Source organism: Periplaneta americana, chromosome 9 (genome assembly GCF_040183065.1).
Source record: "Periplaneta americana isolate PAMFEO1 chromosome 9, P.americana_PAMFEO1_priV1, whole genome shotgun sequence".
NCBI lineage: Eukaryota > Metazoa > Arthropoda > Insecta > Blattodea > Blattidae > Periplaneta > Periplaneta americana.
Window position 1 is genome coordinate 120,461,703 of NC_091125.1, and position 72,089 is coordinate 120,533,791.

Sequence of the window (72,089 nt, forward strand, 5' to 3'; positions counted from 1 at the left end):
TATGTTAGGACCATTCATATTCGAATATTGATCATCTTAGGTAATTACACCAGATATGTTATAACCAAAGCTCGGAACTTTGGGACTTGTGTCGTGTGCATGAGTAAGGTTACAGGTACCACGTACACAAAGCTCACGCTGCAGGTGCTCAGGGACAGTCGTGTGTACTAAGAAAGTGGCCACAACTAATGACAGGAAAACGGACGAAGAAACTGTGTCATGTCGAAGCCAGTGACATTCAGAGAATTATAGGTAAACGGTGCGTTTGAGGAAATAGAAAATACGTGTTATTTCGAATGGGTATTATAGAAGTTTGAAAATACATTTGTTTTAAATTTAAGATACAGAATTTCGTGGAGAATTCGGAGGAGATACATTATTTTTTTTTTTTTTTTCGAATGGAGAGTTTATATTTTGTAAGTTGTGCCACACACAAACTAGAGGATGGAAACGGAATTCATTGAAAGGCATTGCAGTCCCTCAAATTGGAGAAAAATCTGTTCATAGCCATGGATCGAGACGTAGAGGGGCTTGCCCTAGTAGTGACACACTAATTGAAAACTATTTTCGAGAGAAATTTAGGATATACTTATCTTTCTCAGATACGAGATCGGCTAGCAACTGCTGAAAATCGAACAGAAAACAGTAACAGTGAAAAAGTTCAGTATTTTAAGTCTAATATCGAAAAATCTTCGAATGTAGATAGTCATATACTATAATAAAATGTACACAGCAGAGCAGTAAATTTGATATATTTTTCGTGTTTATTTTTATTATATATGCTATGAAATTACGTGTAAATTTGATATATTTTTCATGTTTATTTTTATTATATATATGCTATGAAATTACGTCTTTCAACCTACCATAATATTATCAGTATGTTGTCGGAGCCAGAAACCACTTTTGTAGCAGACCTGACTTTACCTCCGAGCTGGAAGCGGGAGTTTGTTGACATTGAAGTCCGGTCGCTTAGCCACGTGCAAAGACACAAATCCCCAAGTTCCGAGCTTTGGTTATAACCTACACAGTGGCTGTTTTTCTGTTATTATTAATATTTTAATATTCTTTAGGTTTATATTATAGAGTTCAAATTTGATCCGAACTTTATTTAGTTGTGAATATAACACACGAAATATTCAAATGCTGATCATTTTCCAAAGTAGTTCCCTAATTTACTATGGAACTTCTTTATTCCTTCTTGAAAGAACATCCTCGGTTGGTTGTACAGCCATTTCAGCACTTCCTTTTATCACCAGGTCATCCCTTGCAAGTGTTTTACCTCCTAAGCTTTTCTTCAGCAGTGCAAATAGGCTAGATAAAAATCAAAGGAGATTAACCTCTACTGCTACTTGTACTACTATACTATTGCTACTACACTGTTATACTGGTGCTGCTGCTACTATTACTGCTATTACTATTCACAGAAAGTGCTACCTGTTTGGGAATGCGAGGTTCTGTACTTTCTGTGATTGATATATGCGACTCTGCGAACAATTTTGGATAAGTAGCATTACATAATGAACTTCCTCCAACATTATCAAGGGAGAGTCTCCCAGAGTGGACCAATTCCAACACTTGAGAACTTTTTTGTGAAAACAAAATCACTAAAAATTTTCTCTTTATTACCAAATCACTCCATTTTTACAAGTATACATTTAAAACAATAACACGTTGTAACTAACAGTTTATACAATACCAAACAAAATATAATGATATGCATTCGGTCCAGTATGCAAGAAAGGCCTTCTACTGTAAATTGAACCACTTTTCTCAGTTATATGCTTCCGTTTATAAATGGATCATACATGAAATTAATTTCACTTTAACGATTATAGAATTACTTTATACTTCAACACTAATGTGCTTTGTATAAAAATCATTTTACGTCCTGGTCATACCTGATCGTACTTTTCACTTGTATGCTTTTACGTCATGTCATACACTGTATCATGTCGCTTTAGACACAGAGCAGGTTCTTGCTGCTCGCTGAATCCTACTCCCCCATACTGATAAGTAGATAAGACTCTCTCTATATCTTCTTGTGCTCATTTGTCATACGCGTCATCTTCAAACCACTCTTTGCTGACAATACTGGTAGTTACTGTGAATATGAATCACTTCTGTATTATTATTTTAATTTATAAATTTCATTATACAAGCAAGGAACAATAATATAAATAAATTTAATATTGGTTCAGTTTAAAGATATTTCCGGTTCAATCTGTAGGATACAGTAAATTTTACTTTCCTAGAGATAAAAAAAGAAAACAAAACAAAAATAGATATCTGTAACTTTGTGAAAAGGTGCGTTGTATTGCATACTTTTGAACAATATTTATAGACTTCTGAACAATAGGGGTTGAAGACTGGATATAAAAATGTCTGAAAGTGTCAAAGACACAAACCGTAGAAAACAGAGCTTTCTTGTGTAATTAACTTAGTCAGGTAATGTCATAAATTATGCAGATCTAGGCCTATGGAAGAAGCTAGCTACTAAATAAAATTACAGTAGGACTTACCATTTTTCTTAGTGAATTGAGCCAGGAACATAGTCTATTTAAAAAAAAAAACTCAAAGAAATTGGCACTCAGAGCCTTTTTTACCTCCAGACTTCAATAATAAAAATCTCTCAATTGCGTTTACTTAAATATCTTACATTTGTAACGACAATAAAATGAGCGAGTTGGCTCATACGGTAGCGTTTGAGACTCATATTCGGGGGGGTTCCGGGTTCAAACCCCGTGAGCGATCAATCTCACTGAGGTTTTTCATCGTTTCCCTCACAAAGCCAAATGCCGGATTGAAAATTTACATGTAATGATTAATCATCGCCTCAGTCACCAATATTATAAAACATTGATCAAAATCTATAGTCAGTTATATGAACACAAGCCAACTACAACGAACAATAGAAACAGGAACTTAACAATAGTAACAACGGCCTGCTGGTATAGCCACAGATTCTAAACATGCGATATGACCACAGATGTTAAAGCGTGGATAAATAGACTAAAAAAAAAAAAAACAATAACATGAGTTGCTTTTGAAAACAAATGAGACGTGTTAGGAGTTTACATGATTGCGAACTGCACAATATTCACAAAACGAACTGCAAAATATTCACAAAACTAGATAACCGGAGCTCGTAGTTCATAAATCGGACACTAGATGACAGGATCAACTAACACTGTAACTACATTAGGTGACTTGAAAATACGATCGGTCCAATTTGCATGCCTTTGCGATTTCCGGTACTTTCTCCTACGTGTAAAATTGTGGTAATTTTTTTACTGTTATTAATGAAAATATTGCATTCACTAGTGATGATACAAACTGTACAATAATGAAAGATTACTGATCTGAATTACCAATGTTTTTGGCATGTATAGCATATACAACTCTCGATGATGAACTGTAAAAATAGCACCTCCATTATTCTTAATCACAAAACTTTCTGTTTCCCCCTGCAGATTATTGAACTACCTTATGAATGTAGATTAGTGTCTGAACAGTACTGGCTCTGACTGCTGTCTGCCGCCATCAAAGGGCATTCAGAATGACGGTCAGGACGTGAATTCGAGTATAAGAAGAGATGCGCTGAAGACGAATGAGTGTTGTATTTCTTCTAAAGATATTATACACCATACTGTGCATATAGTGTAACTCAGCCTCCGCACTGCAGTGATGCTGTGACTCTGTACTGTAATAGTTGTAAGTGCTTTGCTCTCAGCTCGGGAAGATTGGAGGATAAAATTATCGATATTATCAAAATGAAACCAGTCCTCATCACTCACGTGCCCCCTTCTTAACCTCAGCAGAGATTTCGGTTCTCTTCCTTTTTTTCTTTTTTCAAGTAGTCAAATCTTTCTATAACTTAATATTTACCATGGTCTGGAAAAGTTACAACTGATCCGAGACTTAGCGTTGGTATTTAGAAATTAGCGAACCCGGTTTGAGTGTGGCATAGAAGAAGAGGACGAGCAAGGAGAGAAGAGGAGAAAGAGAAGGGAGAGGAAGAAGAAAAGTAGTAGGAAGACTGGGAAGAAAGAAGAAGACAATGAAGAGAAGGGAGACGAGAAGGAGAAGAAAGAAGAGGACGAGGAAGAAGAGAAGAGACAGGTGAAGGAGAAGAAAGACGAGGATGAGGAAGAAGTCAAGGGACAGGAGAAGGAGAACGAAGAAGAGAACGAAGAATAAGAGAAGGGGCAGGACAAGGAGGAGAAAGATGATGACGAGGAAGAAAAGAAGGGTCAGGAGAATTAGAAGAAAGAAGAAGACGAGAAAGAAGTGAAGAGACAGGATAATGAGAAGGAAGAAGAGAAGGGACAGGAGACTGAGAAAAGTAAAGAACGAGGAAGAAGAGAGAAGAGTAGAATTAGGAAAATGAGGAGAAGGAAGAGGACGAGGAAGAAGAGAAGAGATAGAAGACAGAGAAGGGACAGGAGACTGAGAAAAGAAGAGAACGAGGTAGAAGAGAGAACAGTAGGGTCAGGAAAATGAGAAGAAAGAAGACGACGAGGAAGAAGAGAAGGGACAGGAAAATGAGGAGAAAGAAGAGGACGAGGAAGAAGAGAAGGGGCAGGAAAATGAGGAGTAAGAAGAGGACGAGGAAGAAGAGAAGGATCAGGAAAACGAGAAGAAAGAAGAGGACGAGGAAGAAGAGAAGGGACAGAAAAATGAGGAGAAAGAAGAGACAGGAAAATGAGGAGTAAGAAGAGGACGAGGAAGAAGAGAAGGATCAGGAAAACGAGAAGAAAGAAGAGGACTAGGAAGAAGAGAAGGGACAGAAAAATGAGGAGAAAGAAGAGGACGAGGAAGAAGAGAAGGGACAGGAAAATGAGGAGTAAGAATAGGACGAGGAAGAAGAGAAGGATCAGGAAAACGAGAAGAAAGAAGAGGACGAGGAAGAAGAGAAGGGACAGAAAAATGAGGAGAAAGAAGAGACAGGAAAATGAGGAGTAAGAAGAGGACGAGGAAGAAGAGAAGGATCAGGAAAACGAGAAGAAAGAAGAGGACTAGGAAGAAGAGAAGGGACAGAAAAATGAGGAGAAAGAAGAGGACGAGGAAGAAGAGAAGGGACAGGAAAATGAGGAGTAAGAATAGGACGAGGAAGAAGAGAAGGGACAGGAAAATGAGGAGAAAGAATAGGACGAGGAAGAAGAGAAGGGACAGGAAAATGAGGAGAAAGAAGAGGACGAGGAAGAAGAGAAGGAACAGGAAAATGAGGAGAAAGAAGAGGACGAGGAAGAAGAGAAGGGACAGGAAAATGAGGAGAAAGAAGAGGACGAGGAAGAAGAGAAGGGACAGGAAAATGAGGAGAAAGAAGAGGACGAGGAAGAAGAGAAGGGACAGGAAAATGAGGAGAAAGAAGAGGACGAGGAAGAAGAGAAGGGACAGGAAAATGAGAAAGGAGAGGACGAGGAAGAAGAGAATTGACAGGAAAATGAGGAGAAATAATAGGACGAGGAAGAAGAGAAGGGACAGGAAAATGAGGAGTAAGAAGAGGACGAGGAAGAAGAGAAGAGACAGGAAAATGAGGAGAAAGAAGAAGACGAGGAAGAAGAGAAGGGACAGGAAAATGAGGAGAAAGAAGAGGACGAGGAAGAAGAGAAGGGACAGAAAATGAGGAGAAAGAAGAGGAGGAAGAAGAGAAGGGACAGGAAAATGACTAGAAAGAAGAGGACGAGGAAGAAGAGAAGGGACAGAAAATGAGGAGAAAGGAGAGGACGAGGAAGAAGATAGTTGACAGGAAAATGAGGAGAAAGAATAGGACGAGGAAGAAAAGAAGGGACAGGAAAATGAGGAGTAAGAAGAGGACGAGGAAGAAGAGAATTGACAGGAAAATGAGGAGAAAGAAGAGGACGAGGAAGAAGAGAAGGGACAGGAAAATGAGGAGAAAGAAGAGGACGAGGAAGAAGAGAAGGAACAGGAAAATGAGGAGGAAGAAGAAGATGTGGAAGAAGAGAAGGGACAGGAAAATGAGGAGTAAGAAGAGGACGAGGAAGAAGAGAAGGGACAGGAAAATGAGGAGTAAGAAGAGGACGAGGAAGAAGAGAAGGGACAGGAAAATGAGGAGAAAGAAGAGGACGAGGAAGAAGAGAAGGGACAGGAAAATGAGAAAGAAGAGGACGAGGAAGAAGAGAAGGGACAGGAAAATGAGGAGAAAGAAGAAGACGAGGAAGAAGAGAAGGGACAGGAAAATGAGGAGAAAGAAGAGGACGAGGAAGAAGAGAAGGGACATAGTAATGAGAAGAAAGGAAATTGAGGAGGAAAAGAAAAACTTAAGAAAGTAGCAAGAAGAGAGAGAACAAGGAAGGAAAAGGGAAGGAAGCGAGAAGGAAAGGAATATAAGAAAGAAGAATGAAGAAGATTGTGAAGACTGGAAGGGAGAATATGAGAAGTAGAGAATGGGAGTATAAAAAGAGAAAGGATATGAGGAGGAAGAGAGTGACGAAGAAAATGAGTAAAATGAAACGTGGAAGAAGAAAGTAGAGGAGAATAATGGGAAAAGAAGTGTTTAAGAAGGAAGTAAAAAGAAGAAGACTATGTAGGGGAAGGAGAAGATAATTGGAAGAAAGAGCATAAAAAAGAAAGAAGGTTGGGAAGGAGAGAAATGGCAAGGAAAATGAGAAAGAAATCGTGCAGAAAGAAGAAAGAGGAGTGTGAGGAGAATTATAATTCGATGAAGAGTGAAAAGGTGAAGGCAAGACGGAGAGATTGTGAGGACGGAAATGGAGAGAAACCGGGAGGAAAATGGGAGGGGCAGAGAAGGGAGAGGATATGTAAGACAAGGAGAAGGAGACGCTGAAGGTGGATCCAGGATTTTGTGCCATTCGCGGGACTGTAGCTGTCTGGAAGGCGCCATTCATCCGTGTTTGCGATGCGGACCTGCCGTGAATAGTGATTTTCATTGTATGTAAATATTGGTCTATGGGTGCAAATAGGGTCTCATCAAATGCTAATAAGAATGTGCAGGGAATCAAGGCCTGTGCGCGTAGGCGCGGCCCTGGTCAACGGAGCCTGCCTGTAGCTCACAGAGTTGTGTTGTGGGGCAGGGCACTCATGGACACAGACTCCGGTGACTCAGAGCCAACCGCGGAGGAGGCGTTCTGCGGCATGCAGACGGAGTTCCGCGCATTCTTAGCCCTTTTAAGTCACACGAATTAAAGTTAGGCAGCTAGAATCCTATTGTGTAAGCTTGTGGAATTATATAATTGTATGAAGTCACAAACCTTGTACTATAACAATCGGATTGTGAATGAAGCTCCTCGCCTATTCCTCTCCTTACTTGTTCTCCCAACTATGGGATTACTTCCTGTTAGACACTGCTGTCGAGATGTGACAAACAAGATTCTGGATTGCAAAGTATCGATAAGAAATAAACGAACGTCTAATAGTTATATTACGCTACAAATTTGGGAAGTGCTTTTTACAAAATGAAGGAAAAGTTTGAAAAATGAGACACAAACTTGTATTGTACAGTATTATTTGCACGATAGTATATTTTGAAAACAATTTATATTTTTCAAAAATTTTAATATACAGTACATACATTACACTATGAACAGCTGACTGATGTTAGCAGTCTGGCCAACGTACAAACTTCACCATCAACTTCAATGTGAAGGAGTAAAAATGATTCAGGTACTCTTAGCATGCAGGCATTCAGGTACTTGTAATATTTCGTGTTTAGCTGGAATAGTTTCTATTTATTTTTGTTAAGTGGAGATTGAATAGTTTAAATAAAGTTCAGTACATTCAAATGCAGTGATTTCTTTCGTATGATGTAGGAGAAACTCAGCTAATTCCGCAGTATGGGTAAATCCGCAGTAGTGCATATATGATTTTACTGCGGCTTTACAATAGCGCCAACATAAGTTTTGAGAGACTGTCAACAGAAGGCATGTCCTCTGCAGTGCTATAGAAAAAAATCAAGGATATTGGTCGACACCTCTGTTGACAATACAGTGAAACATCGAAAGTTGGCTGTTTTCCGTCTTTTGCTACATAACTGTGAAGAAAGTGAGCATTGTTACATATGAATTGTTTCTTTATGTTACTTTCATAATGTATTTCATAATTATTTACGACTGCGGAATTAGCCAAGTTCTATTGGATTTATACGCACAGTTGCGGATTTACCCGAGTTGTTCTTTTTCAACTGTAATGTATGTACAACTAAAATAATATATTTGCATTTTAATAGGTCTCTTTATCTCATTTGGTATTGAAAGGTTTCGTCCATGTCTACATACCTTGATAATATTTTTCAATAAACATTTTGATAAAAATATGTTAAATTTACCTCTTAATATAGCGGAATTAGTCGAGTCTCCCCATCTCATATATTAATATATTAACACTGCATTTTGCGTATGAATTTTGCCTGCATTGTAGGATTGTATCATACCTAGAAGGCAGTGGTTTTCATTACAACTCTAGAGCAGTTATTTGTAATATTTTAACATACGTTTCTCTTCGAATTATTTAGTCATTAATAATTTTTATTTGCACGCTACGCTCTCAATTCCTTTTAAATTGGCTATTAATTAATGACGATGTATCAAATACGAAGCTAACTAGTGTCAATGGAATTTATGATAGTGACGTAGTACTTGGCGAGTGAATCCGAGGATTTGGGTTTGTCTGTGGAGCCTCTGATATTCGTCCAACAAGGCAATCAGTTCAAGAGAAATTTGAACCCACCACGTTCGAGCTCAGCCTCAGTTCAGTAGGTAAACGCGTTATCGCCTAAGCTACGCCCAGGCTACTACGGTCTTAACTAGTCGATTACTTAATATTATTTTTTTGTTATTCATTCTCCAATTATTTAAGTGTCCACATCGTGTGTACTTACATACTTATTCGTAGACTATTCTGTCTAAAAGAGTTATGTCACATAGACGCTAGATTCATTTTCAAATTTATTATTATTATTATTATTATTATTATTATTATTATTATTATTATTATTATTATTATTATTATTATTATCATTATGTCTGGTCGGTTTATTACGAAAGACGAATGATAGAGGTAGCCCCAAAAATTACAGAAGAATTAGGCTATTAAATACAGGTTGTAAGATATAGGACTATTAAAATCCTTTATAAAAACTTAAGAAAAAAGAACCGAAACTTTCATTTCTGAATCACAAAATGGTTTTAGAAAGGACCTTTCTTGTATAGATGCAACGTTTTTTAATACAAAATAAACGGGAATTTAATCTGAAAACATCCATATTATTTTTAGATTACGATAAAGCATTTGATGTCCTGAAACAAAGAAATATATCAAATAAACTGATAAATGTCATAATATAGGTATATACTATATATATTAGTAATGAAATTAAAATAAAATTTAACTCAAAAATTTCTGAAGCTGGAAAAATCAATAAAGGAGTACGACAAGGATGTAGTCTTTTACCAACACTTTTCAATATTGTACTTAAATCAAATAATACAAAAATGGGAACAAGAAATCCAAGGCATTAAAGTAAGCCGAAAACAAGAATTCAAAACACTCCTATTTGCTGATGACCAAGTGATAGGCCTAATATCGGATAACGAATACAAATTACAAATAGCAGCACCTACTGTAAACTGAATAAAGTCATACAAAATTATGGGATGACAATTTCAACCGAAAAAAACAAAAACGATGACATTTATAGGCCTAGATCCAGTAAGAAGTAAAATAGTTTGCCTATCAATAATAAAATTATTCAGCAAACCAACTCATTTAACAATTTAGGATGTTTACTATCTTTAAGAATGAAAAATATACAGTATTCAAATTAAAGTCTCAAAGTTTCTAAAAATAACAGGACTCATAAATAATATTTTTAAACGTACAAAATTTTCAAGGAGTATTATAATAAAAATGTATGACACTTTGGCACTTTCAATGTTAATGTATGGCAGTGAGACATGGATTCTAAAAACATCTGATAAATCAAGAATTAGAGCGGCTGAAATGAAGTTAATGAGAAAAACAGCGCAATATATTTCGTTAGATGAATAAATTTTTAATTAACTAAAAGGTACATCAGTGCTGGATAAAATAAAAAAAATAACTGATTTGAACACATCCAACGGATACCACGAGATCGTTTCCCAAGAATAATGAAAAATTACCAACCTTGGGGAACAAGACGTCAGGGAGGACCATTGAAACTATTACTAGACAACTGAGACTCACTTTTGGTCCAAATCCATTTGGTCCAAATCCATGAAATGTATTTGATTATTATTATTATTATTATTATTATTATTATTATTATTATTATTATTATTATTATTATTATGTTAGGAGAAAATCCACAAACTATTAGGGAAAACACGGGAATTTTACTTGAAGCAAGTAAAGCGATCGGTTTGGAAGTAAATCCCGAAAAGACAAAGTATATGATTATGTCTCGTGACCAGAATATTGTACGAAATGGAAATATAAAAATTGGAGATTTATCCTTCGAAGAGGTGGAAAAATTTAAATATCTTGGAGCAACCGTAACAAATATAAATGACATTCGGGAGGAAATTAAACGCAGAATAAATATGGGAAATGCGTGTTATTATTCGGTTGTGAAGCTTTTGTCATCTAGTCTGCTGTCAAAAATCTGAAAGTTAGAATTTATAAAACAGTTATATTACCAGTTGTTCTGTATGGTTGTGAAACTTGGACTCTCACTTTGAGAGAGGAACAGATATTAATGGTCTTTGAGAATAAGATTCTTAGGAAAATATTTGGGGCTAAGAGGGATGAAGTTACAGGAGAATGGAGAAAGTTACACAACGTAGAACTGCACGCATTGTATTCTTCACCTGACATAATTAGGAACATTAAATCCAGACGTTGAGATGGGCAGGGCATGCAGCACGTATGGGCGAATCCAGAAATGCATATACTGTAGTGTGTTAGTTGGGAGGCCGGAGGGAAAAAGACCTTTGGGGAGGCCGAAACGTAGATGGGAGGATAATATTAAAATGGATTTGATGGATGTGGGATATAATGGTAGAGACTGAAGTAATCTTGCACAGGATAGGGACCGATGACGGGCTTATGTGAGGGCGGCAATGAACCTCCAGGTTCCTTAAAAGCCATTTGTATGTAAGTAAGTAAGTAAGACATGATAAGTTAGCAGGCTGCAGTGCATATGTTGAAATAGATTTATTTACAAATACGTTTTCTTAAAGAGGAATTGCCAAGTAACACATGCTGCAATGCACAGGTGCGTCCAAGGCTGGCCTGGTGTTAAAGTTGCGACATACAGATCAACAGAAGCGGCGAGAAATAAAAGCAGAGAACTCATAAACTGGCTTGGGAATATAACGACTAAATTCGCTTTCCGGTTGGCAAGAGTCCATGTATTGTGGGTCCCTATCACCACGGCATGGCGCGTCCTCAGGTTGCGGATAGAGGAGACGGCCTCCAGATATGGAGGGTAGCTGCGAATATATTGAATAAGCAGTCGTGGACAGCCGATAAGGGGTGGTCCTCCAGCTTGGGGGTTGGGCGAAGGGCTAACAACCCATCACCGTAAAAAACAGCTTGTTACGTATCCCTATAATAAGCCTCGGAATAGGACTGATTCTCTGGCACGACCACAGCAAAGGAATAAGGTTTTGAGATTTGGCACTTGGAACGTAACTAGTCTTTATAGAACAGGAGGGGTAACATTAGTAGCTAAAGAACTAGCTAGATATAGAATAGACTTCGTGGGAGTACAAGAGGTTAGGTTAGATGGGAATGGCATATCACAAATAGGAGATTACTTGTTGTATTATGGGGAAGGAAACAATAATCACCAATTAGGAACAGGATTCTTTGTTCATAAAAGAATAAAATCAGCAGTAAAAAAGGTCGAATTTATCAGTGACAGGTTATCATATTTAGTACTTAAGGGTAGATGGTGCGACATCATAGTTATAAATGCTCACGCCCCTACAGAAGAGAAAGACGACCATATAAAGAATAGCTTCTATGAGGAATTGGAACATACTTTTGATCATTTCCCTAGATATCACATGAAAATTTTATTGGGGGATTTCAATGCTAAAGTAGGACGGGAGGATATTTTTAGACCAACTATTGGAAAAGAGAGCCTACACGCAATTAGTAGTGACAATGGAGTTAGATTAGTCAACTTTGCCACATCGAAAAATTTAATTGTCAAAAGTACAACATTCCCCCATAAGGATATACATAAATATACTTGGACTTCTCCAGATGGATTGACACACAACCAAATAGATCACATCTTGATAGATAAACGGAGACATACTAGTATAGTAGATATTCGAACTTTCAGGGGTGCAGACTGTAATTCTGACCATTATTTGGTGATTGGAGAATTAAGAGAAAGATTATCAGTAGCCAAGCGAGTAGAGCAACAAGTTAATATTACTAAATTCAATATTTTGAAATTAAAGGACGAGGAAGCTAAGCAAAATTATCAGGTCGAAATTTCGAATAGGTTTGCCACTTTAGAAAGTTCCGACGAAGTTGAGAAAGAATTAGATGTTAATAGCGTGTGGGAAAATATCAGAGATAGTATCAAAATTGCAGCTGAGCAGAGCATAGGTTATTATGAAACTAAGAAAAAGAAACCGTGGTTTGATGAAGATTGTTGCATGGTAGTAGAAAGAAGGAAACAGGCAAAATTGAAATTCTTACAGGATCCAGTCGAGGAGAAGAGAGATAATTATTTCAATGAAAGACGGGAAGCAAGTCGTACACTTAGGAATAAAAAGAGAGGTTACTTGAAGGAAAAACTGAATGAGGTAGAAACAAATAGTAAGAATAAAAACATTCGAGATTTATATAAGGGTATAAAGGAATTTAAGAACGGATATCAGCCAAGGGTAAACGTGATCAAGGATGAGAATGGTGACTTGCTTGCAGACTCTCCATCAATCCTAAACAGATGGAAAAACTATTTTGCGCAACTACTAAATGTACATAGGCCAAATAGAAATGATCGGGACGAAATTGAAATACAAACTGCTGAGCCATTTATACCCGAACCCACGCTTTCAGAAGTCGAAATTGCGATAGAAAATCTGAAAAAGTACAAGTCTCCAGGTATCGATCAAATTCCAGCAGAATTAATACAAGAGGGCGGAAGCGCATTATATAGCGAAATTTATAAACTTGTACTTGCTATTTGGGAAAAGGAAATTGTACCAGAACAATGGAAGGAGTCCATAATTGTACCTATTTTTAAAAAGGGGGACAAAACCAACTGTGGTAACTTTCGAGGAATATCACTTTTGTTGACGTCGTACAAAATTTTGTCCAATATTCTTTTGAGAAGATTAACTCCGTACGTAGATGAAATTATTGGGGATCATCAGTGCGGTTTTCGGCGTAATAGATCGACTATTGATCAGATTTTTTGTATTCGACAGATAATGGAGAAAAAATGGGAGTATAAGGGTACAGTACATCAGTTATTCATAGATTTCAAAAAGGCATATGACTCGGTTAAGAGGGAAGTATTATATGATATTCTTATTGAATTTGGTATTCCCAAGAAACTAGTTCGATTAATTAAAATGTGTCTCAGTGAAACATACAGCAGAGTCCGTATAGGTCAGTTTCTATCTGATGCTTTTCCAATTCACTGCGGGCTAAAGCAGGGAGATGCACTATCACCTTTACTTTTTAACTTCGCTCTAGAATATGCCATTAGGAAAGTTCAGGATAACAGGCAGGGTTTGGAATTGAACGGGTTACATCAGCTTCTTGTCTATGCGGATGACGTGAATATATTAGGAGAAAATACACAAACGATTAGGGAAAACACGGAAATTTTATTTGAAGCAAGTAGAGCGATCGGTTTGGAAGTAAATCCCGAAAAGACAAAGTATATGATTATGTCTCGTGACCAGAATATTGTACGAAATGGATATATAAAAATTGGAGATTTATCCTTCGAAGAGGTGGAAAAATTCAAATATCTTGGAGCAACAGTAACAAATATAAATGACACTCGGGAGGAAATTAAACGCAGAATAAATATGGGAAATGCGTGTTATTATTCGGTTGAGAAGCTCTTATCATCCAGTCTGCTGTCCAAAAATCTGAAAGTTAGAATTTATAAAACAGTTATATTACCGGTTGTTCTGTATGGTTGTGAAACTTGGACTCTCACTCTGAGAGAGGAACATAGGTTCAGGGTGTTTGAGAATAAGGTGCTTAGGAAAATATTTGGGGCTAAGCGGGATGAAGTTACAGGAGAATGGAGAAAGTTACACAACACAGAACTGCACGCATTGTATTCTTCACCTAACATAATTAGGAACATTAAATCCAGACGTTTGAGATGGGCAGGGCATGTAGCACGTATGGGCGAATCCAGAAATGCATATAGAGTGTTAGTTGGGAGACCGGAGGGAAAAAGACCTTTAGGGAGGCCGAGACGTAGATGGGAGGATAATATTAAAATGGATTTGAGGGAGGTGGGGTATGATGATAGAGACTGGATTAATCTTGCTCAGGATAGGGACCGCTGGCGGGCTTATGTGAGAGCGGCAATGAACCTTCGGGTTCCTTAAAAGCCATTTGTAAGTAAGTAAGGTTGGCAAGAGTTTTAAATCACATCGTTTCAAGTTCTCTGGGGCTTTTAATAAAACCCTTTCAAATAAATCAAACATCGTAAGATTGGCCTCCGACCGGATTGCATTGAAAAGTCTCAAGTAGTTTTCTTTCTTTTTTCTCGAAGGGCATTAACCTCGATCCTGTGTGGAACGGCGAAGGTATTGATACAGTGCATTCTATCCGCCGGTTTAATAATAGACGGAAAACTTTGTGGCTCACGTTACAAGTCTTCCCACAGAAATGCGAGTTCGCTTAAGACAAGCTGCTATAGTTTCTTTGTCATCGCATACATACCCCAGACCTGTGCAGGTACTGTGGTGCTGGACTTGGAATGCAGAGGACTGTACGTGCGGTCAGGCAGGAGAGACTGATGTCAAGAACTATGCTTAGTTACCAGTACAGTACGGGACTTTGTATACAATTAAAGCAAAAATTACACTGGAATTAAAATAAATCGAAATCATGCCATAAAAACGATATTATTTGTGAATGATCATGTAGTTAGGCCTATATATCAAAGAACTAGAACATTATTTGCAAATTATCAATAATCCTATACAAACTGAATAAACTAGGCCTATATGAGAAATTATTAATATTTCAACCGAGAAACGAAAAGCAACGGCTTTTATAGCACAAAATCCAATAATAGTATGTAAAATAGCAATAAACGATAACATTACTTACTTACAAATGGCTTTTAAGAAACTCGAAGGTTCATTGCCGCCCTCACATAAGCCTGCCATCGGTCCCTATCCTGTGCAAGATTAATTCAGTCTCTATCATCATATCCCACCTCCCTCAAATCCATTTTAATATTATCCTCTCATCTACATCTCGGCCTCCCCAAAGGTCTTTCTCCATCCAGTCTCCCACTTAACACTCTATATGCATTTCTGGATTCGCCCACACGTGCTACATGCCCTGCCCATCTCAAACGTCTGGATTTAATGTTTCTAATTATGTTAGGTGAAGAATACAATGCGTGCAGTTCTGCGTTGCGTAACTTTCTCCATTCTTTTTAACTTCATCCCTCTTAGCCCCAAATGTTTTCCTAAGAACTTTATTCTCAAACAGCCTTAATCTCTCAAAGTGAGAGTCCAAGTTTCACAACTATACAGAACAACCGGTAATATAACTGTTTTATAAATGAAGAGTCCACTGCAAGAATGATGGATGTCATTTGGAATACATTTTGCAGGAGAAGCAATTGAAAGTTTGAAATGCTTAGCGCTCAAAGCTTAACTGAGATTTTCCGATCATTACTGGACAATGACTATCAGTGTTAATGCCATATAACTCTCTATGTACATTCTATATATCTTAAGCTATGCATTGACAGTCCTGGTTCATTTTCGACAAGAAAGTGACATCCATCATTCTTGCAGTGGATTCTTCAAATCCTAACTTTCAGAATTTTTTGAGAGCAGATTAGATGACAAAAGCTTCTCAACCGAATAGTAACAGGCATTTTCCATATATATTCTGCGTTTAATTTCTTCCCTAGTGTCATTTACATTTGTTACGGTTGCTCCAAGATATTTGAATTTTTCAACCTAATAAACAATAAAATTATTGAAAAAAAATCTGGGTAGGCTGTATCGGGGACAGATGCAAATTTTATGCGTGAATACATCGCAGAGAGAACTGCTGTTAAGGTAAACGTCAGCAGTGACAATCAAACCGGTATGTCTTTGCTGTGTTGGGACTCCTGGGAGTAGCCATCTTGTATGCACTGAGAGTAAACATGTCGGTTGTTATAGTAACCATCGTACTGTACTGTTTACTAGCCGTTCTTATACGTCCGCTCTCATTTGCGTTGCATATGCATCAACATTGTGAATGTTTTCTCTTCACTCAATTTCATTCGCGAATTTTTTCAATTTAACTTGTTGGCTGCTGATTGTTGCTCAGTTGAGATTGTAGCTCAATGGAAAAGAAACTAAAGGTCCTAACAGGTTTTAAGACCTAGTACTGGATAGGATAATGATGATTATGGTGGTAATGATGATTATAGTGGTGATGGCCGCTTCTTCGCGTTCTGTGGAAAAATATTTTTGTTTTACAAAAGAAAGCTACAAGGCTAATGACAGGTGTGTATACATGATCATGTTAAAAATTTTCCAAAATTTAGAAATATTGACCTTACTTTGCGAGTACCAACACATTCTTTCCCTGATTAATTTTTTATATTAAAAACCCAGATACGTTTAGTACTAATCAAAATATTCATAATTTATTTTAATACAAGATACAAATTAAATTTCAATCTACCCTCTGTTTGTCTGAACTATTGTAAAAAAAATATGTTCAATATCCAAGTATTACAGTCTTCAATGCATTGCCTAATTGTCTTAAGGCTCTGAAGGGCAAAGAGGAAAGGTTCACAACAGAATTAAACCAAATTTCTACATGGCCTACTCATAACTTCTACACAACTGATGATTTGTTTAAGCTTGTAAATTGAATTAATCTGCTTGCTAAGTAATGCAAGCCACCGGCGTAGCTCAGTCGGCAGAAGCGTTTGCCTGCTGATTCAGAGCTTTGTTCGAACTTGGGTTTGATTCCTTCTTGGGCTGATTACCTGGTTTGGCTTTCCGAGGTTTTCCTCAACCGTAAGAGAAATGTCAGGGAATTTGTTAGCGAATCCTGGGCCTCATCTCATCTTGCAAAAGGCATATATATTTGTATAACTCTTGATTTCTTCCACATCTTAAATCTTCAATACTAATGTAGGCTAAGTTAATATCTGTGGAGTAGCCTACAATAAATGAAATTAAAAACCCCGGTTACATATTGATATTTCACGTTCTTGACAATATTGATTAATCGGTTAATTCAGCGGTGACCAAAACTCGAACAGCAGTGATTACATGCGACAGACGCCTATGAAGTAAGGATACGGAGGAAAGGTATTTGGCATGAAAACTACGAGTGGTGGTTCCTTTAGTAACATCTTGATCAATCCTGCGGATAAAAATCTCAAGTTTTGCTGCATCAGTAATGTCACTGTTGTCATCAAGACCCAGTGAATAGCATACGATTTTTCTTGCTTCTTTTTTTAACCTTCCTCTTGAGTATAATCAGGAATTTTCTAAATTCTTTTCTCGATAGATGGTTGAGAGATTCCTAGTTTTTCAAAATTAAAAACTTGATATGGAGAAGTTATTTAAGCTATCTTAATCATTGCTCTTTTGAGAAATTCTGTTGTATTAAAAGGCTTTAGAGCACGAGTGATTTCAAACCCCATTAGGCAGCTGACTTCCTTACATTTATTTATGCTCGACCATGCCGAAATGTAGTAATTATACACCTGGTAGCAGAACTTTAATGCATGTTATTAAAGTATACCTACTCATTAAAGGTCAGGTCTTTCAGCCAATGACGACTCAGGTTACAACTGTTCAGCCAATGACAGGTCAGCTTTCTACTGTTATAAAACTGCAAGTATCGATTATTCTCGGATATGCAATCGAAAGAGAATTAGCGAAAAGTCACTTAGGCTGGAAATCCAATACTGTCGCAGAAGGTTATGTTCTGTTACTATAATAATTAGCGTTAATTGTAAATAATATTCAAATAAATTCAATTTGTCATCTCGTTTTCCAATGTCTAATTTTATTTCAATGTTATCTCTGTAGGTTTTTATGGCCTAGAAAGGTCAATGTGGACATCTGTTCCTCGGAAAAAATCAATACTTTCGCGTCTGCGCACATCTCACAACATACGGGACATTGGTCAAGGTCAGATACACAGAAAATTAATAATATCAAGTTAGAAATATGGTCGAGCATAAAAATTCGTATGAAACTCACCTATAATGATAATTAAGAAGCTCGTATGAAAATTATGAAACTCGCTTGCGCTCGTTTCATAAATATCCATACTCGCTTCTTAATTACCTTCATTATAGGCTCGTTGCATAATGTACTATTATGTCATCTTTCTCTTCCTGGCTATGATTTAAGGCATGCCAGTTTAACAGTTCCTTGGCACATAATATTGAATCAGTTTTTCTACAATAGTATTATTATTAAATGAATAACTAATAAATAGTTACCCTCATCTAAAAATTAAGAAGATTAAAATTGAGATAGGCCCCTAAAACCTAATAATTTTATCCTTCTAGGGAGAAGATGTAAAAAATATCAATATTCATGCACATACAGAAGAATTATAGAAACACATACTTCGTAGTCAATAATAATAATAATAATAATAATAATAATAATAATAATAATACATTATTCAGCGTGGCAATTAATGTTTCTATATTATACTCCTAATTGAACCGTTGAGCAAAGTGAACCTATTACATTTTGTCCGACAGAAAAACAAAAAAGCTCTCCTTCTCATTCTCTACGAAACCTCCTCTTACTACTTGTAGAGACAGAGTTTGTAGAGCGACATGATACCGCCACTGCTTGCCTTCAGTACATGAATGAAAGACAGCAATGTACAGGAAACTCCTCGTACCCGTTTGATTGTCTGTGATTACACGATGTAATCACGACACCCGCTTTGGTCACCGCTGGGTTAATGGAACTATGATAGGATTAAGTGCCAACATCTTCGTCACCGCGAGTTCAGTGAATTACGCAATTGCTTGCTCAGTGTTCCTGTCTCCCCTTCCAACTCTTGTAAATAAGGGTTCACCTCACAGCTGCTGCAGATGCAGCACAGAATGTCGCCTTTGTCACACTTTTCGACAGCTGATGCAGAGCTGTGGCGAACAGAAATGAAAATGCACTTGGGCTTGTTTGTGATAACCACTGTTCACTCTTTATACCATATTGTTCACCTTACTCGGCATTGACACTTGTGCCTCTTTCTGTATCCCTCAAAAGACAGTCTGCTTCTTCACTTCATTTCTGTATGTTTCCCAGTTTTTTTTATTACTCTCCATACTTTTCGAATTCAACTTTGTTAGTGTTCTTCAACATCTAGACTTTTCATTTCCATTTTAGGTCTAACTCAACTAAACACGACTAGTTCTAAAGCTTTTCATCACGAACTTGTAGCCACCATAATAGGCTAACGTGGCACAATTTGTCACTGAATTAATGGTCATATGAGGGGAATAAGTTACATCTATGTGAAACGAACACGACTCGTAATTCGAGGTTACTCTTAGGAGGAGTTCGAACCTCCATCGTGCTGATTACATAGTTATTGTTTTTCCGAGATTTTTTCCAAAGTAAAGCAAATGTTGGATTATCCCATGGCGAAAAAACCTCGGTTCGGTTTCATCTCTTCAAATACCATCGCGCTATTAAGGAGAGACTTCACTGAAAATTCATTAAAACATATTAACTTATAGCTGTAACCTGTTGTGTATTTGTAGTTTAATGATTAGAAAATGTTTAATTAGGTCCACTTTGTGACCTGTAGAGTGTAACAGAAGGCCCTATGACCTTAACTCTGCCAGTATAAATAAATAAATAAATAAATAAATAAATAATAATAATAATTATTATTATTATTATTATTATTATTATTATTATTATTATTAGGCTATGTTTCCCATGCATTCATGTAGGCTACAGATCCCCATAAGTGATATTGTCCTGTTGGAGAAATCTGTAGACCTATGTATTTTTTAAATTTTGGAGAGTGGGTTATCCTTAAGATCTTAGGGAATATTTCCTTGGTGTTTCAACCTGTGTTTTTGAAACGACAGAAAGTATGCCATAGACTTCTTTAGGTCTTGAGCGAGATTGCCCTGATGGAGTAATCTATATTTCCGGAACTTTGATAGTAAAATACTGTTTATATATTATGCAGTTGGCCTACTTCGGTGATAATGGAACCTATATATATATATATATATATATATATATATATATATATATATATATATATATATATATTTGCCCTGATTGAGAAATTTGCATTTTCGAAACGTCGGATAAAATGCTATCCTTCTGGCCTTGTGCAATAATATCATAAACACATATATTAAAAGACCTCCACTTCAATGTATACGATAGAGAGATTATTGAAATTGTAAACGAATATTATTGCCACTTGTGGCAAAAATCGGAATTATGTCTCATGTCACAAAGCCTAATCGGCATTACAGGTATCCATTATACCAATAACTTAATCATAATGTGTAGGCTTAATGAATTATTACTATTTAGGTCTATTGTTATTGTCATTATTATTATTATTATTATTATTATTATTATTATTATTATTATTATTAGGCCATTATTTCTTATTACTCCCCAAATGTAGAGTCTGCAATTATTTATCAGTAAAAAAAGAAGGTAAAGGTATCCTCGTAACATGCCATGAAGACACTATGAAATATCTAACTACAATATATATGTCACGTAGCCTATGGTTTCATATGCATATGAATATAGAGTAATAGTTGAACATTCAATTGAAAACTATTGCCAACACATTCCTTCTGCTTAATATTCAAACACAACAGGATCGCCAACATCTAATCACTGCACTGGCCAGCTGAACAGAACAGCTGAATAAATTTATAAATTACCAAGAAAAATGATTTTGTATTTCAGTAATAGTCCCTAATATAATGTTACAAAAGAAGCATATTCTGTAAATAATGAGTATTTGTAATATTAAAATTGTCAGATTGGCAACACTTAGGCCTATAGATCTAATCAGCTATTTTTCCTCATCATTTCCATAGGAACACAGCTAAAATAACACCCCGGCCCCAATTCGAAAAACTGACGACCTTTTATGATGATGTTACCTTGCATCGTAAGAGTTAACCCTCCTCCCCTAATAATTCCCTGATAGTGGAATCGGCATGCATATCCGAAACGTCGGCGATATTAGTCTGAATACACAATTCGAAACTCAAACTTTTTCTGAAGATTTTGTTTCTGTTCTCCTGAGAACGTACAAGTGAAATGGATTCTGTGAAGTATAAGGGGTAAGGGTTGAAGTCCATTTGTGACCGGTTTAGGTTTCGTCGCTATCTTCAGATCTATTTAAAGTACTTCGTGGCAAGAAGTGTATGAAGAAGAAATGTTTTGTTTACAGAGAACAGGTTTAATTTATTTGGTACTTTGGAAGGAGAGGGCATGTCCATCACAGAGAAGGAAGGAGGAAAGTCCACTTTCTTTTTTATACAGGCTTCTAAAAGAAATCAGCATCTTGGAATAACCATGTCTGTTTATGTCCATGGACACGTGTGAGCATTTTGATTACATTGACGAGAATACACACTTTACTAACATAATGTTTCAAATATACTACTACTACTACTATTACGATTACTATTATCACTACTAATATTACTATTATTACTAGTACTGTTAATATTACTACTATTACTAATGCTATTATTATTACTGATATTACTACTATTACTACTAGACCTAATACTACTACTACTACTACTACTACTACTACCACCATTACTACTGCTGTTACTACTATTAATATTACAATACTATTACTAATATTATTTTATTTTATTATTATTATTACATGTATTATTAGTATTAGTGAAATACTACTACTATTACCATTACTACTAGCCTACTAGGTACTAATATATACTACTGTTACTACTATCTACTACTACTATAAGTTACTGCTATTAATATTACTACAATCAATACTACCAATACTATTACAACTCCTAGTACTAGTTAATCCTTTCTACTCTGTAGATGAGTTTCTTAACTATTAGCACTACCACTGTCGCTACTACTACTACTACTACTACTACTACTACTATTCTATGATGTAGGACCTTCGCCTCCCTAGCGCTGCAAGCCCTCTGTTCTTTATTCACCGTTTTCAATCTCCATCTTTTAACACCAAACTCCTTAAATTGGTTTCGACATCATCCAACAATCTTAGTATTGATCTATGCGCTTTCCTTCTTATCCCGAGTTTTCTATTAAAACTTTCCTTAAACATTTACCCATATTACATTCTTTAATTCTTAACAGATGCTCAAGTATTCTATCTCCGCAGCTATTCCCAGATAGACCTACAGTAACTTATATAATTGCATCACTTTTATTTTTTTTTATTTTACAATCTTCATTTTGTTTCTCTGGTGCATAAAGACTCGTCATAATATTCCTTCCCCATATTGTAAGCCTTCCCTTGTCCTTTTCTGTAAGTTGCCACGTTTCTTATGCAAATAATAGGCTACTGTAGCTCTTATCATGGTTGGATATAGCTACGAGTGTTTATATGTTCAAACTTCTTGATGGATTTTAGTGTCTTTCCAAGTGTAGGCCCATTATAACATCTATTCCCTTAGTCATTTAGAATTTAATTTCAATTGCATTACTATCATTTTCAATTAGAATTATTCCTAACATTGAAATAGTCACTTTGTTTGAAATTTTGTTCCATGTCATAATTTGTATTCTGTTCTGTCAAAATTTTTTGATAAGATCATTGTTGCTTTTAGTTTTGTTACCATTTACTACCAGACCTAACTTAGCAGCCTCTTTTGTAAACTCAACAAAGCCTGATCTATTGTAACTACTTCATCTACAGACACTATGTAGGGTAAGGTTGCCATCAATGGACCACATAACTTCTTTATGGAATTTAAGAAAAACTATTGAGTCAAATATTATGATTTTAAATTTCATGAATTCCTGGTATGAAGGACTATCAACTGTATAATAATCAATATCGGAATACAACTTCGAAAAAAACAATGAACGGTTTTAATTTTTCGCCTAGCGGTCCATTCATGGAGACCTAGCTCCACCAATGGACCAGTTGGGTTCTATGAATGGACCATCGGGTTTCATGAAAACATTTCTTCCTAAACACACTCTGACTGATGTATATAACAAAATATTTGACATTTGGTTTATTTTAAATGCTACAGATGGTTAGATAAACAAATACAATCATACTCAATGCAACTGAATTTTAAAAAAGTTCGAAGATGAATAAACCTGCATGTGTTCAGAAATATGGGTTATAAAGTTAATGGTTTCACATCTCACAGTGGTAAACAACATGTTGTCACTGTAACTTTAATCATGTAGCAGGCAGTAAATAAATTCTATTTTTACCTTTATGTCTTGGACAGTTTTTCTAAATGCAATTCAAACAAAAACATTTTTTCACATTCTTTTTCACTCCTGCACAGTTTTCATGTACCCACTGCCTGCATGTCATGCACTGGATCATATCCTTCACTGACCGACTTTGACATATTTCACAATGCCAGTCATTATTGGTACTCCGAAGAACTGTCTTATCTTCACTTGAAGGATATGTTAATTTTTTTCTTTTCAAACCTGTTGATGATTTGCTTAACTGCTGCTTGTACGGAGAACTTGTCAGGACTAGAGCTTTTTGTGTGCCTTTCTTTCCTCATGTGCTTGCAACAGTAGTAGCTGCTTTTGGCAAAGGAGATAATTCAGCGAGAGGAACGACCAAATTATAATTAGGCTTAGGTCTACTTGTCGGACTACAAGAGTAAGTGAAATTGTTGTCCTTCCCTGGACCTTCGTTTACTTTTATCTGCGTTGCTGCTCCTCCAGCTGATTCATTTCCTGTTGCTTCTACTCCTGGCACTTTCTCACACATCGGATTGATTGCTGCTGTATTTGTTGATGCTGTTGCTCCTACAGTCGATGTCTTCTGTGTTGATGTCGTTATTTCTACTGCTGGAATTTTCTCTGTGATTGAACTGGTCGCTACTATGGTTCTTGATACTGTTGTTTTTGTTCCTGTTGATGTATCTTCTGCAGACACTATCTGGGTTGAATGCAAACACTGTTCCCGGTGGTCCTCCATCCATTACTTCATCCTTAGCTCGAGTACGCTTGAATATCAGCATCGGTGGAATATATTGGCCAACAGCACTGGCACAACAGACAGCAGTAGTAGTCATACCTCTCTCTCCGCTTGCAATGGACCCGACTTGTTTTCCTTTCTTGGTTATTACTTTTCTGGTCCTCTTCTGCACCGTGGAAAGACCCGTACCATGTACCATGAGTGATCGAGACGCGAGCTCGGAACCCCAGCGGTAAAAGGTGCGCGTTCTAACCACTCGGCCACTGAGTGGACCACAATAAAATATATTTGTGTTTAATTATTAGTTAATAAGCTATATAAGTGAAGATAAAGCTCAAATATACATGTTGTTCATTTATATTAAGGCGTGCCCATGGATGGACCAGTGGTCCATTCATGGAATCACTTAGTGGTCCAATGGTGGAAACAGTGCACGTTTCTACTCTCCGCTTGTGTATGGCAAAGCTGAAAATTCAACAACGTATCTAAATATATCAATGCAAAGCAGATAAATCACACTTCCCAATGAAGTAAGTTGAGCGCTATAAAAACGTGTATCTTCTTGTCGTATGAACTTTAAAATTGTGCTCGACACAATATCACAATGTTGAAATAACTTTACCAACACAGCACGTGCGTCTGAACTCTTCCAGAACCGTGCTAACATGGCAGCTTCTTTGTACACTAAAGTACTAAATAAACTCACCAGATCGCAGCAATTATCAGAAGGACAAAAGTTACAGAAGTGGTCCAACCGTGGCGCTGGTCCAATGATGGCAACCTTACCCTATTGTGATGGTCTATTGGATTGCGATAATAAACAGTAAACGATATTATTTACAGCATGATAAGGAAAGAAAAAAAGGTATTGTCAATTTCATAGAGCGTATGAAAATATTTTTCATTTCTGTTTTTAAGGAATCTGGTCAAACAGATCTCATATTCATAGACAACTTGTAGGTTGGAGCTGATGTCGTCGGTATCATGTTGATAATAATTACTTATACAACGTAATGCGATTGTTTTTACGTGAATTATGTGAAATTGCGGTCAAAAGACTCGTATTTTTTTCCGCCGGTAAACTAACCTAACTTGGTTGAATTCTGGTTCGAAGTGATTAACTTCTAATAAGAAATGATTCTGTAACTGTTCGGAATTGGATCTATAGTGATAAGACTATTTTTATGGTCCGTAGAATTGGTGTACAACTTGAAAATTGGTCAGGTCACAGTCCTGTCATCTATCCTCAGTATACGGAACCCGAGTCATGCAAGTGAAGTGGGTAGGCATTGGATACACACACACATTTTAAATAATTGTCTCAGTAATAAGCTCTTCAGATTTTTGTCAATCTCCGTGAATAACTATGTATGGTACGAGTATGGGAATAGGCAAAGAGGTGAGGAGGAAACCATATCCAGTAAGATTTTTCCGTTGATTATCTTCCTAATATCAAGGCCATACTATGCTGAAAGGACAGGGAAAAATGTCATATTAATTGAAAAGTCGTATTATAATTGTATAAAAATTCTGTATTTATAATATAATTTCACTGAAATCATACAAAAACATTAAGGCACTGTACAAAAAAATCGCTCGATTTCTTTGAAAAATGTTATTTTAATTCGAGCGTTCAGTAAAGAACTGGGTTCCTTTGACCCTTTGTGACTAGCTTCCAAAATGGCAAACTCGTATGGCCAGTTAGCCAACACCTTTGCATACATAAAAATAAGTATTTTATTGATTTATATAAAAAAGAAAATAATAATTGTACAAGAAAATAACTATATAGGATACAAAAAGTTTTACAGCAAAAAAATAGGTGCAATTTGGCACTTTGGTGCTGATAAACTACAATAATTGACGCTAATAATAATATATAAAATAGATTACATGGTCAAGTTTTATTTGAGAACAAGACGATTTCAAATTATTCACTTTTTTTTTTCCTCTTTCAATTAGCATAGAAACACTCTTCTTACGATTATAAACATTATACAAAAATAAGAATAGTCTTCCATGTATGAAGTAAGTCCTTTCTAAGTTTTATTTTGTACTTTAGCAGTTGGACATAACATACTGAGGAAATATGTCTTTTGTTCAGATCTACTTTCTTGTTGCATAGAATCCCAGTGAAACCTGTATTTTGGCTATTTATAGTTTCCTTTTAAAGCGACCAGCACACTTAAAGGATATAAGTTCTCGACATTATATTGGTAATGACTATATACATAACATTATATTGCTTAAAAAATGCACAACAACCAACCCTGTTATTACAAGTAAAACATACATTGGTACGGTATCTTAGAGAAACCACAGTTCAAGTTTCCCATAATAAATTCAGCAAAAGTCTTAGTCTACATGTCAACGTAGATTAAATTTCTGTCATGGAGACATGTTAATCAATTCGCAAAATTGAATAACACATGGGCTGCTATTGGAATGTCACTGCGGTAATTAATCAAAGCCAAAAGGAAGTAAATCCAAAATCTCCATTTTGAGATATGATGAGATCAATGTTCCATTCTTTCTTAATATTCCCATTTCTAAACAATATAGCAAAGTGATATGAAACGTGGTATTAATTAATTTAAATGAAAACGACTGAGCTTAAATACATGCGCCTTGTTCCCTTTAGCCAGCAATCAAGACAAATTTTCACAAAACTTTGTCATTTACTCCCTTCCAATACAGTATCGAAAAATATAGTCTACGTTTGCAACAATTCAGGAGTAACAACATCAAAACAAGTATAAAATCCTGCATATGAATCAACCTTAACCTAAAAATCCATTATTTGACACTTACTTCCTTTTGCCTTCTGACGCAAGAGATGGTGTCTACAAAATTATACGAGTATAAGCTGACAAAATCGGAAGAATATGACTTTCTATTCACCGGACCCCAAAAGGTAAAACGCTAAAACGTTCTGTCTGGTGAATATCCACATAACTTATTTTGGAATGTAACAAATATATTTTACTTAACTTGTGTAATGCGAAATAATCTCCAAACAACGTAGGCTATTGCGTTTTTTAGACATCCTGTAGTATGATTTGCATTAATGTTGATAGAGCGCGCAAGCACTTTAATTGTGATCATTTTATTTGGATGTTATTTCTAGACATCCTAAATGATTACTAAATTGTTTTATTTTGAAATGCTATTTAGTTTTGTTTCAATTTGTTTGTAGATTTTGTAGTCATTCAATTACATACATTAAGTTTAAAATATACGATATTCTGGTAGAATTTGGCCGGTTACGATAGGTGGGAGACCAAGTTTACAGGTTTCACTGTATGCAACCATCAGTCTTGTCGTGTTTTTATATTAGGCTACAAAGATGAACCCAATCGAAAAGGCACTTGTGGAGAGAAAAAGAGTTTGAGTAGTTCTCCTTATATATACATATGCACAAGACTGTCATCGACTTCTCTGCCAAGCCCACCCATCTACAGTCGTCTTACCAACTATTAATCTTGATTGGGACGAACAATGTTTCATCAACATTAACATCATTCCCCCCATTGTCTAGCCAGTGGCAGGCATGTGGGACACACAACCGGAAAAAACCTTCCACATCATTGCCCGCCCATCTACCCACCCTTCCCCTTGCTATGAGATAATAGATGCTGCCTCAATATAATTAATGCAATTTTTAAACGTCTCAAAACCGGCGATGAAAGATGTAACACTATAATCAAGTACTTCACATGATATTGATAAGTTAATCATTGATGGATATGGTGTGATTTTTAAATTATTATATATGAGGTGATGGTAGCAGTTTGTACAATGAAAGGGGCGTAACCAGCAAATAGAAAACCACGCCAATACCCAGCATTATGACATCAAAGTTTTGCATACAGTAGCGGTTCCCAACCATCACGAAACCTACTGAGTTCAACAATATAGGTACGATGACAACTATTTTGTTTATAACAAATGCTAAAAAAAAAAAGAAGAGAATATTTTAAAGCAAGATCTGTTGAATATATTAAAACAATATAAAGCTTCTGTAATACATATCAATAAATTAAAATTTAAGTTACTGTCAAGAAGAGCCATACAATAATGGCAGATTGAGAATATTTTATTCTCGCGAGCTTCATAAGATTCGCGAGATACAGGTTGGGAAACGCTTATGTGGAAAGAATTAAAAGGACTAGTTCCTCCGTGATAACCACCTGGTCCGCAAACCAGAAGCTCCAACGAATATGAGAAGACAGTGTAGAAGAAGAGGTGGGGTTACTGGTAGATCTTGGCCTCGTCACCGCTACTGCTGTCTCTTTGGAGGCCGAACTGCGGGCCGGCGGGGGTGGTACCAGGGCAGCCGCCGTCCATGTGCTTGGTGAGCAGGGACATTCTCGAGAAAGTCTTGCTACAGGTGCTGCAGGAGTATTTCTTGACGTCGGAATGCGTCTGCAGATGCGCTCTGAGGTTGGAGCGGTCCGCGAACGCCCTGTTGCAGTGAGGACACGTGAAGGGCTTCTCGCCCGTGTGGGTGCGGATGTGTCCCTGCAACAGCCACGGCCGCGAGAAGGCCTTACCGCACAGCTTGCACTTGCAGGGCAGCGTGTGGGTGCGGATGTGCATCTTGAGGGCCCCCAACGATACGTAAACCTTCTCGCAATACTTGCAAGTGAAGGACTTCTTGGCCTGCGCGCCTGCCGTGGCGGCGCAGTGGAACTGCTGGTGTTTGGACAGCCCCGAGTACGTCGAGTACGATTTTGAGCAGTCGGGGCACTGGTACCGGGGGGCACCGGACCCCTCTTTGCGCTTCTTTCCACCTCCCGTACTCCCGGCGCTGCTGCTGCCGCTACTGACGCTTCCAGGCGAGGAGAGGTCTTCGGGAGTGGCTGGCAGCGGCGACAGCGACTGGAAGACCGTGTTGGAGGTGGAGGAGCCGACGGAAGAGGTCGGGGAGAGGCCGCAATGGTCCGCCGACTGATACGGCATGTACAGCTTAGGCAACTCCGCGGTCTGGTGCTGGCGATGGGGTAGCGATGCCACCACGCTGACTGAAGCCCGTAGCGTCGCGCTGCTGAACATGTGGTGGGGCGGAGACCCTGAAGAATCTCTGGGGGCGTAGGGCGACAACTGCTGCTCAACCAAGGGACTGGAACGCGCCGGCGATACGGGGTAGATGGAAGGGGCGTATTGGTGATACATCTCGGCTGGGGGCGGGTAAGGATAATTGAACGTCAGGTAGGGGGTGGGATAGTGCGGAGTCACCCCTCTGTGCCACGATGACGGAGACGTGGCATAGTGGTGGTGCGATTCGGCAGGGGTGTTAAGATTTAAGGGCTCCAAGGGTCCTCCCGACGTCTTGCCAAGGTAGTGAGGATGATGGGGCGAGGTCACTGTTCCATGGTGGCTCATGTGATGTAATGACGTCACTCCTGTTGTTGGTTGAGAGGTGACAGCATCCGGGCGCTCTGACAGGGGTGTTCTCTTTGCCGAGACCAGCGTCACGCCTGGAGGTGGCGTGATGGCTTTGTGAGGGTAGTGGTGTTGGCTGGCTGTTAGGCTCAGGTCTTCTGGCTTGGTGCTCAGGTTCTCAGGCTCAGAGTTGTCGTCTGCTACATCTGCAACAATCGAGAAAAACTCCGTCAGAATTACATCAACACAATAACGCTCTAACAAAAAATTATTTACCATTTTCAGCTGAAGAAATCCACTTAAATCTACCGCTGTAAACACAACGTTAGGAGAAAACGGATTTCAGTTAGCTTATTTGTCGTGAGTCTGACGCGACATTTGAGGGCGTGAGAATATTGCTCTCTTCCTCCAAGGACATGCTGTTAATATTGCCAATCACTTGATTTGCACAGTCGAGGATATCCTTACAGGCCTACCTCACAACATATAGGTAACATGTGTAGGCATGTAAGCCTACTAAGATTTCTTTCGAATAAACCGCCCAATAGTTAAACAGATGTAATAGTAATTAGGAATATCAACTTGTATACACACCAAAGTAAACTGCTGTCCGCAGTCTTAACTTAAAATCATGTCAGACTTTGTAATTTAAAAAATTTCGTTTGGAAATTGAAATCATTGCAGTTGTTTGAATTTCCAGTTCTATAGTCTACCTCTGAAGTAAGTTTGCCTAAGCTTTCATATCATGGACCTATATGCGTTCCGACTTCTTCGCTATAGCGCATGTGGTAGCGTAGAAAATTAAAAATGTAGCTAACGCGGCTTTTGATCTGATAAGTGAAGGTACAGTAGCCTATATCTGCCCTTCAGAAGGACTGGACTACGCCTCTTATCTTGTGGTTGCACTGTGTTGTCTCAAGATGTCACTTTGCACCATGTTGACCACATGCAACAGAGTACCGTCACTTTTGAATATTTCATTTTCATTCAAAATTCTCCGAAAACGGGACGAAAATAATGAAACAAGCTTTCCTAGAAAATGGTGACTATTTGGTGATGATGATGATGATGATGATGATGATAATTATTATGACCATGATGATCATAGCAATAATATGACGACAGTAGGTAGGCCTAATCGCTAATTTGATTTAAGCTTATTTAAATTATAATGAAAAATGACTGTAGCCTACTTTTAGAGCCTATCTCAGGGGATTTCTTACCTGAAGCAACGGTCATCCCTAGTCTCTTATTTTGACTTCTCTTGAGCTACATTGCCCCCACGATGAGACTCCCGTTGACATGAAATCAGTTGGAATTCACTTGAGATAACACAGAACATCACAAAAAAGAACGTATGTGCCCTAGGCGAGACTTGATCCCCCAACCGTGTTAATATTGCGTGACTTGTCATTATATTAACCGCAGCCGTCATCAGTATTGGCTGAATAGTCTACGGTATTTAGTAATTTAGGCCTATAATATTTTTGTAACAAATGTAAGAGGATCACAATGATATAAAAATGTCAATAGGCTATGTGTTACCACAGTCTAGTAGGCCTATATAGTCACGAAGCTTGAGTTGTGAGGGTGCTAGGAACAATAGACTGTGCAGCCTACTATTTCGCATTGTCTGTAATGACGCGATAGTAGCGATCCTAGTGGTTATCAACTATCTATGGATTCATATTTACTACGTATTGAGCTTCGTGACTGTGGTATTACTAATTCTGAGGTTCTCAAAAACCCCGTTTCTCTTTGTAAACATCTCCAGTTTTGCGTACCTTTGATTACAGCCCACAAACAAGTCCAATAAAATTTAACTTAACTCAAAGAAGAGCGTTTCCAGACATTGGAGGACGCCGCTCATTTAACGTGGACTGTAAAATTAGAATTGGTAATTAACCTTCCTTAAGTTTCGTTGTTTTGGTAAGATTACACGTTCCTATCTTGATTCTTATTTAGAGCATGTTCAACTACTTATAACCGAGGTGTAAATCTAGCCTCGAAATTAAAGCAACAATTTATTATCGGTAGGCCGATCTTCGAAGATTTTCAATTTTAACACGAAGTGAAAACAGAAAGTGATCTTTATCTAGCCGTAATCTCTCTTGAGCTGCGAGTCAAATGGAAAGTTTAATTTGGCGTGATGCCCTATTGATTCCAATTACAGTGTGATGTCGAGTTGTGAAGTGACCATCTCTATGACCTCCATGCTTCCAAACAAAAATTCCTTCGCGTAGTGGGTGTAGCCCCATAAAATAAAAGGATGGTGTGAACTTCTGACGTTCTTATTCAATTTTGACTGACAATAGCTTACTTAGTCACCGTATTATATACGAAGCCGTCAATTTCTTTCTTGCTGTATACAACTACACAATATAATTTACGATCTGCAAATCTTTCAAAGTCTCCCTGCCTGAACACAAGCCTGCCAACACCGGGGAGAGAAAACAATCGGAAATAATGGCTAGGTACAGTATAGCTGTTGTTTTATAGGCAGTTTAAACTCTTTTAAAGTAGTGATTTTCAACCCAATTTAATGCGTGTTTTCTTTTTTTCTCTCTCTCAAGGACTTTTTAACATAGACGTGTTCTTCTAACTCATAACTTGTTTAATAATAGGCCTACATTATTGCCAAATTGCACAATGATTGTAGACCAAACGAACAATAACAGCACTACAATAGCAAAGTGGAGTAAAGAGCTCTCATTAAATTTTGTAATAAAGATCCGAACAGATATAAAGGAAAGCTTTATTGACCAACAGATACAATTTTATTGTAAAGATTCTATACACTAGACAAGACGGTAGTAATTTACGGAGCTATATTTGTGACCTTGACATCATTCGACAATACGGTACTTCAAGGACAAGCCGTACATCCAATAAACACTTTTCAAAGCTTTCAGTTTTTGGTACATAAATGTAAGGTTAGACTATAATAGTCCTTTTCGCTGGAGTTGTATGCAACATTTTACATAAAAATGCAATTGATACCTATACAAAATAGACTATACAAATAGCCTATATTATCTTATTGGAATTATAGTTCTTTACTGCTCCAAATCTATGATAACATACAATTCGCTGAATAAATAAATAAATAAATAAATAATTAAAAACCTCGTTATCTTGTCTTTAATTAAGTTAATCGATAATGGCCTATGTTCGATAGTTCGTTACTGTCATGAAACTTAAACTTATGACCTTTTAAAATAAAAATAAGAGGGAGTTTCAATTGTTTATTACCTAACTGTAACCTTCAAACTTAACATCCATGAGTGGCTTACTAAAAATTCGTTACTTTCGATAACATTCAATAGCTTTTTTGCTACATTTAAATACTGGATAGGTCTATCGTCGCATTTATTTGTTTTGTAATAATCTTCAATATTATATCGAATCTGTTATTGTGATATCGAAAAGTTGCATAAATATTGTAATAATTTAATGCATTTCATAGAATTAGTTGTTACTTAACGAAGTATTTTACCGGAAGTTCAATTTCGTCGCAAGATAAACTTTATCAGCCTTTCCATCATCGTTTTGTCGCCAGTAAGCTATCGTTATCAACACCTACTGAAAATGATATTTCATGGAACTATGCTGATGATTTACTGAATCTTTGCCACATTTTGACCATAACCATCACAATAAGCATAGTCTCTGGGAACATCACGAAACGAAAATTGTCTTTTACAGAATTAGCCTAGGCTATTTACCTATTTTTATGATTTGTGGGTGTTCATTTTTTATATCCTAAAGATCTGTAGTAGGCCTCATGATGATTGTAAGAACATTAATAATAGGCTTAGATAATTACCTTTAATAACTATAATAGTGATAATCTCTAAGAACTGCACTCTTTGGACTACTCTGCCCATTTTTGTGTAGATTCTTTAAATCGACACCAAAAATTCAGAGTTATAGAGGTACACCGTAGCTATGAAGTCGGCATGGTGCAAGGAACAATGCTTAATACAACGCAGAACAAGTTCATGACAAGATAAGACCCAATTAAAACGAGATAAATCTCAATCTTCTTACAGGATATCGAAACCAGGCCCGCAGAATTCACAGCTTAATACGATAGACAAACTAAAGTCTTCATACAATGACCGTTAGTAAGCATTATATCAATACATGAATTATTTGACTTGTTTAAATATAGGCTGTTGTTAATATCAAATTTAACTTTTAAGATTTTAAGTAGTTCTCATATTTTACACTCCAATTTTTTTTTAATTACAGAAAAAGCACTATTTTGTTATGAAAATTACTTAACGGTGAAGTGCTTAATAATTGTCCGTACTTTCGTTCTCAGTTATTTCAGGGTTTTTCGTCAGGTAACAATGCTCTCGTGCGCCGTGTACGTAACAGACGTAACATTTCGCATGTGTACCGGTTTCATCGCGTACGCGCCACGTTTAGTGGCTAGCACAGCTCCAGTAACTTTCGCAAAAGCACGAGGTACAACAGCAGGTGAACGAAGCCTCCGCAGTATTTATGCTAAATAAATGTTCATTATTTACTTTAAGACGTATAAACCTCGTCCATCGTGATTTAGAAGTGAAAGTTTGAGAAACCCAAATCCACTACAAGGATTTTTTTTTCCGCAACCAATCGCCATATGTGTTTCATGATACAAGAATGTCCGAATTGAGCACATAGCGGACAAGATGACTGCCTTAACCATTTTTGGATGAATATTTTGAAGCAAACTGTATGTTACTAGTGTATACCTCTTGTATGCATAATGACTAAACCAATTTTATGGTAATTTTTTGTTCTACATGATAATTTAACGTAACAGCTGTTCGATATACAGTCGGTGTATACTGTTTCATGCATTCCATTTTTTTAAAGGCTTGTTATTTGAAACAACTTCATCGTAAAGTTTACATAACTGTTGGCTTACTTGCATTAATGTTGTGTATTCACGGCGATTCGTTTTTAGTAGTAGAAAATTCTTTAATAAAAAATGACATTGCTTATATCGTGGCCTGTTTTTAACAATTCACTGTTTGAATTTCATTGCATTTGCAACGTAAGAGATGCGGTTTCATATAGGCCTACATACATAAGTTATCATTATTTTTGTCGTGATCATTAATATCATCAGTACCATCTTCGCCATTCTCGTTTTCGACATCATTGTCATCTACGTGAGGTTATAAATTAAACAGCCTATTAAATCTCTTTCAAACTGCAACCCCTTGGTTTACTGATACCTTTTAGTTCGTGACTTTATTAGGCCTAGTATTTTAAGTAATTGCTTTTTTATGCCTTCATATCTTATCTTTAAATACTATAATAGTATTTTTTTATTTAATTTCTTTGAGATTGTGGTCATTTTTTAACGTTTCTTAATCACTAACGACATCGTTTAAAGCCGTCCTATCTCATGCAATCAGTGATCTACCAATTGATTAGAATAGGCTATTAATTTTTCACCTTGTAGGCCTACTAATGTGCGAGATTTTATGTTATTTTTATTTTCTTCAGTTATTTCTGGCACTTGTAAGAAAACCCAAAACCGTAAAACCGTAGCTATTACAAATTAATTTTCCTTCATTTCGATGTTAAGTTGTAGATATAGTCCTAGGCCTACTTGTAGTCCATCGTAACGTGTTTGTATTTTCACTAGAAAACAATGTTTCCAATTATCTTAAGTCCATTAGAGCAGCTCTGTAGCTACCAGTAATAGTAAATATCTCAATTCGAAGTATTTGCAAAATGTCAAGCGAAGCACGTTACAAATTTAAATGTCCCAACAATGTAACACTAGTCAACATGTGGCAGAGTCACATCCATTAACACCTGTGGCATTGTTGTCTATATTTAACCAATTAAATTATATAACTTCTTCGTAATATTACAGGACTTAAAGCGGGAATTTACTTATAAATATCAAATCCCGTTACCCGAGGTGTCGGAATCAATATTAAATAGTGCGAAATCAAGATTCTTACCTTTGCCTTCTTCTTCCTGTGGCTCTTTATACAGCGTTACCGGCCTCTTCTTCAGAGGACAGTTGCTGTAATTATTTTTCTTGATAAGAAATGACCTCGGCATTATCACTACAAGAAGAGTCACACTAACACACACACAAAATCACTAAAGAGGGATGAGGAATATCCAGACACCCTCTTCAAGAAAACACAAAACTCCAGAAATAATAACAAAATAGTTCACTATGATCCTTGAATATCGCGAAGTATCATCAGAAAGTTCTGTTCGTCACATCGGAAGTCTTTTAACACTTGAGCGCCCATCCAAAGTCGTAAACCCGGTAGATCGTAGGAGGTAGTGGTGTTAGCGTCCTGCCTCTACCGCTTCCAAGTTCTCTCTGAGAGCAGTAGCCGAAGGAGCTTGGAAGTACTATCCTCATGTTCTCCCCTCTCCGAGGAGGTAGACAGCTGCGGCAATAAGCATCAGGTGGAAAGAGTCAGCACGTGCTCGTCGACCAATCAGAGACGGAGCGTCCAGCCAATCCGACATGGATGGGATCGGTTGGTTGCCCAGTAGGGTGCTGGAACTCTCTCAGGGGAGGGAACGCGGACGCGTATGGGGGAAGTGCAAACAGGTGTGCGACTTCTCGTGAACTATAGGGAACTGGCCTGCTGCGAGCGAGCCGCTTCCTTGTAAAGGGCCTAACTAGCGCGCTCTGGCGGCGGCACCGCCACTTTCTACGAGCGAGAGATATTATTACCACGTGCGATCAATGCTACACTCCATGCTTCCAGTATTATTCTTACTAAAACCTTTACGTTTATTACATAATAATCAACACACACTTCATTTATTACATAGGGATAATGCAGTGGCGTATACAAAAATCTCAGTAAGAGAGCGAGAGTATAGCGACCTTATTTTTAGTTTCCTCTGTATGTGTATATGTATTTTTTTGTAAGTAGCAAAATCTGTTCTGTCTTGCAAAGAATATCGTCGATTTTTTCCCGCAAGCTCATATCAGAGGTTTTTTAAACAAATTTTTATTACTGCACAAATCGGTACCGAAATTACCGGAATAACCTAGGATTTTGATGACCTATAAATCATGAAAAAATGTCCTAAAAACAATGCATTTATGACCTAAAAATCTTTCAAAAATGCAATTAAATTGCCCTAAAAGTTGATCTTACATAATTGGCTTAGTAGAAAAAGAGGTTTTGTACTACTTATTATTTAGACTAGTAATTAAATTAAATTCTAGTACCAACATTTATGTTTATTTAATTTTACATAATTTTTTCTAAGTTGTACACTTTTAATTAATTATTTTACCTGATGTAGTTCCATGTAGTCCACCACAAGGCCACTCTTATCCGGAACTAGCAGGTATAAAGGAGTCGTTGTAGTAGGGGTAGTTAGACTGTTCCATTACGTGGGGTGTACTACGTTAAAATGGCAGTATTTGTGTAGAAAAACGATTAAAATATTATACAAAATAATGGATATTAATGGACAAAATATGTGGATAAAATACCGAAGGATATAAACATTATTTTACATTAATAATGGGGATTTATGGCCAAAATTAAATGAAAATGCCTAAAAAATTACCGCATAAAACAAAAGATCCTCTTATGAGTTGAAAAAGGCAAAAAATGCAAAAAAAAAATGCCCTAACAAATATGTCATAAACATTCAGTTTATCACATAACATATAAATACTAAATCAGCTATGTTTCTGGCTTACTAGAAAAAAGATGCAATTTCATCAAAATCCTAGCCCTAATTATTATTATTATTATTATTATTATTATTATTATTATTATACTTATGGCTTTTAAGGAACGCGGAGGTTCATTTCCGCCCTCACATGAGCACGCCATCGGTCCCTATCCTGAGCAAGATCAATCCAGTCACCACCATCATATCCCACCTCCCTCAAATTCATTTTTATATTATCCTCCTATCTACGTCTCGGCTTCTCCAAAGGTCTTTCTCCCTCCGGCCTCTCAACTAACACACTAGACTAATATGCATTTCTGGATTCGACCATTCTTGCTACATGCCCTCCCCATCTCAAACGACTGGATTTAATATTGCTAATAATGTCCGGTGAAGAATACAATGCGTGCAGTTCTGTGTTCTGTAACTTTCTCCATTCTCCTGTAACTTTATCTCTCTTAGCCCCAAATATTTCCCTAAGAACATTATTTTCGAACACTCTTAACCTCTGTTCCTCTCAAAAGTGAGAGTCTTAAGTTTCACAACCATACAGAATAACCGGTAATATAACTGTTTTATATTATATAAAAATTCTCTCTCAACTGAGGCATATGCCTTTTTGAAATCTATGAATAGATTAACTGTTGAATACTCCCATTTTCTCCAATGTCTGTTGAATACAAAAAATCAGATCAATAGTCTAACTATTACGTCTGAAACCGCACTGATGATCCCCAATATTTTCATCTACTTATGAAGTTAATCTTTTCAAAAGAATATTGGACAGAATTATATACGACATCAAAAAATTTAATATTCCTCGAAAGTTACTACAGATTATTATTATTATTATTATTATTATTATTATTATTATTATTATTATTATTATTATTAACATTAATATTAATATTATTTCAAAATAATATTAGATGGGATTGATTAGATGAAATACTGGACTGTGGAAGTAATGACAGCAAATTGAGATTTGAACCTAATAGGCCTATAGCCTATTAGCCTACAACTTGCGGCTATTTATAAATTGAGTGGCGAGTGAGCACGTTAACAACAATGGTCAGGGTCGCCTTAGTAGCCTATCTATACAGATATAATTCTTAAATTAAATTGTGATTGGTGTAATCAGCCGCAGAAGGATAATGGCACAACAACAAAGAATAAGCAATTCTAAGTTACTATTGCCTCTTATATCATAATTGTTCACGTTACTTCTATTCTCCCATAATTGTTTAACCTATGCTTTTAGTTTGTAACTGTTTCAAATACAGTAAATTCTTGCTAATCCGGCCATTCCTTGTACGGCGGATGCTGGATTAGCGAGAGTGCTTTAAAATGCCATTAAATTAATTTTAATGTCATAAACTGTGCCAGTTATTCCAATTGTATTTTTAAATCGAAACTAGAACCTTCCGTATATGGCCGGTGTGTGAACTTATAGACTACGTAGGATAACTTAAGGCTGGGTAGAGCTGTGAACAGTATTTTCGCGTATAGGCTAACTATGAATGTACATAAGTAGCCTATAGCCTATAAGTTATATACAGGCCTATACACTTTTTTCCCCTCCGTTTTTATCAAACAGACTGATGTGCTCTGCACCATGTGATAGACAAAATATGTTGTTGTGAGCTGGCCACAGAAACAGATAATCTTTCATTGTTTTAACTTTTGTTTACGAGATAGTGTAACATAGGAATGGCAGAAAGATAGAGTATTGAAAAAAAATATTGTTCTAAATTCAGGTAGGCTAACATTTACTCAGAAACTACTTAAAATAAAGGGCTGAAATTTTGTTATGCTAATGTGAACTAAAAATAACAGTTCTTCAAAATGAATAGACTACTATTTTAAAATATTTAATTCAAGTAGGCTATTGAAAATGTGGAGAGATAGGCCTATGTCATATTTTTATATCACAAAATAAAAGTTAGGGGTTTTGTCACATTGTGTTTGTGTAGAGAAAAAGTAGTCTACTATTTTTACTCCACCCATTTTATCAAATAATAGATATGTTTTTGGCATGGGGGGAAAGATTGGAAAGTTTGGGATTAAAACTTTTCGTAATAGGTTTTCCTAACTGTTGACAACAGCATTTTTTTCAATACATCTTTTTTTCTAACATGCCTAGGCCTATATTAAAACAATGAAAAATAATTTCTTTCTGTGGGCAGCTCACAACTCGCCAACAGTTTTTTTATCACACGGTGCAAAGGGCATTAGTCTGTGTTTGATAGAAACAGATAAAAAAATATTTTATATCGTATTCATATTTGTACGCGAAAATACTGTTAACAGCTCTACACTGTACTCTTAAATAAATTAGGCCTATATAGGCTACGTGTAGGCTACACTATAAATAGTAGGCCTACAGTAGGTCTATAACACATGACACCGGTATAGGCTAGGCCTATATTTCCCAGAAAACTATTACAGTAGAAGTGATAGGAAGTAAAATGGAAGGATGCAGGATTAGCGAGAGTCTAGTGTAACTTGGCCTAAACTATGTAAATTTCCATATTAGACTATTGCTTTACGTATTCTGTTGTATTTTTTATTACTGTACTACGCTACCCAGGCCGATTCTTGTGTTTACACACCAATCTCGTATTCTGATGCGAAATGATCCACAGTTTTCATTATTTTTGCCTACACTTTTTCTTTCGATTACTTAACACAAGATACCCGTAGAAGACTTTTTGAAGTTATACAGTACGACAACTCGAGCGGTAGATCATACTGTACCTATAAAGGCTTGTAATGACACACACTAGAAAAAATAACTTGCTAATACAATGTACAGTACGTCATATATTTCTGCAGCGAAAAAATAAAAAGCAAGAGAAAGATAGTCGGATAATCCAATAATCGGTTAATAGGGTAGCGGATAATTGGGGTTCTACTGTACATAACTTAGCCTATAAATCCGCAGCCTACTCCCAGCACAGATGCAGGAGTAAATGCGAATTAGTTGTAATGAAATAATAGAGTAGGTAGGCTATAATAGGCCTATGCAGGTCGCACAATTACGCTTAAAACCGGTTTTCTACGTGACGTGTAAGTTACTGTAAAATATGTTTAAAAGTGTAGGCCTATTAAAAATACTAGGCTCTAGGCCAGGCATGTCAATTGATGCCCACAGGAGCAAGCGCGCGCTTTAGAACCCAGGAGAGCCTGAGTGCTTTACAGCGGAAAGGAAAGAGACAGACGAAAGAGGTGGTATATGCCGCTTGGTCGAACTTATATTCAGCGATGCCCAGCACTGGATTCAATAGATAAAGGGAAGAGAACTTATTAAAACTGTATCCATGTTAATTTTTAGATTTGTCTGAGAAGTTATAAGTGCATTATAAGAATGTAAGTTTTAATTTTAATGCTCATTTTTCACAAGTTTGATTTTTTTATTCTACTAAGATTTATTTCAAATCATCCGTCCTCAAGTGAGGTTGACCACTGGGATCCGGAATTAACAAACATAAAAGATAAAGGGAAATGAAACGAGCAAAATATGATTCGATTTGTACATTAAAAGAAAAATTTACCTGTTAACATATAGATGATAGTGTAGAATTTGAAGAGAGGCTTTCAGAAATTCCATTAGGGTACAATCTTCTAAACCTCATAAAAGGGAATTTGAAAGGATTTAAGAATATCACATGCAAATTTTGGTAAACAACCCCTCACTCCAAATAGTAAGCTTGTAACATCCCAGTTGTAAAGCGAAATGCCATATTTTTCACTGAGGTATGGAAGACAAGGTACATATTTAGCTCGCTTGTCATCATTTATCTGCAGTGCTTGATTCGTGTATCGTTCAAAGCAAATCGTACGGTCTAAGACCATCGCTTTCTAGGTTCTTCTATTAAATGCAATTCTTATATCGACTCTTCTATGAGAATCATCTTCAGACACACAATGAATCTCCTCATGTACATATTTTCTCAACTTTTCGTATAGAAAAGTGAAATTTTCAGGTATAGGCCTATTTATTTAGTAGCCTTACAGAATGTTTTCGTAAATGTAATATACCGTATATACGTAATACTGAAGATAGTATATTGAAATTTTTGAAAATATTCGCATGGAAATTGTTTGTAAGGAAATGAATTAACAAAGCAACTACTGTTACATCATAAGCAAAAGATACGTGCCATGTGTTGTAAAAATGTCAGCTCTATAGCTTCAGCAATTTGAGAAAGTAATTTAATATTCTGATGATAGGAAGTTGCTCACAAATATCACCTTAAAAGCATAATGCGATAAGAGTTTTGTTATGTAATATTAGTTACACTTAAAACAGGTACAGTGCCTAGGTAACTTTTCTTTGTACTGTAATATTGTTTTGATTAGTTTATTGATTACTTTTGTAAGGCCAAAAATACCATCAATATAAATTCCGATTTATCATGTCATACTCAATCTCTTTCTTTGGAATATCACTTTCTTTATGAATATGTTTCATCCACTTAATGCAGTATAATATTATACTACTATGGAATTTAAGTGAATATTCCTTCTTAATTCTCTATTATGTTATTAAGATTTAAAACACAAGTGCAATATTAAGAAATCAGTGTTAGTAGGCTACTTTTGTTTTACAGACAATATAAATAATATTAAATATTAAACAGAAAGAAGCCATATAAAAATAACGACATAAAATTTCACGTTTTGTTTGAAGTTTGTGCACTACTGTTTTCTTAATCCAACAGGTTGCTTATTCATATACACAACCCTTCCTCTTTCCATACTCAACCCTTGCTGCCGGCGCACGACGTCAAGGTCAGAAAAATGCGCTTGCTTTGACATCACTACTCTAGGCTTACACCAAAAAAATACGGTTGTTATGGTGGCTACTACGTACGGCAGAAAACGAAAGGACTTTAAAGAAACTTACATGTTCCAACATCCCCTCGGAAGTTTTACGGTGTAGGCTATATATTATTATTATTGGAACACAGCAAAATGCCATTTCATGTCACAGAAGTAGATTTATCACATCGTAGCCTTACTTTCTCTATCTTTCATATTCACAGCGAAAATGCTCTTTCTTCATGATAATATGAGCGACACACTTAAAATTAAAGCCATGTATTCAGGAAATAAAGTCAGAAGTCACAGCGTAGTTTAAAGCATAAATCCGACTCTGACAGGCGGGTATGTACTTCCTGGGCCCTGCAAGTAAGATTCCATCATCTACTGATGAGCTCCAAACTCTTAGAACCTGGATCACCATCGGAAACTCGTACTATCCTCAGACATCACTCCATTTTATTTTTACTATTAGGGCCTACAGATGATGATGACATGAGGGGGAAGTGGAGAGTGTTGATGGAAAGAAAGAGGGAAACGGGAATATCCCGAGAAAAACCCTCAGCAACGTCTGTTTTGTCCACCACAAATTCCACTCAGGTATGGCCGAGGATTGAACCCGCCTGAATGGATGGCCATCGCGCTACCTCTGTAGAATTCAATCTGGAACATCTAGTTTGGAGCTAGTACGCGACAATCGAACATTCGGAGAGAGATCGAGCGTGTGTATTAATGCTATTTGTCTACGGAGCGCGACAGCTGTTCTAATTAATCCAAACAATGAAAAGCAGAAAAATTAATTCTGTTTCTCTCTTTCAGTCTGTTCATGTTGTCTTTGTTATGTAACGCAAAATACTATGATGTTTAAATTTCATAAAAGACTCAAAATTATTATTATTATTATTATTATTATTATTATTATTATTATTAAGGAGCGTATTATTATTATTAAGGAGCTTATTATTATTATTATTATTATTATTATTATTATTAGACGATTATAGCAATCAATAGCCTATAAAACGACTCATCTCCTTTGATAGGGCCTAGTCTACTCATGCACCGACTATTGGCTGGCAGCGTAGAGGATTAAGCGTAGGGTTCCCAGATGAAAAAATTTAAAAGCAGGACATGAAAAAAGCAGGATTTTCCACTTAAAAGCATGTCATGACACTTGACGTTACGTTTTTTCTGATATACAGGGTGATTCACGAGGAAAGGTAAAAAATTTAGGATGTGAATTCTGAAGTCATTCTGAGTCAAAAAGTTCATATGAATATGGGTCCGTTTTCGAACGGTTACGGAGATATGGCTCTTTGATTTCACAAAAACTTCTCAGATTCCATTGTACTAACTCCCATAGGCCTAATAGAAAGCCACTTTCAAATAAAATTCTAGCAGGAAATCAATTTGCCTATTACCTCTTCTGTAAAATTTATATTTTGCATGTTAAAACCCTTTTGCCCTCAAGAATTCACTTGTCCTTGTAGTAGGCCTAATTGGTGCCGTTTCACACAGCCATTTCACAGCGCTTCCGAGTGGTTTTGCCTTGTGGCTCAAACGCGCTTCACCGATTAGCACGGTCTATTAACATCATTGACCGCTTTGTATGAACAGCTCCAGTATTTGTCACAGCTTGCAGCGCTGTCTGCTGATGACGAGGGTCGGTTACTCACAGCCACAGTGACTACGTTGCGCTTCACGTGTGATTGCCTCCATTTAAATTGTGTGTTAGTGATGGCGGCTTGTGAAGAGGCTCTTAGACCACTGAAAGAACTACTCTGAGATAATTATCCTGTGAAATTTTAGAAACCAGTAATCCAGAAATTGATTAAAATATATCTTATAAAGTCATTACAACTTATTGATTTGAAAGCACCCTAGTGATGACGCATTTTCATGGAAGATAAGATTGTGATGCAGTTATATCTTCGAAAGTATACAAAGTAAACCTATGGTGATATTGCCCTGTTTTCTTCAGAATTTATAAATTTATTTTTAAATGTAAATGTATTTACTTTTGCTAATAATTGTAACATGAAATGTAATATAAACAGATAAAACTTTAGTTCACCCTTGAGAGAGTAGAACTCGTGCTCAGGGGCGGATTCCTGAATTTAAATTAAGAAATATACAACTTAATACAATTTGTCTTATGTCTACTACACAATAAGAATATATAAATTTAAATTTACAGTTTTTCATTATTTATAAAATCCATACGTAACTTTTTAGATTTAATACTAGAACTATTAGATTTGAAAATATTAGAATATTTAAATATAAATTGAATTTGTTATATATTCTTGGTCTAAATTACTACAATGATTAAATACTGTAGCAGTGTTGCATTTTGGTTCAAACAATCTTAAGGAATTCATACTTTTTGTTTCATAACTATGAGAATAAAATTTAAAATTATTTCAATTTTTATGTACGAATTTTATTAATACAATATAATAAATTTGTCTTATTTTAGGAATATTAAAGTCTAAAAGCAATTTTTGTGAAGGAAAATCAATAGGTTTATGAAGACATATTTTAATTATTTTCTTCTGTAATAAATAAAGTGGATTAAAATTGGTTTTAAATAAGCTGTCCTATCCTATAATTCCATACATAGCCTACATACCGACTGAAATAAAATTAAGTAGCCTATATTGTGCGTAATAAACTTATTGACAAGTAATTCCTCAATAAAACAAAGTAATATAGGTATTATTTTACGTAATTAATGTGTTGGTTCCATTTTGAATGATTGTCGAAAACTATGTCTAAATACTTAACTTCAGAGAACTCCTTAATAATCAGACATTTACATTGTATAAGGCAACAATCAGAGTTATGTAATTTAATAGATGTAGGAGGTTTGTTACATTTTTCAGATAATGAGAATGGAATAATTATCGTATTATTTTCGTTGATAGAAAGATAATTTATCTCAAACCATTTTTTTATTAATCTAAGTCCTTATTTGAATTATTACATATGTCATACAAGGTTTTTCCACCAAAAAGTAGAACTGTGTCATCTGCATGAGAATAATGAACACCATTGTATTGTTGTAAGTCGCTTTGTAATAAGTTATTAATTATATATATATATATATATATATATATATATATATATACAGTACATATATATTAAAAATAAAATAGGGTCTTGGGTAACACCTATATTACTAATAAATTGAAGATTCACTTGAATAATTGTCAATTTTCGTTATTTGAATTCTGTCGTTGAGATACAATTTCATTAAGTTTAAAGCATTACAGACAGGTTATTTTTGAAACCAATCCATTGTTGTGATTCCCTCTTGAAATAATGTTTCAGAGGCTTTAAATATGAGCGATCAAAAGATTGAAGTGCCCGAGTTTCATAGGTTGGGAGGCAAACGATTGTAATTCATTATCCTCATTGTAGCATTTTATGTTATCTAAGTGTGCTGAATGTTCATCCAAAATTAACAGAGTCTTGCCAGGATTCTTTTCGTTGCAACATGACCAAAATACTTCCACCTTTCTCGCTTGAAGTTAGGACTTGAACATCTTTGGATTCCTTTTTCGCAACCACTTTTCGTGATAAATTGTTTAGTTGGATGCCAATCTCCTTCACTTTATACATGTTCTGTTGCCTTCCTACAAATTGCGTTCACACAGGGTTGTTTTCAGTGGGTCAAAATACTGCTTGAGTTGTTGTCTCGACACACTTTGACCTCTTCAGAGAGAGGGATGATCCTTCTCACTGCCTGATAGGTAATTCAAGTTTTCGCTTTAGGAAGAATTTTATTGCAGCTATCTGATATTTCTTGAAGACTCCACTAGATTTTCGGCGGTGGACTCTTCTCGAAATAATTCCATAACAAAGAGACTCTTCATTTTCCTAATTTCCGAAAAAGTGACGGTGGGATTGAAGAAATCTCTGAAATTTCGTTGACTAACATCTGTTCGTGAATTGCGCCCCTCAAACACAACTTTGTACACCCATAAAATTTTGAAGGTCCTCAACTTTGAGCACCTCATGAAAATGTCGCTGGCTAGGGTATTCCACAAACACGATAGCGAGATAATGAATGATGAATACGTTGATTTTTTTATGTGTTGGTATTCCCGATGTGTGGCTGTTTTGCTTGCGATTCATTCATAGTGTTCTGCCCGAGGACAGATCTCTCTCCAGACTTTCCTGTTTTCTGCTTTCCGAATAGTCTCCGCATAATATTATACTCGTATCTTAATCTCGTTTATCATCTGATATCTTCTTCTGCTGCGAACTCTATTCCCGTTCATCATTCCTTCCAGTGCATCCTTCAGTAGGCAGTTTCTTCTTAGCCAGTGACCCAACCAATTCCTTTTTCTCTTCGTGATCAGTTTCAGCATCATTCTTTCTTCATCCACTCTTTCCATCACAACTTCATTTCTTATTCTGTCTGTCCACTACACATGCTCCATTCTTCTCCATATCCACTTTTCAAATGCTTCTATTCGCTTCGTCGTGATGTCCATGTTTCTGCCTCATACAAAACACTTCACTGGTCTCTTGCTTAGTTGTTTTTCCAAATGTTCGCAGACGATGCTCCTTTTTCTATTAAAACCTTCTTTGCCATTGCTATCTTCCTTTTGACTTCCTGGCAGTAGGCCATTCTTGCGTTTATGATATGCAGCCGTGGCGAAAATAAATCGTGCGCCAAGCCATTGTGTAACCTGCAACGTGCATAGCACCTATGGAGGGAGGCGAACACCCGAAGGGGAAGTGAAGCAACTGTCTGACTTATTAACGAATTTTCATTTTCCTTACGTCAAGCACTTAAATATAATTTTATACAGTATAAGGTTACGAACTAATGTTTAGTACGAGTAACGAAGAAAGAAATGAATGAGAAAACGTAGGACACATCACAACCTAAAATTAATGATCTTCAGAATGCCTCTGCGACAGAGTTTCAAAATCAGGAATTATGTCACTTACTGCCAGTCGTGTTTGATTACGAAGGTATTTCTCTGTAAGTCGCGATCTAAATTTGGTTTTTACTGTTTTCATTGTTGAAAATAATTTTTCAGAAACGTAAGTTATAGCGAACATGGCTTCATCGGAGCAAGTGAAAGAACGAAGCTTCGTATATTTATTTTTTGACAAAGATTTGAAAGTTCAACATTTGCCAAGTCCTTACAATCATCTAGCTTTCTTCTAACATCACATTTTAAGTAAATCTGTGAGTTTAAATTGAAGATCTAACCGCATTATTCGTACATCTGCTGAAAAAGGATCGACGTACAGAGATAATAATAATAATAATAATAATAATAATAATAATAACAATAATAATAATACTTAACCTTTTAATCTTTCATGAGTGACATGTACAGTAGTATAATGCCGTTTTATGTTATACAACCATTTCCTCGTAATATGTATTGTGAACAAATCATACATTTAATATTCTCATCATATTGGCAGCAAAAAAATGCGTCCTCCCATCCTACTTGAAACTTTCGTTTTTGTACAGATACATGATTTCGAGAGAGACACTCGCAGGTCAGAGACAAATACAAATGGAACGGAGTTTGACTCCAGTGAGTGAGAGGGTGGGGGTTAGGGGTTGTAGGAAGCAAGAGGAAAGTACAGCTATCATTGCGAGCCACAATATGCTCTCGAGTCGCATTTTCGCCACGGATGTGATATGGTAATAACTGAAGTGGGAGGCAAGGTAGGTATATCTACGTGTAGAGATGGGAAGGATGTGGAAAAGGAGAAGCTAGTTTAGAGTTTGGAAGACTGCGGTAATGTCACCTCGATGGACATCGCTGACAGAGCGAAGAGCGAACACAAGAGTTATGAACGCATAATCTTTACGACTGGTTGACATTGAGGTTAGTCAATAGAAAATTACAATAATCAAAATGGGACATTACTAGCATTTTCATTAGCATGTTTTTCAGTGTTAGCTGGACAAATTTTCGAATGCTTTTTAAGAAATGAAATCCGTATAGAAAACAATTTTTTGATAATACGAGTTAAGTTACTTGGTTGTTCTAGTTTAAGTTAAGGGGCTGTCGAAGTAGGCCTAAACTGCAAGATCAACACAGGAAGTAAAAGGGATTATTGTATCGTTTAATTTGATTGGTGGATCTGGGGGTAGTGTTGCATAACAGACTTGATATTATTATTATTATTATTATTATTATTATTATTATTATTATTATTATTATTATTATCATCATCATTTCCATCTTCATTATTGTTGCTGTTATTATTATCAACACGAGAGGAGTAGCCTACACAAAAGAGTCCCGCATGTGTGTTGTTCCTCGAAATACCCACATTTCTATGCAAAGGCTGCGTGTGCCAGGAAGGTGTGAATTCTATTGGGCGCTGCTCTATTTTGCAGAGGTTTCTTCAGCTGCAGAGCTGCTGAGGTAGCCACGAGTTCGTTGTGCTGTGTGAAGGCCCCATTATCAGGAACTGAATAGAATGCGATCGAGTCGGAACGGGTGTGGTCAAGGATGCATGCGGGTACGCCGGACTGCGGACTCAATGGGGTCTTAAAGTCTTCCTTCATATCTCGATATTAAATCACTTTACGTCCGCACGGCATCTTTTAACTCCCGAGACTTATCAGTGGTTTATCATCGCTACATATGTCGCATTATCTAATACCATTACATCTTCGGGATAATCACCAACTTTCCTAGTGCAGTACGGTAGTCCAGAGAACACAGAATGACAGGAAACATTTTTTTCTTTTCTTCCTATTTTTCTTCTATTCATTCCTTTCATTATCATTCGTTGGTTGCTTCATTTCCTTTATCCTTCTTTTTTTCAAGCTCTTTTCATTTGTCATTTTCTGCTTCTATGTTTCCTTTTTCACTATCTTCTTTGTCTTCATCTTCCTTCTTTCCTCTTGCTTGCACTGCCCCTTCCCTTCCTCTTTCTGATACTTATTCTTTCCCATTTGTAATCGTCATCATCATCATCATCATCATCATTAGGGACCGCATTCTGTCCCAGGACGTACGGAGATAAGGTAGTTGTTCAGATACTACAGGGTGGAAGAGAACCTTACTTACTTACTTACGACTTTTAAAGAACCCGGAGGTTCATTGCCGCCTCACTTAAGCCCGCCATCGGTCCCTATCCAGAGCAAGATTAATCCAGTTCCTACCGCCATATTCTACTTCCCTCAAATCCATTTTAATATTATCCTCCCATCTACGTCTCGGCCTCCCCAAAGGTCTTATTCCCTCCGACCTCCCAACTAACACTATATATGCATTTATGGATTCGTCCATATGTGCTACGTGCCCTACCCATCTCAAACGTCTGGATTTAATGTTCCTATTTATGTAAGGTGAAGAATAAAATGCATGCAGTTTTGCGTTATGTAACTTTCTCCATTCTCCTGTGACTTCATCCCTTTTAGCCCCAAATATTTTCCTAAGAACCTTATTCTCAAACAACCTTTCCTCTGTTCCTCTCTCAAAGCCAGAGTCCAAGTTTCACAACCATACAGAAGAACCGGTAATATAATTGTTTTATAAATTCTAACTTTCAGCTTTTTTGAGAGCAGACTGGATGGTAAAAGCTTCTAACCGAATAATCACACGTATTTTCCATATTTATTCTGCGTTTAATTTACTCCCGAGTGTCATTTTCATTTGTTAGTGTTGCTCCAAGATATTTTAATTTTTCCACCTCTTCGTTCCCTATCCTGAGTATGATTAATCCAGGCCCTACCGTCATATCCCACTTCCCGCAAATCCATTTTAATATTATCCTCTCATCTAAGTCTTGGCCTCCCCAAAGGCCTTATTCCCTCCGGCCTCCCAACTAACACTCTATATGCATTTCTGGATTCGCCCATACGTGGTTGCATGCCCTGTCTATCTCAAACGTCTGAGTTTAATGTTCCTAATTATGTCAGGTAAAGAATAAAATGCATGCAGTTCTGCGTTACATAACTTTTTCCAATCTCCTGTAACTTCATCCCTCTTAGTCCCAAATATTTTCCTAAGAACTTTATTCTCAAACACCCTTAACCTCTGTTCCTGTCACGTTTCACAACCATACAGGAGAACCGGTAATAATTGTTTTATAAATTTTGACTTTCAACTTTTTTGAGAGCAGACTGCATGCTAGAAGCTTCTCAAAAGAATAATACCACGCATTTCCCATATTTATTCTACATTTAATTTCATCCGAGCATCATTCATATGTGTTAGAGTTGCTCCAAGATATTTTAATTTGTCCACCACTTCAGAGGATAAATTTCAATTTTTATATTTCCATTTCGTACAATATAGGCTACAACCATATAGGCTACTTTGTCTTTTCGGGATTTACTTCCAAATCTATCTCTTTACTTGCTTCAAGTAAAATTCCCGTGTTTTCCCTTATAGTTTGTGGATTTTCTCCTTACATAGACACGTCATTCGTATAGAATACGTCTTTTTTAATAGTATTTCAACTATTATAAACCAACTGTGGTAACTTTCGAGGAATATCACTTTTGTTGACGTCGTACAAAATTTTGTCCATTATTCTTTTGAGAAGATTAACTCCGTACGTAGATTAAATTATTGGGGATCATCAGTGCGGTTTTCGGCGTAATAGACTATTGATCAGATTTTTTGTATTCGACAGATAATGGAAAAAAAAATGGGAGTATAAGGGTACAGTACATCAGTTATTCATAGATTTCAAAAAGGCATATGACTCGGTTAAGAGGGAAGTATTATATGATATTCTTATTGAATTTGGTATTCCCAAGAAACTAGTTGGATTAATTAAAATGTGTCTCAGTGAAACATACAGCAGAGTCCGTATAGGTCAGTTTCTATCTGATGCTTTTCCAATTCACTGCGGGCTAAAGCAGGGAGATGCACTATCACCTTTACTTTTTAACTTCGCTTTAGAATATGCCATTAGGAAAGTTCAGGATAACAGGCAGAGTTTGGAATTGAACGGGTTACATCAGCTTCTTGTCTATGCGGATGACGTGAATATGTTAGGAGAAAATACACAAACGATTAGGGAAAACACGGAAATTTTACTTGAAGCAAGTAAAGCGATCGGTTTGGAAGTAAATCCCGAAAATACGAAGTATATGATTATGTCTCGTGACGAGAATATTGTACGAAATGGAAATATAAAAATTGAAGATTTATCCTTCGAAGAGGTGGAAAAATTCAAATATATTGGGCCAACAATAACAAATATAAATGACACTTGGGAGGAAATTAAATACAGAATAAATATGGGAAATGCGTGTGTTTCACTTGATAATCAATTCTCCCAATGGAGATGCACAAAGGCGGGAGTGCCGCAGGGCTTCGTATTAGGACCACTACTTTTCTCTATCTACATTAATGACGTATCAAAGAACTTTCAGTATTGCCGATATCACCTCTATGCCGACGGCCTACAACTTTACATACATTCCAGACCCAGTACGATCAATGAATCGATTGACAAGTTAAATTGTAACCTAGCCACTGTCTCCACTTGGGCGGCCAATTTCGGACTCGCACTTAATCCAAGTAAGACTCAAGCCATAATTATTGGACATAAGCGTTTAGTTAACTCCCTTAATAACAGTAATCTTTCAGTTGTTACCCTTAACAACACGCTAATCCCTTATTCATCTGTCGTAAAAAATCTTGGCTTCTTTTTTGATAATAATCTAAGTTGGAATTTTCAAGTTAAAGAAACGATAAAAAAATCTGTTCCTCCGTTCACTGTTTGAGTCGCTTGAGAAACTTCTTGCCCCAGCAACTAAAACTTCCCCTAGTGCAAACCCTAGTAATGCCGCACTTCGATTATTGTGACGTTTTGTTAAGTGACCTAAGTTCTGAACTGTCAGTCAAGTTACAGCGAGCTCAGAATATGTGCGTCAGATACGTGTGCAACATCCGACGATATGATCACATATCACCGTCCTTCGCAAGTCTCTCGTGGCTCCGACTTAAAGAACGTAGAACTTTACACACTTTGTCTTTGCTCTTTCGAATTCTGCACACTTCAACACCAAATTACCTTTCGTCTCGTTTCTCTTATCTATACTCTAACCACGACGTAAATACTAGATCACTTATCTGTGGCACGCTAAGTATACCTCTTAAATATAGAACATCTTGTTAATCATCTTTTACAATATCCACCTCGCATCAATGGAATTCCTTGTCACAAAGTATTAGGGGCTGCAAGACAACAAACACCTTTAAGAACAGCTTAAAAGATAACCTTATTAGCATTTCACTCCAATCATACTGATTTAAACTATCACTGATCACATTGTTACTTTTTTCTTTAGATATCATCCTGATTGTGCTGTATTTTAATTGTCTCATAATAATCTCTTTCTATTATCTAATATTATTTGAAATATATTAACATTCTATGTATTTTAGTTTAATTCTGCTACACAGTTTATTTCAGTGTTTAATTAATAGTTCATAGTATTTTGTTGTTTAATTTGTAAATAACTCTTGTATACATGTAACTCTCATCTAAAGCTAATTGTTGAATTCTTTGTAAGTTCATGCATATGTATATACACTTTTTGCTGGTTGAGTGGAAGAGAAGGCCTTACGGCCTTAACTCTGCCAGCTAAAATAAATTATTATTATTATTATTATTATTATTATTATTATTATTATTATTATTATTATTATTCGGTTGAGAAGCTCTTATCATCCAGTCTGCTGTCCAAAAATCTGAAAGTTAGAATTTATAAAACAGTTATATTACCGGTTCTTCTGTATGGTTGTGAAACTTGGACTCTCACTCTGAGAGAGGAACATAGGTTAAGGGTGTTTGAGAATAAGGTTCTTAGGAAAATATTTGGGGCTAAGCGGGATGAAGTTCAGGAGAATGGAAAAAGTTACACAACACAGAACTGCACGCATTGTATTCTTCACCTAACATAATTAGGAACTTAAAATCCAGACGTTTGAGATGGGCAGGGCATGTAGTACGTATGGGCGAATCCAGAAATGCATATAGAGTGTTAGTTGGGAGACAGGAGAGAAAAAGACCTTTAGGGAGGCCGAGACGTAGATGGGAGGATAATATTAAAATGGATTTGAGGGAGGTGGGGTGTGATGATAGAGACTGGATTAATCTTGCACGGGATAGGGACCGATGGCGGGCTTATGTGAGGGCGGCAATGAACCTTCGGGTTCCTTAAAAGCCATTTGTAAGTAAGTAAGTAAGTATTTCAACTATTATAAAGGGTGTAGACTTACGTTGATCGAACATATTTACACTGTTATATATTATTTATAAAATAAGTAGGCTATAATGCTATTAAATAACTTACTTTACATTACTGTACACAACACTGTACATAAAAGTGTAAATAATGTGTGATCAGTGTAGGCCTACATCCTTTATGTCAGTTTAAATAGTAAAAATAGCGTATTCTAGTGTACGTAGTGTACATAATTTAAATGATAAATATTGTTAAAATGCTCCAACTTGACCAAATAGAAGTCGCGTGAGCAGCCGGTCAAGTAGGCCTAGCGTACTTCGCCTGGAAATGCAAGCGAGACGTCCCCTTAAAAACTCCAGTAATACTTAAACTTTTAGTCTCATGGAATAAATTACTGTTCCTAACCACCACCACCACCACCACCACCACCACCTTCTTCTCTAGTTTTCTCTTCATCTTTTCCTTCTCCAGATTCTTCTAATTCTTCTCGCTACTAAATTACTATTAATTAACAGCCATAGCCGTACCTCAGGTGGTAGCACGTTTATCTACTGGTCCGATGTTGCGTTGGGGCGTAGGTTCGAATGCTGCTTGAACTGATTACCATCGTTGGATTTTTGCTAAAGATTTTTCCAACTGCAAGACGAATGTCAAGCAATTCCTTGTGAATCCTAGGACGGAACTCACCACGTACCATTCTCTATCACAAATTCACTCAACACCAAATAACCTCTCAGTTGATATAACGTCATTAACTGATAGAAATAGACCTACTATTAATGCTAGGCTTATTGCTACTTTTAAAAATTATCCTTAATTTACTTCCTTTCTCCTTTTGAATTAATTTGCAGTTCGAGTTCATCCTTCCCTCTGCTTTCTCCTCTTCCTGTTCGTTTTACTTCCGAATCTTTCTCTCATGATATTTCTCATTTTATCTGCTTCTCTTCTCTTCTCTTCTCTTCTCTTCTCTTCTCTTCTCTTCTCTTCTCTTCTCTTCTCTTCTCTTCTCTTCTCTTCTCTTCTCTTCTCTTCTCTTCTCTTCTCTTCCGCTCCCCTTCTCTTCTCTTCTCTTCTCTTCTCTTCTCTTCTCTTCTCTTCTCTTCTCTTCTCTTCTCTTCTCTTCTCTTCTCTTCTCTTCTCTTCTCTTCTCTTCTCTTTTTTGTCCCATTTCTTCATTTTTCTCTTTCTTCTTCATCTGTTTTTCTGCTTTTTCGATATATTATCTTTCTTCTCTTCTTTCTACTTCAGCTTCTTATTCTCAGACATACTCTTACTGACAGTGAGTTATAACAATTTAATATAACCGTTAAAACTTATTGTAATAGGCTAATCACGTAGATGCATGGATTACCTCAATGACTTTTGGCTTATTGGTATGGATATTCAAACTCCGTTATATTTGTTGTTGTGGTGCGAGGTTTACTTTTTGGTGCAAGAGAATCTCCCTCTAAATTCACTAGAAATATCCTACAATGATATGGTGCTACTTTGTGATGATACTGAAAATTATGTTTGCATATTATGAAATACTCAATAGAAATAGGCGTGGGATATGATGATAGAGACTAGATTAATCTTGCATCGGATAGGAACCGATGATGGGCTTATATGAGGGCGGCAATGAACCTCCGGATTCCTTAAAAGCCAAAAGTAAGTAAGTATAAATTGTAATAAATAAGATACAGCATTCATTGCATTAAGAACATTTTTGCAATCATTAATTTTAAGTAATTCTTTGTCTAAAAAGAAGCCTTCATGAAATCTGTTCATAAAACTGTTTTAATTATTTATTGTATTTTAATTATATTTTAAGAATTTAAAATTGACAGAGCTACGTCTGGTATGTTCATGCCGAAAATCGAAATCGTGGCTTAATTGTTATTAAACCACCTACCTTTCAGCTGTTCACAAATGGCAGTCTGAAGTTCATTTCTATGTTAGTTGTAAACCGGGCAGGTTGCATCATCTGATCGCATTTATAAGTTAGTTAGGTCGCTTTAGCAAAACAAAGTCATGTAGGTTCTTAAGGGGCGGTAAAAGGAAGGCGAATGGAGGGGAATGAGCACCAAATAGATCGTAATACAAGCCCATAGCATAGCAGCTAGGAGCAACCTGAACAATCTGTGAACGTAACAAGAGAGGGGTAGGGGCACATTACCAGTTGTGCAACATGGCGCAACGGTCGCAGTAGAGGAGGGAGAAGGGGTACCGAAAATGGTGCAGAGCAGATGTCACGTGTCGGGGCATGTACTCCCTTCTTCTCTATTGATACCAATATTTGCAGAATGAGTACGAGGACACAGCTTCAAAGCCCACAATTAACTGCTGTCTTCATCGTGTGGGTGAATTTGAAATGTGCTCATTGTTGAACCTCATTTTTTATCTTTAATTTACGTAGGTGTACGTACTTTTTGGACATGATAATATTTGTTTTGATTTTACACCATCTCGTCCTTGGTTTATCTGGATATTCTTCTTCCTTATGGTGGACAGCAAAAATATTTGTTTTGGAATTATGTTTATTTATTTATTTTTTTTTTTTCATTTTAAGTCGCGACTCCCTTTCGGTTGCGTTTAATTATATAAGGTTAAGAGATAGTGAAATTTGAAAGTTTTCTCCTAATTGATACACAATATTTATTGTAGCTATGTATGTTGTAAATATCATTTCCGCGACTACCTACTTAAATTCTAGATCAGTTAAAAGAAATTGGAGCACAAATCTTGGGAGAAAAAAAAAGATATACACACACAATAATTCACTAAAATGAACATAACTCAGCCATTTTTAAAGATAAATTCAAAACTTTTATGGAATTTTGCTCCTAAAAGCACGTTCTTTAAAATGTCCGAAGTACAACTTTGATATTGGCTTTCAACATTTTAAGATAAACAGTTTCAATATAAGAATTCATTTTAAAGTGACTTTTACAGAAATATGGAGGCGTATTTTCAAAATGCAACAAAATACCAAATTTATATTCCAGAGAAGAGTTTCATTATAGCCTAAATAAATGTGTGTACAAAATATCGTGCACGTAGCGTCAGTAGTTCCGAAAATAGGCTACATAACTTCTTATATTGAATAGAGCAATAAATTAAAATTAGTGTTAGTGTCATTTAAAAATACTGTGCTGCAGAGGATTAAAAAAATGGCGTCACTACAGTTAGCAAGGACATAAATGCTCATTAAATTTATTGTAATGCATTCACATATGAATGGTTATTATTTTTAAAGTATTTTGCAAATCTAATCTTTCAGGTAAAGCTCCCTGTAAAGCAGATTTGAATAATTTCAAGGGAAAAATTGTTCCGGGGCCGGGTATCGATCCCGGGATCTATGGTACGTTCAACCCGAGGTCCCGGGATCGATACCCGGCCCCGGAACAATTTTTTCCTTGAAATTATTTAAAGTATTTGTTTTTAATTTCGCAGTTCTTTTCAACAGACTTCGGTACACCCTATGTTAACAAGTTGAAGTAAGTTAGGTAATTCTTAAGACAAGTTTCTTCCGAAATTGTGGTAAGGTTAGATAGGGTTTGATGAGGAGATGGATTAGTTTCAAACGCAGTGTCAGTGATAATGTTAGGTAGGGTTTGATGAGATGATTAGTTTCAGACGCATTGCCATTGATAAGGTTAGGTAGGGTTTGATGAGTAGATGGATTAGTTTCAAACGCAGTGTCAGTGATAATGTTAGGTAGGGTTTGATGAGATGATTAGTTTCAGACGCATTGCCATTGATAAGGTTAGGTAGGGTTTGATGAGTAGATAGATTAGTTTCAGATGCAATGTCAGTGATAATGTTAGGTAGGGTTTGATGAGATGATTAGTTTCAGACGCATTGCCATTGATAAGGTTAGGTAGGGTTTGATGAGTAGATGGATTAGTTTCAGATGCAATGTCAGTGATAATGTTAGGTAGGGTTTGATGAGATCGATTAGTTTCAGACCCATTGTCAGTGACAAGGTTAGGTAGGGTTTGATGAGATCGATTAGTTTCAGACGCATTGTCAGTGATAAAGTTAGGTAGGGTTTGATGAGATCGATTAGTTTCAGACGCAATGTCAGTGATAATGTTAGGTAGGGTTTGATGAGATCGATTAGTTTCAGACGCAATGTCAGTGATAAGGTTAGGTAGGGTTAGATGAGAGCGATTAGTTTCAGGCGCATTGTCAGTGATAAGGTTAGGTAGGGCTTGATGAGTAGATGGGATTAGTTTCAGACACATTGTCAGTGATAATGTTAGGTAGGGTTTGATGAGATCGATTAGTTTCTGACGCAGTGACAGTGATAAGGTTAGGTAGGGCTTGATGAGTAGATGGGATTAGTTTCAGACACATTGTCAGTGACAAGGTTAGGTATGGTTTGATAAGGAGATTGATTAGTTTCAGACGTACTGTCAGTGATAATGTTAGGTAGGGTTTGATGAGATGGATTAGTTTCAGACGCAGTGTCAGTGATAATGTTAGGTAGGGTTTGATGAAGAGATTGATTAGTTTCAGACGCATTTTCAGTGATAAAGTTAGGTAGGGTTTGATGAGTAGATGGATTAGTTTTAGACACACTGTCAGTGATAAGGTTAGGTAGGGTTTGATGAGTAGATGGATTAGTTTCAGACGTACTGTCAGTGATAATGTTAGGTAGGGTTTGATGAGGAGATTGATTAGTTTCAGACGCATTGTCAGTGATAAGATTAGGTAGGGTTTGATGAGTAGATGGATTAGTTTTAGACACACTGTCAGTGATAAGGTTAGGTAGGGTTTGATGAAGAGATTGATTAGTTTCAGACGCATTTTCAGTGATAAAGTTAGGTAGGGTTTGATGAGTAGATGGATTAGTTTTAGACGCAGTGTCAGTGATAATGTTAGGTAGGGTTTGATGAAGAAATTGATTAGTTTCAGACGCATTTTCAGTGATAAAGTTAGGTAGGTTTTGATAAGTAGATGGATTAGTTTTAGACGCAGTGTCAGTGATAATGTTAGGTAGTGTTTGATGAAGAGATTGATTAGTTTCAGACGCATTTTCAGTGATAAAGTTAGGTAGGGGTTGATAAGTAGATGGATTAGTTTTAGACGCAGTCTCAGTGATAATGTTAGATAGGGTTTGATGAGATGGATTAGTTTCAGACGCATTTTCAGTGATAAAGTTAGGTAGGGTTTGATGAGTAGATGGATTAGTTTTAGACGCACTGTCAGTGATAATGTTAGGTAGGGTTTGATGAAGAGATTGATTAGTTTCAGACGCATTTTCAGTGATAAAATTAGGTAGGGTTTGATGAGTAGATGGATTAGTTTTAGACGCACTGTCAGTGATGATGTCAGGTAGGTTTTGATGAGGAGATGGATTAGTTTCAGACACACTGTCAGTGATAATGTTAGGTAGGGTTTGATGAAGAGATTGATTAGTTTCAGACGTATTTTCAGTGATAGAGTTAGGTAGGGTTTGATGAGTAGATGGATTAGTTTTAGACGCACTGTCAGTGATGATGTCAGGTAGGTTTTGATGAGGAGATGGATTAGTTTCAGACGCACTGTCAGTGATAATGTTAGGTAGGGTTTGATGAAGAGATTGATTAGTTTCAGACGTATTTTCAGTGATAGAGTTAGGTAGGGTTTGATGAGTAGATGGATTAGTTTTAGACGTACTGTCAGTGATGATGTCAGGTAGGGTTTGATGAGGAGATGGATTAGTTTCAGACGTACTCTCAGTGGTGATGTCAGGTAGGGTTAGATGAGGGGATGGTTTAGTTTCAGACGTACTGTCAGTGATGATGTCAGGTAGGGTTTGATGAAGAGGTAGATTAATTTCAGACGAGTTTCAGTGATAATGTTAGGTAGGATTTGATGAGGAGATGGATTAGTTTCGGACGCAGTGTCAGTGATAATGTTAGGTAGGGTTTGATGAGAACATGGATTAGTTTCAGATGGATTATCAGTGATAAGATTAGGTAGGCTTTATGAGGAGATAAATTAGTTTCAGACGCACTATCAGTGTTAAGACTAGATGTAGTTTGATGAGATATATTAGTGAGAAGTAGTCCGATAATGGCAAGGTTAGGTAGAATTTGATGAGTGATAAGTAGCCCCCACTGTCAGTGATTAAGTGAGATAGGGTTTGATAAGGAGATAGATCAGTAACAAGTGATAAGCACGAAAGTGACACAAGTGAATATCAGACCTATTATCCGTCTGTTACATATTTTTTCCAAATATTCCGTCGACCACATCATATTTCTCCTTAATTTATCAGTGAAAACGCTTCAAATCATTCAGACGCTAAATAACCTAGATGTTGATATTGCGTCGCAAAATAACCCAATAAAAAAACACGTTATAATTTCTTTAGAAAGGTGAATTTTCTTTTTAGTGCACTCAAAAACCTGCGACTACACTCGCTAAACTTTGCACTTAACTACTGCGTCAATTCTTAAAGAATATAGTCACGAATTTTACTAGTAACATATCTCTTCTTTTTGTTTGACATTGCTCGTTGCGGCCCTGTCACTGGTAGGGAGCATAGTGGCGCTGCTGTACCACATGCATTAGTCTAGTTGTTTCAGATTTAAATTTATTGCTGCAAATCTCTTGTATCTTTGGGCGTATTAATTTTATCGTAGAAATGATTCTATGTAAAGTTCTGATCCTCTGCTTTCTCAGAGACGATAATTATGCCTCTAAAATTTAATCCATAAATAGTTATATTAGACGTAAATTATTTCAGGATTTAAGGGCAACAATCTCCGTGCCTCAACTACTGGAGGGATAAAGTAGCCCGGAACGTTAAACTACCAGTCGACTGAAGAAGGTTCCACGATCAGGGAGATATTAGATCTTCTCGCTTTGTGTTGCTGTTATTTACTCTGTTCACAAAGGGGTGGCGGAGTGCGAGACGTTAAATACACAAAGAGCTCATTGACATTGTCTGCCCTGTAATTTATGATTTTAATATCTGCCGGGACTGGATCTCCTGGTTGAAGGAGGAGGAACCACTTAAAACATTGGGGTCAAACAGGACTTGCAGGTTCATACACTGTGAACTTTCACACCCTGCCTTGCCCTGATGAACCAGGTGCCTTCCCTGCTTTCTGGGGTGCATCAAATTCTACTCAAATTTTCAACTGTGAGTATACGTTGTAGCCCTCATAATCACCCCTGTAATTGAAGTCTGTAGCTAAACGTTACAGTCGCACTCTGTAGACGAGTGGTTAACGTATTGTACTTGACATTAGATTCCAGATTGCTTATAGTGTTGACATGTGGAACAGTAACACTAGGAAATCTTCTTGAAAATAATCTTTTTACCTTTCCGCAATCATTCTTTTCCGATAAGTCTCTACCATGAAAATCCTTCGCTTTAATTTAAATTTCTAATTTCTGTGGTGCTATGTGAGCGAGCTAATCTAAACACTTCACTAACACAATCAGAAGAATAACACGCAATCTAATGTCAACACAGCCACTCTTAACAGATTTACTGAAATGGACTGTTGAGCGAGTTGCTAGGCCTTCGTGCCGGTAGATCTATATTATGTAAACGAACTCTCTATAGATGACACCATGCGATTGTGTATTGCTCTACCGAAAATCATGGCTGACAGCACTCAGGCTCCTCTGCCTGTTAGAGGAGCAGTAGTGCATGTGGTGTTATGAATTCGATTTAATGGATAAATATAAGTTAGACATTAATGATTTCGGGTAATATTCTGTGAGAAAAGATTTTATACGTTAACATTAGGCAGGCAGGCTTGTGCTGTTTGAAAATGCCAAACAAATGTTTCAGTTAGTCTATACCGAAACAATTCTGCCAGACAAAACAAAATTTGGAGACTTAATAAGAGTGAGAAAGGACGGGAGAATCGTTTTTTAAATAACTATGCAAACATTTCAGTGGTTCGAGCAAGAGAAACTAGCATCAGACTCTTTAATTGACATGCCAATAAGAGAGTTCGAATTTACCAGAATCGAAAAAGAGAAAATAGCGCTGAACGTTTTCAGAGAATTAACAAACAACGAGAGCGTATTGCTAGAACTGGACAGCGTAGTCGAGAGTTAATACCCATGTTAATACGTATGTTAGCATTCCATTATGATCTATCGATTATGTTCTTTTTAATTATGTTTAAATAGGTAAAACAGATAAAATGAAACGCAAAATGGGGTAAAGGACCAAATAGATTATGTTGTGCTGCTGGAAACGTTGTTATTTATGAGACTCAAGATCCAACACAACCATAATTTACAGTAGTACATCCGTTATCAACACACGTTTTAAATAATATAAGACAGTGCAACACCTTATTCCAAGTGGTGCCATTTGGTGACAAAGCCTTTTTCCAGTTGAGAGAACAATCCTCTGTTGTTACAAATATATTCTGTTCAGACACTGTTAGGTCCAGAGTGTATTGCATGGTAATAACAGTTTCATTCATACTTCTAAACACAACTTTGAAAATAATTCAGGAACAAACGACTTATAACTTATAATAAACTAATTAGTCCTATTCATTAATAATAACAAAGCTGTATTTGGAAATATAACAGATTTAAATCAATTATATTTATTTATAACAAGACGTGCAGCGAAGTGCACTGGTATGGCTAGTAATAATAATATATTATTGACACTTTCATCGCCATTGTTGATTTCAGATGGTTTTCTTCGGGGTGAGAGATGAATGAAGCGGCGGTTTGGACCGAGTGGAATTAATAAGTCGTACAAAATAAATAAAATAATAACTAATATAATTTGTTGACACGCACTTTTTGAAGTAGGTCCTTTTCTGTGGGAGAGGTGTACTGTCATTGCTAGTGGTATAAGTTGTGCAATTGTCACAAGTGAGAGGTTCGTTTTTTTTTTTTTTTTTCAATATAAAATTAGGGTGTATCACAAATAGGCCTAACTTAAAAATTCAGTAAACAAGTTTGGTTGAGCCTAAATTCTCCAAGAGAAAATGCTAAAGTTCCTGAGGAAATTTATAATGTAGTATTCTAATAATAAATTTCTGAATTACCTGTACATTTCAAAAAACGATTATATCTTCGACATTTTATAAATCAGTAAAAATAAAATATATTTTAAAAGTACATAAAAATTTAAGCGATAAGTCTAATTTACTAATCAACAAAAGTTCAAATAACATTATAAAAGTTAGTGAAATTCTAAATGATATTAGAATCAATAAAATCTCCCAAAGATCTCTGAATTCTGAATAGAGTTTTAAAAATCTACAAAATCCTAAATGACATGTTAAAATCAGTAAAGTTTAGAATGACATTTTGAACTCAATAAAATTCAAAATAACATTTTAAAACCAATAAAGTCCTAGAAGAAATGTTAAAATACATAACATTCTAGATGATATTTTAAAATCCGTAAAGTTATAGATGAGATTTTCAAAATCATAAAGTCATACATGTGGTTTTAAAATCCGTGAGGTTTTAAAATCCATAAAGTTATAGGTGAGGTTTTAATATCTATAAGGATGCACTTAAAGGAATAGTGAACGGGAGGAGAGTTCGGGGCAGAAGGAGATGTCAGATGATAGACGATATTAAGATATTATATGGATCATATGAGGAAACAAAGAGGAAGGCAGAAAACAGGAAAGATTGGAGAAAGCTGGGTTTATAGTGAAAGACCTGCCCTTGGGCAGAACGCTGAATGAATAGTCCTAAATTACATTTTCAAATCAGTAACACCGTAATTGAGATATTAAGAATCAACAAAATCCTAAATCACACTTTCAAAATCTATAAAATTCCGAATGTTCCAGACGTTTGAGATGGGCAGGGCATGTAGCACGTATGGGCAAATCCAGAAATGCATATAGAGTGTTAGTTGGGGGACCGGAGGGGAAAAAACCTTTGGGGAGGCCGAGACGTAGATGGGAGGATAATATTAAAATGGATTTGAGGGAGGTGGGACATGATGATAGAGACTGGATTAATCTTGCACAGGATAGGGGCCAATGGCGGGCTTATGTGAAGGCGGCAATGAACCTGCGGGTTCCTTAAAAGCCATTTGTAAGTAAGTTGTATAAAATTCCGAATGACATTTAAAAATAATCAGTAAAATACTAAATGGCAGTCTAAAAATCGATAAAACCGTAAATGGCATTTTAAAAGCAATAGAATCTGAAATGACATTTTAAAATGAGTAAAATCTTCAATGATTTTTAAAAAGGAAATAAATTCTAAATTGCATTTTAAAAATCAATAAAATCGTAAATGATGCATTGAAAAACATTAAAATTCTGTTTTGATTTTAGAAAATTAATAATCTTAAATTTTAATTTGAAAATCCAATATATCTTAAAACAGTGGTTCCCGAAGTTGGGGCTCGCGACCCCTTGGGGGATCTAGAGATGATTTACAAAATAAATAAATAGATAAGTTTATAGATAAATAAATATCTAAAGAGATAGATAAATAAGTAAATACATAAAAATAACGCCTTACTAACATACATTTATTTTATATTTTTGAACATAAAATAATGCAACGTTTAACATAAAAAGTAAACAATATAATTAGTGCGATAAATGTGTCTATTTTTTAAGAAAGTACCTTCTTAAATATTGACTAAGTATCTGATACAAACAATGATATCATTTTCAAGTTCAAGGAGATTACTTGCTTTTGTTTTGATGTAAATCATAAACGAGAAACTTGTTTTGCATAAATACCAGATTGCAAATGTTACCTAGCTTCTTTTGCGTGCTCGAGGCATTCTTTTGATTTAAAACTGGTCTACGCTATGCGAAAAAACGGTGCAGTTTCAACATTCCATCTGTAGGTGTACGTTTCAACGAGTTTTTCGCCTTCTTTTTAAATTTCAGCCCGTCAACTGTCTTATAACGAATTCAGTATCCCTCTATGACTTTTGTATTTTTTTTTTAATTTCTTCCGGAAAATACTAAAAAGAGACTATTGTTTAAAATCGTACTTTGGGTGGTATCCACAGATTTTGAGTAAAATTACAGTTGCTTTCAATTTTACAGAGATTTGTAGCCTATTTTTTTGAATGAGACCAAGAACTTGTATAGAAATCTCGCCCAAAAGTAAGTCGCGCCTTCAGGAAGTTTGGGAATCACTGTCCTAAAATATACCTATAATATATTATAATATAATATATATATATATAATTTATTTCCAAGAAATAGTCTGCCCAGGCATCCTGGGTTGCCAAAAACACAGAATAATACACATATAACAATAATAACGATTACAGTAAATAGATGAGTCAAACTGAAATGTGAACTTAGAGCTTAAATTTAAGAATTAATAAATTTGTACATATATTGTAACAAGCACACACTAACGGATAGAAAGGGGGGGGGATTATGATATTCCGTATAAATGATTTTTCAGAATTGCCACAGACCCTTTAATGCTAGAAGTAATTATTTTTGGAATAATCTCATGGATTCCAAATGTTTTGATAGTGTTTACAGTTGATCGTGGAATAGTGCCCTTCGCTCCGATCATTAAACCATGTACTTCCCAGGTGCCTTCCATATGATATTTTTCACGAAAATACGGAATATAATATAATATAATATAATATAATATAATATAATATAATATAATATAATATAATATAATATAATATAATATAATATAATATAATATAATATAATATAATATAATATAATATAATATAATATAATATAATATAATATAATATAATATAATATAATATAATATAATATAATATAATACAATACAATACAATATAATATAATAATATTACATTATGCAACGAGCCTATAATGATAGTAATTAAGACGCGATTATGTTTATGAAACGAACGCAAGCGACTTCCATAATTTTCATACGAGCGTCTTAATTACAATTATAGGCAAGTTTCATACGACTTTTTATGCTCGACCATATTTCTAACTTGAAATTATTCATAAGTAATCATGTTATGGTTATGTAAGTGAGGAGCGGAACTGACCTGAATTGTGAGATGTGCGCAGACACGAAAGTATTGATTTTTTCCGAGGCACGAATGTCATTGACCTTGATATAATCTAGAGAATAACATGAACATTAGGCTTGATATAACCTGGAAATTGATTTAGAATTGAAAAACGAGATGACAAATTGAATTTATTTGAATATTATTTACAATTAACTCTAATTATTATAGTAACAGAACATAACCTTCTGCGACAGTATTGGATTTCCAGCCTCCGTGACTTTTCGCTAATTGTTTTTCGATTGCATATCCGAGAATAATCGATATTTGCGGTTTTATAATGGTGCAATGGTGATTTCTCATTGGCTGAACAACTGAATTATAATGAATAGGTGTACTTCAATGAGGTGCATTAAAAGACTACTAACCAGGTGTATAATTACTACATTTCGGCATGGTCGAGCATAAAATATAATATAATATAATATAATATAATATAATATAATATAATATATGAAGGCAGAACGCCAAAATAACTATGTCACAGCCAAATAAATTCTTAATGGCATTTTAGAATTAATAAAATTTCTAATTAGAATTAAATTTCTACACAATCCCGAATGGAATCTTCAAAATATATGGAATTCAAAGTAATAGCAACATCATAACAATATATTCATTAAAATTAGATATTAGCTTTGAAAAAGTCAGTAAATCGCAAGTGGTATTTTAAAAATCAACATACTAAACACATCAGAATTTGAGAGCTCATGTGAAGATAATGACTTGTTTAGTCAGGGATCAGATTCAGTCCTGTCTCGTCCAACTCCAGTAATTCAGACAACATACACAGATATAAGTTACATTTCCATTTTATTCTCGGCTGGTTGTAGTACTGTAACTTATAAGTGAGATTTAGAGTAATTCTAAATTGCGTTGGCACACGAGGCTCAGCGGGCGTGTCCGTCTTGGCAGCATCTCTCTCAAATTAGCATGACACAAAGTAAATCCGATCGCCTCACAGAGACATGCGATACCCCCCCTCTCTCTCGAAACCCCTCCCAGTGTTTGCATATTATAGAGAAGAATTAATTTTATTTGGCGGGTAAGAAGATTAAAAGTTCGCTGGGAGCAGAGAGATGGGAAGGGAGGGAGATAGGATCGCGGTTAACTCATACGGGCTCAGGTCACGGAACTGGCCCTACCGGTATTAAATGGATAAATAAATACAAGAGATTCTAATTGCTGCATTGTGCCCTTTCGATATAGATGTTTCAACCTACCAACATACAAGTTCTTCGTATATATAACAGTCGGGTACTTATACCGTGTTTTAAGGACAACAAATGAGCCGTTACTGGGAAATCAATCAGCGTATCTAGCATTGGATTCAATATTACACAGAAGACTGGCTTTACTATTCTTAAAATCGCAGCCTTATAGCTTACCGTGCGTTTATCTGGTTTGCAGGGATTCTCAGACTTTTTCTCCGAATACCACTAATTCACTGTACTGAAGACCCAATTACCACCTGTCAGAAGAAAGGCAAGGATTTTCCATGAGTGAAAGTACTTTCACAATTAAATTTGTTAGATGTAGGAATTACAAAATACAGTGCATTTATTTTACTAGGGCCCGCTCGCAGAATATCAGCATATGCGGCACTGAAAAACGCAGCTGACCACACGACCCGCAGAACTTTCGGTTGTAAATAAAGAACACGCGAGATAAATAGTAAAACGGACAATTTCATAATTCAATTTATTAGGTGTAGGAATTACAAAATACGGTGTATTTATTTTACTAGGGCCCGCTCGCAGAAGATCAGTCTATGCGGCACTGAAAAACGCAGTTGCCCACACAGCCCGCAGAACGTTCGGTTCCAAATAAAGAACACGCGAGATAAATAGTAAAACGGACATTTTTTGTAATATAAAATTGTAAAAAGTGCTTGCCTTTTAAAATGCAACGTTGAAAATGTTCCTCATTTGCTACGAGGCAGGCGTTGTAGCGTTTAAACATATTTTGATTCACACATTGCAACTCTGCTTCCGAAATGTTGCCTATTTCTTCTCGTATGTTGCTTTGTGATGTTTTTGATTTGATCTCTTATACAATACTGATCTCGTAGTTTTCAATTTGTTCGCAATTTTATAAACTGTTCCTCTATTAGGTGGATCAACCACAGGAAATCGTTCCTGAAATTCCCTACGACACTGTGCATATGAATCCTTAAGAAGTTACAGCAAATTAAAAGTTATTTGTTCTGTAGTAAATGTTAGAACCGTGTCGCAAACAGCAGACACAAACAGAGAATTTAAACCGCACTGCACACGTTCCACAAAACAACTGATTCGTGCGTCATACCACCTTATCGCTACCTGCGCAATCGGCTTGTGTTTACGTAACTGCCGCCTCATATTCCGTATATTAGCGGGCCCAAGTAAAATAAATGCATTGTATTTTCTTAATGAGAAGTTTGGATATGTTTTGGTGATAAGGTTTTTATTGTCAGGAACAATTTTTGAAAGTTTTATCTCAGCTCATGTTCAGTTTTATATTTGTTCTGAAAAATACCATAGAAGAAAAACTACATTCACATAAGTACGTTGTCGTGAAAGGAAACAGTTTTACTGCATTAATTTCTCAGCCAGTAATGGGTTGCTTTGAATCCAAAAACCCGGCATGGTTGTTCTAGGAAATTCTGAAGGTCAGTATCACAAATAGACTCAATTAAGTATTATTTTGCAGAAATCTTTGAAGACAAACTCTATTTCATTATAGAATAGCTGAACGGAAAAACGTTGCAAACGACATTTTACTTTCCCTTGCAATGTTTTAATATAATCACGTTGCACGTACTCTGTTTCATATTTTAGTGAACTCTTGTTAATCGAAAATGAAAGTAGAACCTTCAATTTATGCTGTAGAACCAAGGAGGTTGTGGGAAAATATTATGCTGGGCATCAAATATTTTTTTCAGTTCTTGTAAAATTTAAATTTGGCGTTTGTAACGTTTTTCCGCTCGGCTATTCGACTAACATTGAATTCTTTCTGTACTAAGACTTTCTGTAAAGAATATACTTCCAGAATCTTTTAATTTGCTCCGTTCTATAATGTCTGACAGGCGACTTAAACATTGCCGTCAAAGAAGGAGAGAAGTAGATAGATACATGGATTTAGCCTATTCAGAAATATTATACATACAGATGCACTACACTAACAGAATTTTCTCTTAAACCCAATGCACGGATCTTTTGACCGTACAAAACAAGTCTTACCTTGTAGGTTTCACCCCCTTCTCTCACCTATGATTAAGTCGAATCACTCTCCAATAAAAAAACACACAGATTAATATGAAAATGATACAAACAAAACACATTATATCATATATTCTAACCTAACATACAAACAGGCATAAAAGTGTATAATTCAATAGTTACCATTATCCCTTCGTCAGTTCGTATCATAAACTTCAAAAGCTGATATTCTAAGCTGTCTCGCCTTCAAGAGGAATAATCCAGTCTTTTGTTCACATTCTCTATTCCCCATGAGGTCAAGACATGCAAGCGAACCCCTATTCTCACTTAGCATCAAGGGTGGTAGATGTACAGGGACATCATTTTATTTTTACTAACATTTCTAATATTAACCTGGCTATACCTTTGGATTAACGATTGAGAACCGGAAAGACGTTTTCTACCCCCTTCCACGACTGGAGTTCGATGATACTGGCGTAATATACAAACAAATCACTTTCCTAGGTATAGGAGGGAAGAAAAGTACTTCATCCATTTACGTAAACTAGGAAATATCACGCTTTTGAGTTTGATAATTTTAATTAGGTTTTTGTTTAATCAAAATAGAGTACAGTATTAACAACAAGTGTTTTTACTCACGAACTGAGCTGTTCATGCGGACGTATTCATTATGCAGTGTATATTATACTGTCTACAGCACATTAGCGTACACTATAGAGAATGAAGTTAAATTGAAAAATAATCATAATATGGATATTTAAACACATTTTTCAAAATGGTAGCCGTTCATTTCGATACAGGCTTCAGTTCTAATGTGCATATTATCGCACTATAGACTATTGTACCTAATCCCAATTACCAGTTTTGGCCTTCGTACTAGTAACTCATGTTGAAATAATTCTATACCTATTCTATAAAAGAGTACCTTACGTACTGTAAATTCAATCTTCACTTCTGTCCGATCCAAAAAGATAAAATTACTCAGACATGCTATCTACTGTCCGTCCAAGTGGTTATGTCGCAGGGTCGTAGAAAGGGAGGAAATCACGTGACAGTTAATTACTTAACGAGGCCCTTTTATTTAAGTTATTTTAAACAATTGTATGGGTATAATATTACGTAGACGTCTAATTCCTAACAGAAATTAATGTTCTCAGAAAAGAGCTAAGACAGCCCAGCCACTAGCCTTTACAGAGAGGCGAATAGAAGCAGGTGGGGGACCGGAATGCGACGTGGAAAAATGGACGACGGTACCTGTGCGAAAATGATTCAATATTGAAAGCTCTTTCATCACTGGAAAACGCGAACATATTTTTGGAACGCACTGTTTACTATGACCGTAAGGCTACTATGACTGTATATGCGGTCTTGTGTCTGTGTGGAGGACGGTTGAACTCATTAGTAGAAGGAGTGGGAGTGAAGTACATTAAAAAACTCAGGTACAATAAAAATTGAAGTAAAAATAAAATGATGTCCCTGTATAATTGCTATTCAACCAATGCTAGAGTTCTCATCCCACGCTTGTCTTGAAGTTGGAAGGGGATAGAACGTTTCAGATCGCCCAACTTCAAGATAATCGTGGAATGAGATCTCTACCATTGGTTCAATAGCAATTATCATTCTCTCTCTCTCCGCCGGAAATGTTTACGTCGCCTGTCAGACTTTATGGAGCTAATTATAGTATGAAATCTTGGCAGTGCTTCTGTGTCTCAGCCAAAACATCAGGATTAAGGGGAATATCGTTTTTCTCAATAAAGCTTTCAACATGAGCAAACATCGACATTTTGTTTTTGTATATAATGAAAACACAGAAGCCCAAAACAAAAAACAGTCGTTGATGGTGCGAACGTTATAACTGAGGAATAGATCTAGGTAAAATTGCGTTGGTCTATTGACAATATTGGTTAGTTTTACAAATTTAATGACGTACCACTTACCAAAACGCGTACCACAGTTTGAAAACCACTGAACCTTGTGATTTCGGAACTTTTTTCCGATGCAGAGTATCACTGCTAAATGTTTTACATTATTTCCTTACAGTCATAGTAAAATTCCAATTGAAGTAGGGGAAATTAGGTTAAAGGTTCGCTTATCCATTGACATGGCAAGAGATCGATGTGAACGGTCAGTGAAACTCGTGGTTTTTTTATTCTAGAAAGTAATTTCTGGTGCCTACTTGTCTCTGCCCACTTGCCCCACCAGATATCCACTCACTTGACCACACCCATTCTTACCCTGTAATTTTTTCACATCTTATTTGACATATATAGATCATATATTTTTTCTTAGTGATATAGTCAACATTATTTTAATGTGTTATTTAACAACGCCGTATCAACTAAACGGTTTGACTAGCTTCGATGAGATTGATGGTAAATAAATAGTTCTTGGTAAAGTTAGGCGATGCATTCGTCATGGGATTATCTAACATTCACCTTAAATTTGGAACAAACCTCGGAAAAAGTAACTAGGTAATTGGCCCAACCGAGATTTGAAGCCATGTTCGAGCGCAGTCTCGATTCACGAGTCAACAAGGTTTTATTTGCATACACAAATTCCAACCGGTCACGGTATGCAATATTGTTAAAATGCAGTTTTTATTAAAAAAATAAATACCATAATATTCATAACAGACAATGGATTCTCTAGTCTTAACTTTTACAACACAGATTCAAAACGAAATAAAAGTAATCTCTTGTAGTTGATACACCGTAGTTCAACAATCAACTGAAAAATGAAAAAATAAATAAAACAAATAAATTAGTGTTAGAAATGTATTTAGGGTAAAGGTTGGTAATATTGTGATACGAGTAATATTGTGATAGTTTTTCTTTGAGAATTTATTACAATTTTACTGAGCAAGAGAAGGACCGGTTTTGTACAGAAACTTGTCCACGAACATCCCCTTAATATGTTGAATCAAAAAACCGATCTTCCTCTCGATCAGTAAAATTGTAATAAATTCTCAAAAAGAACTATCATTATATTACCACCTTTACTCTAGTTGTTGGAAATAGTGAAATCCTGGTTGTGACATGTAGATTTGTCCATTGCGAATGTAATGTCTCGAGCTATTTGAAATGGTGGCGTTGTTTACTTAGAATGGAAAGTAAATTGTAGCTACATTTATGCCAACTTTTTGGAGTGGTTACTTAGGATGTAAAATAAAATTTATTAATTTAATTAATTTTAGCTATATTTATGCTATCATTTTGGAGTAGTTTCCTTTGGATGGAAAGTATATTGCAGTTACATATATGCCATCTTTTTGGAGTGATTTCCGTAGAATGGAAAGGAAAACGTAACTACATTTTTGTTCATATTTTAAAACGGTTTTTTTTTTTGCCACCGGCGTAGCTCAGTCGGCTAAGGCGCTTGCCTTCTGATCCGAAGTTGCGCTCGAGCTTATTATCTGGTTGGATTTTTTTCCGAG

The 72,089-nt window shown here is 36.1% G+C and overlaps 1 protein-coding gene across 1 annotated transcript; it reads right to left on the reverse strand.

Moving 5' to 3' along the window:
• Positions 1-25,900: 25,900 nt before the first annotated feature.
• Positions 25,901-36,249, reverse strand: LOC138706439 (protein escargot-like). The gene is made up of 2 exons (XM_069835747.1): positions 35,739-36,249; positions 25,901-29,969 (listed from the first exon to the last, which is right to left on the reverse strand). The coding sequence occupies exons 1-2, from the start codon at positions 35,839-35,841 to the stop codon at positions 28,630-28,632; spliced, it is 1,443 nt and encodes a 480-aa protein (XP_069691848.1). The 5' UTR covers positions 35,842-36,249; the 3' UTR covers positions 25,901-28,629.
• Between the last annotated feature and the right edge of the window lie 35,840 nt (positions 36,250-72,089).

Bases quoted from the DNA above. Each gene is read 5' to 3' on its own strand.
- LOC138706439 (XM_069835747.1), bottom strand. From the start codon at position 35,841: ATGCCGAGGTCATTTCTTATCAAGAAAAATAATTACAGCAACTGTCCT. The intron at 29,970-35,738 runs GTAAGAATCTTG...CGATTGTTGCAG, and splicing joins ACAGGAAGAAGAAGGCAAAG to ATGTAGCAGACGACAACTCT.